The sequence below is a fragment of the Mchenga conophoros genome, linkage group LG2 (assembly GCF_057382185.1).
Source record: "Mchenga conophoros isolate Kocher_MC1m ecotype Shallow Benthic linkage group LG2, M_conophoros_male_GT1.1, whole genome shotgun sequence".
Lineage (NCBI taxonomy): Eukaryota > Metazoa > Chordata > Actinopteri > Cichliformes > Cichlidae > Mchenga > Mchenga conophoros.
In genome coordinates this window covers 17,342,245-17,414,333 of record NC_140527.1, presented here as the reverse complement: position 1 = coordinate 17,414,333, position 72,089 = coordinate 17,342,245, and positions in this window count along the sequence as shown.

The following is a 72,089-nucleotide window of genomic DNA, read 5'->3' as shown; positions in this document are numbered from 1 at the left end:
AATAAAGCGTTTTTGAACAACTTCATATAAATCGCTGTAACTTTTGATAGAAGACTCAGACAAACATGTTTATGGCTTTATCTTATAGAACTCAATATCCCGTGCTGGGCAAGCAGAACAGGTTTTGCAGCTGTTTGAGCTAAGATTTTAAAATTATTCACATAATGAAAACCTATACTTTGTTTCAGGCGAGTTTCCCATTCAAATGCATGTAACAGTGAGAAACGCATTGTCTTGGCGAAATAAAGCGTTTTTCAACCACTTCATATAAATCGCTGTAACTTTTGATAGAAGACTCAGACAAACATGTTTATGGCTTTATCTTATAGAACTCAATATCCCCGTGCTGGGCAAACAGGTTTTGCAGCCGTTTGAGCTAAGATTTTAAAATTATTCACATAATGAAAACCTATACTTTGTTTCAGGCGAGTTTCCCATTCAAATGCATGTAACAGTGAGAAACGCATTGTCTTGGCGAAATAAAGCGTTTTTGAACAACTTCATATAAATCGCTGTAACTTTTGATAGAAGACTCAGACAAACATGTTTATGGCTTTATCTTATAGAACTCAATATCCCCGTGCTGGGCAAACAGGTTTTGCAGCCGTTTGAGCTAAGATTTTAAAATTATTCACATAATGAAAACCTATACTTTGTTTCAGGCGAGTTTCCCATTCAAATGCATGTAACAGTGAGAAATACACTGTCTTGGCGAAATAAAGCGTTTTTCAACCACTTCATATAAATCGCTGTAACTTTTGATAGAAGACTCAGACAAACATGTTTATGGCTTTATCTTATAGAACTCAATATCCCCGTGCTGGGCAAACAGGTTTTGCAGCCGTTTGAGCTAAGATTTTAAAATTATTCACATAATGAAAACCTATACTTTGTTTCAGGCGAGTTTCCCATTCAAATGCATGTAACAGTGAGAAATACACTGTCTTGGCGAAATAAAGCGTTTTTCAACCACTTCATATAAATCGCTGTAACTTTTGATAGAAGACTCAGACAAACATATTTATGGCTTTATCTTATAGAACTCAATATCCCCGTGCTGGGCAAACAGGTTTTGCAGCCGTTTGAGCTAAGATTTTAAAATTATTCACATAATGAAAACCTATACTTTGTTTCAGGCGAGTTTCCCATCCAAATGCATGTAACAGTGAGAAATACACTGTCTTGGCGAAATAAAGCGTTTTTCAACCACTTCATATAAATCGCTGTAACTTTTGATAGAAGACTCAGACAAACATGTTTATGGCTTTATCTTATAGAACTCAATATCCCGTGCTGGGCAAGCAGAACAGGTTTTGCAGCTGTTTGAGCTAAGATTTTAAAATTATTCACATAATGAAAACCTATACTTTGTTTCAGGCGAGTTTCCCATTCAAATGCATGTAACAGTGAGAAAGCATTGTCTTGGCGAAATAAAGCGTTTTTCAACCACTTCATATAAATCGCTGTAACTTTTGATAGAAGACTCAGACAAACATGTTTATGGCTTTATCTTATAGAACTCAATATCCCCGTGCTGGGCAAACAGAACAGGTTTTGCAGCTGTTTGAGCTAAGATTTTAAAATTATTCACATAATGAAAACCTATACTTTGTTTCAGGCGAGTTTCCCATTCAAATGCATGTAACAGTGAGAAACGCATTGTCTTGGCGAAATAAAGCGTTTTTGAACAACTTCATATAAATCGCTGTAACTTTTGATAGAAGACTCAGACAAACATGTTTATGGCTTTATCTTATAGAACTCAATATCCCCGTGCTGGGCAAGCAGAACAGGTTTTGCAGCAGTTTGAGCTAAGATTTTAAAATTATTCACATAATGAAAACCTATACTTTGTTTCAGGCGAGTTTCCCATTCAAATGCATGTAACAGTGAGAAATACACTGTCTTGGCGAAATAAAGCGTTTTTCAACCACTTCATATAAATCGCTGTAACTTTTGATAGAAGACTCAGACAAACATGTTTATGGCTTTATCTTATAGAACTCAATATCCCCGTGCTGGGCAAACATGTTTTGCAGCTGTTTGAGCTAAGATTTTAAAATTATTCACATAATGAAAACCTATACTTTGTTTCAGGCGAGTTTCCCATTCAAATGCATGTAACAGTGAGAAACGCATTGTCTTGGCGAAATAAAGCGTTTTCGTACAACTTCATATAAATCGCTGTAACTTTTGATAGAAGACTCAGACAAACATATTTATGGCTTTATCTTATAGAACTCAATATCCCCGTGCTGGGCAAACAGGTTTTGCAGCCGTTTGAGCTAAGATTTTAAAATTATTCACATAATGAAAACCTATACTTTGTTTCAGGCGAGTTTCCCATTCAAATGCATGTAACAGTGAGAAACGCATTGTCTTGGCGAAATAAAGCGTTTTTGAACAACTTCATATAAATCGCTGTAACTTTTGATAGAAGACTCAGACAAACATGTTTATGGCTTTATCTTATAGAACTCAATATCCCCGTGCTGGGCAAGCAGAACAGGTTTTGCAGCAGTTTGAGCTAAGATTTTAAAATTATTCACATAATGAAAACCTATACTTTGTTTCAGGCGAGTTTCCCATTCAAATGCATGTAACAGTGAGAAATACACTGTCTTGGCGAAATAAAGCGTTTTTCAACCACTTCATATAAATCGCTGTAACTTTTGATAGAAGACTCAGACAAACATGTTTATGGCTTTATCTTATAGAACTCAATATCCCCGTGCTGGGCAAACATGTTTTGCAGCTGTTTGAGCTAAGATTTTAAAATTATTCACATAATGAAAACCTATACTTTGTTTCAGGCGAGTTTCCCATTCAAATGCATGCAACAGTGAGAAACGCACTGTCTTGGCAAAATAAAGTGTTTTTCAACCACTTCATATAAATCGCTGTAACTTTTGATAGAAGACTCAGACAAACATGTTTATGGCTTTATCTTATAGAACTCAATATCCCGTGCTGGGCAAGCAGAACAGGTTTTGCAGCTGTTTGAGCTAAGATTTTAAAATTATTCACATAATGAAAACCTATACTTTGTTTCAGGCGAGTTTCCCATTCAAATGCATGTAACAGTGAGAAACGCATTGTCTTGGCGAAATAAAGCGTTTTTGAACAACTTCATATAAATCGCTGTAACTTTTGATAGAAGACTCAGACAAACATGTTTATGGCTTTATCTTATAGAACTCAATATCCCCGTGCTGGGCAAACATGTTTTGCAGCCGTTTGAGCTAAGATTTTAAAATTATTCACATAATGAAAACCTATACTTTGTTTCAGGCGAGTTTCCCATTCAAATGCATGTAACAGTGAGAAACGCATTGTCTTGGCGAAATAAAGCATTTTCGTACAACTTCATATAAATCGCTGTAACTTTTGATAAAAGACCCAGACAAACATATTTATGGCTTTATCTTATAGAACTCAATATCCCCGTGCTGGGCAAACAGGTTTTGCAGCCGTTTTAGCTAAGATTTTAAAATTATTCACATAATGAAAACCTATACTTTGTTTCAGGCGAGTTTCCCATTCAAATGCATGTAACAGTGAGAAATACACTGTCTTGGCGAAATAAAGCGTTTTTCAACCACTTCATATAAATCGCTGTAACTTTTGATAGAAGACTCAGACAAACATGTTTATGGCTTTATCTTATAGAACTCAATATCCCCGTGTTATGCAAACAGGTATTGTAGCCGTTTGAGCTAAGATTTTAAAATTATTCACATAATGAAAACCTATACTTTGTTTCAGGCGAGTTTCCCATTCAAATGCATGTAACAGTGAGAAACACACTGTCTTGGCGAAATAAAGCGTTTTTGTACAACTTCATATAAATAGCTGTAACTTTTGATAGAAGACTCAGACAAACATGTTTATGGCTTTATCTTATAGAACTCAATATCCCGTGCTGGGCAAGCAGAACAGGTTTTGCAGCTGTTTGAGCTAAGATTTTAAAATTATTCACATAATGAAAACCTATACTTTGTTTCAGGCGAGTTTCCCATTCAAATGCATGCAACAGTGAGAAACGCATTGTCTTGGCGAAATAAAGCGTTTTTGAACAACTTCATATAAATCGCTGTAACTTTTGATAGAAGACTCAGACAAACATGTTTATGGCTTTATCTTATAGAACTCAATATCCCCGTGCTGGGCAAACAGCCGTTTGAGCTAAGATTTTAAAATTATTCACATAATGAAAACCTATACTTTGTTTCAGGCGAGTTTCCCATTCAAATGCATGTAACAGTGAGAAACGCATTGTCTTGGCGAAATAAAGCGTTTTCGTACAACTTCATATAAATCGCTGTAACTTTTGATAGAAGACTCAGACAAACATGTTTATGGCTTTATCTTATAGAACTCAATATCCCCGTGCTGGGCAAGCAGAACAGGTTTTGCAGCCGTTTGAGCTAAGATTTTAAAATTATTCACATAATGAAAACCTATACTTTGTTTCAGGCGAGTTTCCCATTCAAATGCATGTAACAGTGAGAAATACACTGTCTTGGCGAAATAAAGCGTTTTTCAACCACTTCATATAAATCGCTGTAACTTTTGATAGAAGACTCAGACAAACATGTTTATGGCTTTATCTTATAGAACTCAATATCCCCGTGTTATGCAAACAGGTATTGTAGCCGTTTGAGCTAAGATTTTAAAATTATTCACATAATGAAAACCTATACTTTGTTTCAGGCGAGTTTCCCATTCAAATGCATGTAACAGTGAGAAACACACTGTCTTGGCGAAATAAAGCGTTTTTGTACAACTTCATATAAATAGCTGTAACTTTTGATAGAAGACTCAGACAAACATGTTTATGGCTTTATCTTATAGAACTCAATATCCCGTGCTGGGCAAGCAGAACAGGTTTTGCAGCTGTTTGAGCTAAGATTTTAAAATTATTCACATAATGAAAACCTATACTTTGTTTCAGGCGAGTTTCCCATTCAAATGCATGCAACAGTGAGAAACGCATTGTCTTGGCGAAATAAAGCGTTTTTGAACAACTTCATATAAATCGCTGTAACTTTTGATAGAAGACTCAGACAAACATGTTTATGGCTTTATCTTATAGAACTCAATATCCCCGTGCTGGGCAAACAGCCGTTTGAGCTAAGATTTTAAAATTATTCACATAATGAAAACCTATACTTTGTTTCAGGCGAGTTTCCCATTCAAATGCATGTAACAGTGAGAAACGCATTGTCTTGGCGAAATAAAGCGTTTTCGTACAACTTCATATAAATCGCTGTAACTTTTGATAGAAGACTCAGACAAACATATTTATGGCTTTATCTTATAGAACTCAATATCCCCGTGCTGGGCAAACAGAACAGGTTTTGCAGCCGTTTGAGCTAAGATTTTAAAATTATTCACATAATGAAAACCTCTACTTTGTTTCAGGCGAGTTTCCCATTCAAATGCATGTAACAGTGAGAAATACACTGTCTTGGCGAAATAAAGCGTTTTTCAACCACTTCATATAAATAGCTGTAACTTTTGATAGAAGACTCAGACAAACATGTTTATGGCTTTATCTTATAGAACTCAATATCCCCGTGCTGGGCAAACAGGTTTTGCAGCTGTTTGAGCTAAGATTTTAAAATTATTCACATAATGAAAACCTATACTTTGTTTCAGGCGAGTTTCCCATTCAAATGCATGTAACAGTGAGAAACGCATTGTCTTGGCGAAATAAAGCGTTTTTCAACCACTTCATATAAATCGCTGTAACTTTTGATAGAAGACTCAGACAAACATGTTTATGGCTTTATCTTATAGAACTCAATATCCCCGTGCTGGGCAAACAGGTTTTGCAGCCGTTTGAGCTAAGATTTTAAAATTATTCACATAATGAAAACCTATACTTTGTTTCAGGCGAGTTTCCCATTCAAATGCATGTAACAGTGAGAAACGCATTGTCTTGGCGAAATAAAGCGTTTTTGAACAACTTCATATAAATCGCTGTAACTTTTGATAGAAGACTCAGACAAACATGTTTATGGCTTTATCTTATAGAACTCAATATCCCCGTGCTGGGCAAACAGGTTTTGCAGCCGTTTGAGCTAAGATTTTAAAATTATTCACATAATGAAAACCTATACTTTGTTTCAGGCGAGTTTCCCATTCAAATGCATGTAACAGTGAGAAATACACTGTCTTGGCGAAATAAAGCGTTTTTCAACCACTTCATATAAATCGCTGTAACTTTTGATAGAAGACTCAGACAAACATGTTTATGGCTTTATCTTATAGAACTCAATATCCCCGTGCTGGGCAAACAGGTTTTGCAGCCGTTTGAGCTAAGATTTTAAAATTATTCACATAATGAAAACCTATACTTTGTTTCAGGCGAGTTTCCCATTCAAATGCATGTAACAGTGAGAAATACACTGTCTTGGCGAAATAAAGCGTTTTTCAACCACTTCATATAAATCGCTGTAACTTTTGATAGAAGACTCAGACAAACATATTTATGGCTTTATCTTATAGAACTCAATATCCCCGTGCTGGGCAAACAGGTTTTGCAGCCGTTTGAGCTAAGATTTTAAAATTATTCACATAATGAAAACCTATACTTTGTTTCAGGCGAGTTTCCCATCCAAATGCATGTAACAGTGAGAAATACACTGTCTTGGCGAAATAAAGCGTTTTTCAACCACTTCATATAAATCGCTGTAACTTTTGATAGAAGACTCAGACAAACATGTTTATGGCTTTATCTTATAGAACTCAATATCCCCGTGCTGGGCAAACAGAACAGGTTTTGCAGCTGTTTGAGCTAAGATTTTAAAATTATTCACATAATGAAAACCTATACTTTGTTTCAGGCGAGTTTCCCATTCAAATGCATGTAACAGTGAGAAACGCATTGTCTTGGCGAAATAAAGCGTTTTTGAACAACTTCATATAAATCGCTGTAACTTTTGATAGAAGACTCAGACAAACATGTTTATGGCTTTATCTTATAGAACTCAATATCCCCGTGCTGGGCAAGCAGAACAGGTTTTGCAGCAGTTTGAGCTAAGATTTTAAAATTATTCACATAATGAAAACCTATACTTTGTTTCAGGCGAGTTTCCCATTCAAATGCATGTAACAGTGAGAAATACACTGTCTTGGCGAAATAAAGCGTTTTTCAACCACTTCATATAAATCGCTGTAACTTTTGATAGAAGACTCAGACAAACATGTTTATGGCTTTATCTTATAGAACTCAATATCCCCGTGCTGGGCAAACATGTTTTGCAGCTGTTTGAGCTAAGATTTTAAAATTATTCACATAATGAAAACCTATACTTTGTTTCAGGCGAGTTTCCCATTCAAATGCATGTAACAGTGAGAAACGCATTGTCTTGGCGAAATAAAGCGTTTTCGTACAACTTCATATAAATCGCTGTAACTTTTGATAGAAGACTCAGACAAACATATTTATGGCTTTATCTTATAGAACTCAATATCCCCGTGCTGGGCAAACAGGTTTTGCAGCCGTTTGAGCTAAGATTTTAAAATTATTCACATAATGAAAACCTATACTTTGTTTCAGGCGAGTTTCCCATTCAAATGCATGTAACAGTGAGAAACGCATTGTCTTGGCGAAATAAAGCGTTTTTGAACAACTTCATATAAATCGCTGTAACTTTTGATAGAAGACTCAGACAAACATGTTTATGGCTTTATCTTATAGAACTCAATATCCCCGTGCTGGGCAAGCAGAACAGGTTTTGCAGCAGTTTGAGCTAAGATTTTAAAATTATTCACATAATGAAAACCTATACTTTGTTTCAGGCGAGTTTCCCATTCAAATGCATGTAACAGTGAGAAATACACTGTCTTGGCGAAATAAAGCGTTTTTCAACCACTTCATATAAATCGCTGTAACTTTTGATAGAAGACTCAGACAAACATGTTTATGGCTTTATCTTATAGAACTCAATATCCCCGTGCTGGGCAAACATGTTTTGCAGCTGTTTGAGCTAAGATTTTAAAATTATTCACATAATGAAAACCTATACTTTGTTTCAGGCGAGTTTCCCATTCAAATGCATGCAACAGTGAGAAACGCACTGTCTTGGCAAAATAAAGTGTTTTTCAACCACTTCATATAAATCGCTGTAACTTTTGATAGAAGACTCAGACAAACATGTTTATGGCTTTATCTTATAGAACTCAATATCCCGTGCTGGGCAAGCAGAACAGGTTTTGCAGCTGTTTGAGCTAAGATTTTAAAATTATTCACATAATGAAAACCTATACTTTGTTTCAGGCGAGTTTCCCATTCAAATGCATGTAACAGTGAGAAATACACTGTCTTGGCGAAATAAAGCGTTTTTCAACCACTTCATATAAATCGCTGTAACTTTTGATAGAAGACTCAGACAAACATGTTTATGGCTTTATCTTATAGAACTCAATATCCCCGTGTTATGCAAACAGGTATTGTAGCCGTTTGAGCTAAGATTTTAAAATTATTCACATAATGAAAACCTATACTTTGTTTCAGGCGAGTTTCCCATTCAAATGCATGTAACAGTGAGAAACACACTGTCTTGGCGAAATAAAGCGTTTTTGTACAACTTCATATAAATAGCTGTAACTTTTGATAGAAGACTCAGACAAACATGTTTATGGCTTTATCTTATAGAACTCAATATCCCGTGCTGGGCAAGCAGAACAGGTTTTGCAGCTGTTTGAGCTAAGATTTTAAAATTATTCACATAATGAAAACCTATACTTTGTTTCAGGCGAGTTTCCCATTCAAATGCATGCAACAGTGAGAAACGCATTGTCTTGGCGAAATAAAGCGTTTTTGAACAACTTCATATAAATCGCTGTAACTTTTGATAGAAGACTCAGACAAACATGTTTATGGCTTTATCTTATAGAACTCAATATCCCCGTGCTGGGCAAACAGCCGTTTGAGCTAAGATTTTAAAATTATTCACATAATGAAAACCTATACTTTGTTTCAGGCGAGTTTCCCATTCAAATGCATGTAACAGTGAGAAACGCATTGTCTTGGCGAAATAAAGCGTTTTCGTACAACTTCATATAAATCGCTGTAACTTTTGATAGAAGACTCAGACAAACATGTTTATGGCTTTATCTTATAGAACTCAATATCCCCGTGCTGGGCAAGCAGAACAGGTTTTGCAGCCGTTTGAGCTAAGATTTTAAAATTATTCACATAATGAAAACCTATACTTTGTTTCAGGCGAGTTTCCCATTCAAATGCATGTAACAGTGAGAAATACACTGTCTTGGCGAAATAAAGCGTTTTTCAACCACTTCATATAAATCGCTGTAACTTTTGATAGAAGACTCAGACAAACATGTTTATGGCTTTATCTTATAGAACTCAATATCCCCGTGTTATGCAAACAGGTATTGTAGCCGTTTGAGCTAAGATTTTAAAATTATTCACATAATGAAAACCTATACTTTGTTTCAGGCGAGTTTCCCATTCAAATGCATGTAACAGTGAGAAACACACTGTCTTGGCGAAATAAAGCGTTTTTGTACAACTTCATATAAATAGCTGTAACTTTTGATAGAAGACTCAGACAAACATGTTTATGGCTTTATCTTATAGAACTCAATATCCCGTGCTGGGCAAGCAGAACAGGTTTTGCAGCTGTTTGAGCTAAGATTTTAAAATTATTCACATAATGAAAACCTATACTTTGTTTCAGGCGAGTTTCCCATTCAAATGCATGCAACAGTGAGAAACGCATTGTCTTGGCGAAATAAAGCGTTTTTGAACAACTTCATATAAATCGCTGTAACTTTTGATAGAAGACTCAGACAAACATGTTTATGGCTTTATCTTATAGAACTCAATATCCCCGTGCTGGGCAAACAGCCGTTTGAGCTAAGATTTTAAAATTATTCACATAATGAAAACCTATACTTTGTTTCAGGCGAGTTTCCCATTCAAATGCATGTAACAGTGAGAAACGCATTGTCTTGGCGAAATAAAGCGTTTTCGTACAACTTCATATAAATCGCTGTAACTTTTGATAGAAGACTCAGACAAACATATTTATGGCTTTATCTTATAGAACTCAATATCCCCGTGCTGGGCAAACAGAACAGGTTTTGCAGCCGTTTGAGCTAAGATTTTAAAATTATTCACATAATGAAAACCTCTACTTTGTTTCAGGCGAGTTTCCCATTCAAATGCATGTAACAGTGAGAAATACACTGTCTTGGCGAAATAAAGCGTTTTTCAACCACTTCATATAAATAGCTGTAACTTTTGATAGAAGACTCAGACAAACATGTTTATGGCTTTATCTTATAGAACTCAATATCCCCGTGCTGGGCAAACAGGTTTTGCAGCCGTTTGAGCTAAGATTTTAAAATTATTCACATAATGAAAACCTATACTTTGTTTCAGGCGAGTTTCCCATTCAAATGCATGTAACAGTGAGAAATACACTGTCTTGGCGAAATAAAGCGTTTTTCAACCACTTCATATAAATCGCTGTAACTTTTGATAGAAGACTCAGACAAACATGTTTATGGCTTTATCTTATAGAACTCAATATCCCCGTGCTGGGCAAACATGTTTTGCAGCTGTTTGAGCTAAGATTTTAAAATTATTCACATAATGAAAACCTATACTTTGTTTCAGGCGAGTTTCCCATTCAAATGCATGCAACAGTGAGAAACGCACTGTCTTGGCGAAATAAAGCGTTTTTCAACCACTTCATATAAATCGCTGTAACTTTTGATAGAAGACTCAGACAAACATGTTTATGGCTTTATCTTATAGAACTCAATATCCCCGTGCTGGGCAAGCAGAACAGGTTTTGCAGCCGTTTGAGCTAAGATTTTAAAATTATTCACATAATGAAAACCTATACTTTGTTTCAGGCGAGTTTCCCATTCAAATGCATGTAACAGTGAGAAACGCATTGTCTTGGCGAAATAAAGCGTTTTCGTACAACTTCATATAAATCGCTGTAACTTTTGATAGAAGACTCAGACAAACATGTTTATGGCTTTATCTTATAGAACTCAATATCCCCGTGCTGGGCAAACAGGTTTTGCAGCCGTTTGAGCTAAGATTTTAAAATTATTCACATAATGAAAACCTATACTTTGTTTCAGGCGAGTTTCCCATTCAAATGCATGTAACAGTGAGAAATACACTGTCTTGGCGAAATAAAGCGTTTTTCAACCACTTCATATAAATCGCTGTAACTTTTGATAGAAGACTCAGACAAACATGTTTATGGCTTTATCTTATAGAACTCAATATTCCCGTGCTGGGCAAACAGGTTTTGCAGCCGTTTGAGCTAAGATTTTAAAATTATTCACATAATGAAAACCTATACTTTGTTTCAGGCGAGTTTCCCATTCAAATGCATGTAACAGTGAGAAACGCATTGTCTTGGCGAAATAAAGCGTTTTCGTACAACTTCATATAAATCGCTGTAACTTTTGATAGAAGACTCAGACAAACATGTTTATGGCTTTATCTTATAGAACTCAATATCCCCGTGCTGGGCAAGCAGAACAGGTTTTGCAGCCGTTTGAGCTAAGATTTTAAAATTATTCACATAATGAAAACCTATACTTTGTTTCAGGCGAGTTTCCCATTCAAATGCATGTAACAGTGAGAAACGCATTGTCTTGGGCAAATAAAGCGTTTTCGTACAACTTCATATAAATCGCTGTAACTTTTGATAGAAGACTCAGACAAACATATTTATGGCTTTATCTTATAGAACTCAATATCCCCGTGCTGGGCAAACAGAACAGGTTTTGCAGCCGTTTGAGCTAAGATTTTAAAATTATTCACATAATGAAAACCTATACTTTGTTTCAGGCGAGTTTCCCATTCAAATGCATGTAACAGTGAGAAATACACTGTCTTGGCGAAATAAAGCGTTTTTGTACAACTTCATATAAATAGCTGTAACTTTTGATAGAAGACTCAGACAAACATGTTTATGGCTTTATCTTATAGAACTCAAGGTCCCCATGCTGGGAAAACAGGATTTGCAGCCGTTTGAGATAAGATTTTAAAATTATTCACATAATGAAAACCTATACTTTGTTTCAGGCGAGTTTCCCATTCAAATGCATGTAACAGTGAGAAACGCATTGTCTTGGCGAAATAAAGCGTTTTCGTACAACTTCATATAAATCGCTGTAACTTTTGATAGAAGACTCAGACAAACATGTTTATGGCTTTATCTTATAGAACTCAATATCCCCGTGCTGGGCAAACAGGTTTTGCAGCCGTTTGAGCTAAGATTTTAAAATTATTCACATAATGAAAACCTATACTTTGTTTCAGGCGAGTTTCCCATTCAAATGCATGTAACAGTGAGAAACGCATTGTCTTGGCGAAATAAAGCGTTTTTGAACAACTTCATATAAATCGCTGTAACTTTTGATAGAAGACTCAGACAAACATGTTTATGGCTTTATCTTATAGAACTCAATATCCCCGTGCTGGGCAAACAGGTTTTGCAGCCGTTTGAGCTAAGATTTTAAAATTATTCACATAATGAAAACCTATACTTTGTTTCAGGCGAGTTTCCCATTCAAATGCATGTAACAGTGAGAAACGCATTGTCTTGGCGAAATAAAGCGTTTTTGAACAACTTCATATAAATCGCTGTAACTTTTGATAGAAGACTCAGACAAACATGTTTATGGCTTTATCTTATAGAACTCAATATCCCCGTGCTGGGCAAACAGAACAGGTTTTGCAGCCGTTTGAGCTAAGATTTTAAAATTATTCACATAATGAAAACCTATACTTTGTTTCAGGCGAGTTTCCCATTCAAATGCATGTAACAGTGAGAAACGCATTGTCTTGGCGAAATAAAGCGTTTTTGAACAACTTCATATAAATCGCTGTAACTTTTGATAGAAGACTCAGACAAACATGTTTATGGCTTTATCTTATAGAACTCAATATCCCCGTGCTGGGCAAACAGGTTTTGCAGCCGTTTGAGCTAAGATTTTAAAATTATTCACATAATGAAAACCTATACTTTGTTTCAGGCGAGTTTCCCATTCAAATGCATGTAACAGTGAGAAATACACTGTCTTGGCGAAATAAAGCGTTTTTCAACCACTTCATATAAATCGCTGTAACTTTTGATAGAAGACTCAGACAAACATGTTTATGGCTTTATCTTATAGAACTCAATATCCCCGTGCTGGGCAAGCAGAACAGGTTTTGCAGCCGTTTGAGCTAAGATTTTAAAATTATTCACATAATGAAAACCTATACTTTGTTTCAGGCGAGTTTCCCATTCAAATGCATGTAACAGTGAGAAACGCATTGTCTTGGGCAAATAAAGCGTTTTCGTACAACTTCATATAAATCGCTGTAACTTTTGATAGAAGACTCAGACAAACATATTTATGGCTTTATCTTATAGAACTCAATATCCCCGTGCTGGGCAAACAGAACAGGTTTTGCAGCCGTTTGAGCTAAGATTTTAAAATTATTCACATAATGAAAACCTATACTTTGTTTCAGGCGAGTTTCCCATTCAAATGCATGTAACAGTGAGAAATACACTGTCTTGGCGAAATAAAGCGTTTTTGTACAACTTCATATAAATAGCTGTAACTTTTGATAGAAGACTCAGACAAACATGTTTATGGCTTTATCTTATAGAACTCAAGGTCCCCATGCTGGGAAAACAGGATTTGCAGCCGTTTGAGATAAGATTTTAAAATTATTCACATAATGAAAACCTATACTTTGTTTCAGGCGAGTTTCCCATTCAAATGCATGTAACAGTGAGAAACGCATTGTCTTGGCGAAATAAAGCGTTTTCGTACAACTTCATATAAATCGCTGTAACTTTTGATAGAAGACTCAGACAAACATGTTTATGGCTTTATCTTATAGAACTCAATATCCCCGTGCTGGGCAAACAGGTTTTGCAGCCGTTTGAGCTAAGATTTTAAAATTATTCACATAATGAAAACCTATACTTTGTTTCAGGCGAGTTTCCCATTCAAATGCATGTAACAGTGAGAAACGCATTGTCTTGGCGAAATAAAGCGTTTTCGTACAACTTCATATAAATCGCTGTAACTTTTGATAGAAGACTCAGACAAACATGTTTATGGCTTTATCTTATAGAACTCAATATCCCCGTGCTGGGCAAACAGGTTTTGCAGCCGTTTGAGCTAAGATTTTAAAATTATTCACATAATGAAAACCTATACTTTGTTTCAGGCGAGTTTCCCATTCAAATGCATGTAACAGTGAGAAACGCATTGTCTTGGCGAAATAAAGCGTTTTTGAACAACTTCATATAAATCGCTGTAACTTTTGATAGAAGACTCAGACAAACATGTTTATGGCTTTATCTTATAGAACTCAATATCCCCGTGCTGGGCAAACAGGTTTTGCAGCCGTTTGAGCTAAGATTTTAAAATTATTCACATAATGAAAACCTATACTTTGTTTCAGGCGAGTTTCCCATTCAAATGCATGTAACAGTGAGAAACGCATTGTCTTGGCGAAATAAAGCGTTTTCGTACAACTTCATATAAATCGCTGTAACTTTTGATAGAAGACTCAGACAAACATGTTTATGGCTTTATCTTATAGAACTCAATATCCCCGTGCTGGGCAAGCAGAACAGGTTTTGCAGCCGTTTGAGCTAAGATTTTAAAATTATTCACATAATGAAAACCTATACTTTGTTTCAGGCGAGTTTCCCATTCAAATGCATGTAACAGTGAGAAACGCATTGTCTTGGCGAAATAAAGCGTTTTTGAACAACTTCATATAAATCGCTGTAACTTTTGATAGAAGACTCAGACAAACATGTTTATGGCTTTATCTTATAGAACTCAATATCCCCGTGCTGGGCAAACAGAACAGGTTTTGCAGCCGTTTGAGCTAAGATTTTAAAATTATTCACATAATGAAAACCTATACTTTGTTTCAGGCGAGTTTCCCATTCAAATGCATGTAACAGTGAGAAACGCATTGTCTTGGCGAAATAAAGCGTTTTTGAACAACTTCATATAAATCGCTGTAACTTTTGATAGAAGACTCAGACAAACATGTTTATGGCTTTATCTTATAGAACTCAATATCCCCGTGCTGGGCAAACAGGTTTTGCAGCCGTTTGAGCTAAGATTTTAAAATTATTCACATAATGAAAACCTATACTTTGTTTCAGGCGAGTTTCCCATTCAAATGCATGTAACAGTGAGAAATACACTGTCTTGGCGAAATAAAGCGTTTTTCAACCACTTCATATAAATCGCTGTAACTTTTGATAGAAGACTCAGACAAACATGTTTATGGCTTTATCTTATAGAACTCAATATCCCGTGCTGGGCAAGCAGAACAGGTTTTGCAGCCGTTTGAGCTAAGATTTTAAAATTATTCACATAATGAAAACCTATACTTTGTTTCAGGCGAGTTTCCCATTCAAATGCATGTAACAGTGAGAAACGCATTGTCTTGGCGAAATAAAGCGTTTTTGAACAACTTCATATAAATCGCTGTAACCTTTGATAGAAGACTCAGACAAACATATTTATGGCTTTATCTTATAGAACTCAATATCCCCGTGCTGGGCAAACAGGTTTTGCAGCCGTTTGAGCTAAGATTTTAAAATTATTCACATAATGAAAACCTATACTTTGTTTCAGGCGAGTTTCCCATTCAAATGTATGTAACAGTGAGAAACGCATTGTCTTGGCGAAATAAAGCGTTTTTGAACAACTTCATATAAATCGCTATAACTTTTGATAGAAGACTCAGACAAACATGTTTATGGCTTTATCTTATAGAACTCAATATCCCCGTGCTGGGCAAACAGGTTTTGCAGCCGTTTGAGCTAAGATTTTAAAATTATTCACATAATGAAAACCTATACTTTGTTTCAGGCGAGTTTCCCATTCAAATGCATGTAACAGTGAGAAACGCATTGTCTTGGCGAAATAAAGCGTTTTTGAACAACTTCATATAAATCGCTGTAACTTTTGATAGAAGACTCAGACAAACATGTTTATGGCTTTATCTTATAGAACTCAATATCCCCGTGCTGGGCAAACAGGTTTTGCAGCCGTTTGAGCTAAGATTTTAAAATTATTCACATAATGAAAACCTATACTTTGTTTCAGGCGAGTTTCCCATTCAAATGCATGTAACAGTGAGAAATACACTGTCTTGGCGAAATAAAGCGTTTTTCAACCACTTCATATAAATCGCTGTAACTTTTGATAGAAGACTCAGACAAACATGTTTATGGCTTTATCTTATAGAACTCAATATCCCCGTGTTATGCAAACAGGTATTGTAGCCGTTTGAGCTAAGATTTTAAAATTATTCACATAATGAAAACCTATACTTTGTTTCAGGCGAGTTTCCCATTCAAATGCATGTAACAGTGAGAAACACACTGTCTTGGCGAAATAAAGCGTTTTTGTACAACTTCATATAAATAGCTGTAACTTTTGATAGAAGACTCAGACAAACATGTTTATGGCTTTATCTTATAGAACTCAATATCCCGTGCTGGGCAAGCAGAACAGGTTTTGCAGCCGTTTGAGCTAAGATTTTAAAATTATTCACATAATGAAAACCTATACTTTGTTTCAGGCGAGTTTCCCATTCAAATGTATGTAACAGTGAGAAACGCATTGTCTTGGCGAAATAAAGCGTTTTTGTACAACTTCATATAAATCGCTGTAACTTTTGATAGAAGACTCAGACAAACATGTTTATGGCTTTATCTTATAGAACTCAATATCCCCGTGCTGGGCAAACAGGTTTTGCAGCCGTTTGAGCTAAGATTTTAAAATTATTCACATAATGAAAACCTATACTTTGTTTCAGGCGAGTTTCCCATTCAAATGCATGTAACAGTGAGAAACGCATTGTCTTGGCGAAATAAAGCGTTTTTGAACAACTTCATATAAATCGCTATAACTTTTGATAGAAGACTCAGACAAACATGTTTATGGCTTTATCTTATAGAACTCAATATCCCCGTGCTGGGCAAACAGGTTTTGCAGCCGTTTGAGCTAAGATTTTAAAATTATTCACATAATGAAAACCTATACTTTGTTTCAGGCGAGTTTCCCATTCAAATGCATGTAACAGTGAGAAACACACTGTCTTGGCGAAATAAAGCGTTTTTGTACAACTTCATATAAATCGCTGTAACTTTTGATAGAAGACTCAGACAAACATGTTTATGGCTTTATCTTATAGAACTCAAGGTCCCCAAGCTGGGAAAACAGGATTTGCAGCCGTTTGAGCTAAGATTTTAAAATTATTCACATAATGAAAACCTCTACTTTGTTTCAGGCGAGTTTCCCATTCAAATGCATGTAACAGTGAGAAATACACTGTCTTGGCGAAATAAAGCGTTTTTCAACCACTTCATATAAATCGCTGTAACTTTTGATAGAAGACTCAGACAAACATGTTTATGGCTTTATCTTATAGAACTCAATATCCCGTGCTGGGCAAGCAGAACAGGTTTTGCAGCCGTTTGAGCTAAGATTTTAAAATTATTCACATAATGAAAACCTATACTTTGTTTCAGGCGAGTTTCCCATTCAAATGCATGTAACAGTGAGAAACGCATTGTCTTGGCGAAATAAAGCGTTTTTCAACCACTTCATATAAATCGCTGTAACTTTTGATAGAAGACTCAGACAAACATGTTTATGGCTTTATCTTATAGAACTCAATATCCCCTGCTGGGCAAACAGGTCTTGCAGCCGTTTGAGCTAAGATTTTAAAATTATTCACATAATGAAAACCTATACTTTGTTTCAGGCGAGTTTCCCATTCAAATGCATGTAACAGTGAGAAACACACTGTCTTGGCGAAATAAAGCGTTTTTGTACAACTTCATATAAATCGCTGTAACTTTTGATAGAAGACTCAGACAAACATGTTTATGGCTTTATCTTATAGAACTCAATATCCCCGTGCTGGGCAAACATGTTTTGCAGCTGTTTGAGCTAAGATTTTAAAATTATTCACATAATGAAAACCTATACTTTGTTTCAGGCGAGTTTCCCATTCAAATGCATGCAACAGTGAGAAACGCACTGTCTTGGCGAAATAAAGCGTTTTTCAACCACTTCATATAAATCGCTGTAACTTTTGATAGAAGACTCAGACAAACATGTTTATGGCTTTATCTTATAGAACTCAATATCCCCGTGCTGGGCAAGCAGAACAGGTTTTGCAGCCGTTTGAGCTAAGATTTTAAAATTATTCACATAATGAAAACCTATACTTTGTTTCAGGCGAGTTTCCCATTCAAATGCATGTAACAGTGAGAAACGCATTGTGTTGGCGAAATAAAGCGTTTTCGTACAACTTCATATAAATCGCTGTAACTTTTGATAGAAGACTCAGACAAACATGTTTATGGCTTTATCTTATAGAACTCAATATCCCCGTGCTGGGCAAACAGGTTTTGCAGCCGTTTGAGCTAAGATTTTAAAATTATTCACATAATGAAAACCTATACTTTGTTTCAGGCGAGTTTCCCATTCAAATGCATGTAACAGTGAGAAATACACTGTCTTGGCGAAATAAAGCGTTTTTCAACCACTTCATATAAATCGCTGTAACTTTTGATAGAAGACTCAGACAAACATGTTTATGGCTTTATCTTATAGAACTCAATATCCCCGTGCTGGGCAAACAGGTTTTGCAGCCGTTTGAGCTAAGATTTTAAAATTATTCACATAATGAAAACCTATACTTTGTTTCAGGCGAGTTTCCCATTCAAATGCATGTAACAGTGAGAAACGCATTGTCTTGGCGAAATAAAGCGTTTTCGTACAACTTCATATAAATCGCTGTAACTTTTGATAGAAGACTCAGACAAACATGTTTATGGCTTTATCTTATAGAACTCAATATCCCCGTGCTGGGCAAGCAGAACAGGTTTTGCAGCCGTTTGAGCTAAGATTTTAAAATTATTCACATAATGAAAACCTATACTTTGTTTCAGGCGAGTTTCCCATTCAAATGCATGTAACAGTGAGAAACGCATTGTCTTGGGCAAATAAAGCGTTTTCGTACAACTTCATATAAATCGCTGTAACTTTTGATAGAAGACTCAGACAAACATATTTATGGCTTTATCTTATAGAACTCAATATCCCCGTGCTGGGCAAACAGAACAGGTTTTGCAGCCGTTTGAGCTAAGATTTTAAAATTATTCACATAATGAAAACCTATACTTTGTTTCAGGCGAGTTTCCCATTCAAATGCATGTAACAGTGAGAAATACACTGTCTTGGCGAAATAAAGCGTTTTTGTACAACTTCATATAAATAGCTGTAACTTTTGATAGAAGACTCAGACAAACATGTTTATGGCTTTATCTTATAGAACTCAAGGTCCCCATGCTGGGAAAACAGGATTTGCAGCCGTTTGAGATAAGATTTTAAAATTATTCACATAATGAAAACCTATACTTTGTTTCAGGCGAGTTTCCCATTCAAATGCATGTAACAGTGAGAAACGCATTGTCTTGGCGAAATAAAGCGTTTTCGTACAACTTCATATAAATCGCTGTAACTTTTGATAGAAGACTCAGACAAACATGTTTATGGCTTTATCTTATAGAACTCAATATCCCCGTGCTGGGCAAACAGGTTTTGCAGCCGTTTGAGCTAAGATTTTAAAATTATTCACATAATGAAAACCTATACTTTGTTTCAGGCGAGTTTCCCATTCAAATGCATGTAACAGTGAGAAACGCATTGTCTTGGCGAAATAAAGCGTTTTTGAACAACTTCATATAAATCGCTGTAACTTTTGATAGAAGACTCAGACAAACATGTTTATGGCTTTATCTTATAGAACTCAATATCCCCGTGCTGGGCAAACAGGTTTTGCAGCCGTTTGAGCTAAGATTTTAAAATTATTCACATAATGAAAACCTATACTTTGTTTCAGGCGAGTTTCCCATTCAAATGCATGTAACAGTGAGAAACGCATTGTCTTGGCGAAATAAAGCGTTTTCGTACAACTTCATATAAATCGCTGTAACTTTTGATAGAAGACTCAGACAAACATGTTTATGGCTTTATCTTATAGAACTCAATATCCCCGTGCTGGGCAAGCAGAACAGGTTTTGCAGCCGTTTGAGCTAAGATTTTAAAATTATTCACATAATGAAAACCTATACTTTGTTTCAGGCGAGTTTCCCATTCAAATGCATGTAACAGTGAGAAACGCATTGTCTTGGCGAAATAAAGCGTTTTTGAACAACTTCATATAAATCGCTGTAACTTTTGATAGAAGACTCAGACAAACATGTTTATGGCTTTATCTTATAGAACTCAATATCCCCGTGCTGGGCAAACAGAACAGGTTTTGCAGCCGTTTGAGCTAAGATTTTAAAATTATTCACATAATGAAAACCTATACTTTGTTTCAGGCGAGTTTCCCATTCAAATGCATGTAACAGTGAGAAACGCATTGTCTTGGCGAAATAAAGCGTTTTTGAACAACTTCATATAAATCGCTGTAACTTTTGATAGAAGACTCAGACAAACATGTTTATGGCTTTATCTTATAGAACTCAATATCCCCGTGCTGGGCAAACAGGTTTTGCAGCCGTTTGAGCTAAGATTTTAAAATTATTCACATAATGAAAACCTATACTTTGTTTCAGGCGAGTTTCCCATTCAAATGCATGTAACAGTGAGAAATACACTGTCTTGGCGAAATAAAGCGTTTTTCAACCACTTCATATAAATCGCTGTAACTTTTGATAGAAGACTCAGACAAACATGTTTATGGCTTTATCTTATAGAACTCAATATCCCGTGCTGGGCAAGCAGAACAGGTTTTGCAGCCGTTTGAGCTAAGATTTTAAAATTATTCACATAATGAAAACCTATACTTTGTTTCAGGCGAGTTTCCCATTCAAATGCATGTAACAGTGAGAAACGCATTGTCTTGGCGAAATAAAGCGTTTTTGAACAACTTCATATAAATCGCTGTAACCTTTGATAGAAGACTCAGACAAACATATTTATGGCTTTATCTTATAGAACTCAATATCCCCGTGCTGGGCAAACAGGTTTTGCAGCCGTTTGAGCTAAGATTTTAAAATTATTCACATAATGAAAACCTATACTTTGTTTCAGGCGAGTTTCCCATTCAAATGTATGTAACAGTGAGAAACGCATTGTCTTGGCGAAATAAAGCGTTTTTGAACAACTTCATATAAATCGCTATAACTTTTGATAGAAGACTCAGACAAACATGTTTATGGCTTTATCTTATAGAACTCAATATCCCCGTGCTGGGCAAACAGGTTTTGCAGCCGTTTGAGCTAAGATTTTAAAATTATTCACATAATGAAAACCTATACTTTGTTTCAGGCGAGTTTCCCATTCAAATGCATGTAACAGTGAGAAACGCATTGTCTTGGCGAAATAAAGCGTTTTTGAACAACTTCATATAAATCGCTGTAACTTTTGATAGAAGACTCAGACAAACATGTTTATGGCTTTATCTTATAGAACTCAATATCCCCGTGCTGGGCAAACAGGTTTTGCAGCCGTTTGAGCTAAGATTTTAAAATTATTCACATAATGAAAACCTATACTTTGTTTCAGGCGAGTTTCCCATTCAAATGCATGTAACAGTGAGAAATACACTGTCTTGGCGAAATAAAGCGTTTTTCAACCACTTCATATAAATCGCTGTAACTTTTGATAGAAGACTCAGACAAACATGTTTATGGCTTTATCTTATAGAACTCAATATCCCCGTGTTATGCAAACAGGTATTGTAGCCGTTTGAGCTAAGATTTTAAAATTATTCACATAATGAAAACCTATACTTTGTTTCAGGCGAGTTTCCCATTCAAATGCATGTAACAGTGAGAAACACACTGTCTTGGCGAAATAAAGCGTTTTTGTACAACTTCATATAAATAGCTGTAACTTTTGATAGAAGACTCAGACAAACATGTTTATGGCTTTATCTTATAGAACTCAATATCCCGTGCTGGGCAAGCAGAACAGGTTTTGCAGCCGTTTGAGCTAAGATTTTAAAATTATTCACATAATGAAAACCTATACTTTGTTTCAGGCGAGTTTCCCATTCAAATGTATGTAACAGTGAGAAACGCATTGTCTTGGCGAAATAAAGCGTTTTTGTACAACTTCATATAAATCGCTGTAACTTTTGATAGAAGACTCAGACAAACATGTTTATGGCTTTATCTTATAGAACTCAATATCCCCGTGCTGGGCAAACAGGTTTTGCAGCCGTTTGAGCTAAGATTTTAAAATTATTCACATAATGAAAACCTATACTTTGTTTCAGGCGAGTTTCCCATTCAAATGCATGTAACAGTGAGAAACGCATTGTCTTGGCGAAATAAAGCGTTTTTGAACAACTTCATATAAATCGCTATAACTTTTGATAGAAGACTCAGACAAACATGTTTATGGCTTTATCTTATAGAACTCAATATCCCCGTGCTGGGCAAACAGGTTTTGCAGCCGTTTGAGCTAAGATTTTAAAATTATTCACATAATGAAAACCTATACTTTGTTTCAGGCGAGTTTCCCATTCAAATGCATGTAACAGTGAGAAACACACTGTCTTGGCGAAATAAAGCGTTTTTGTACAACTTCATATAAATCGCTGTAACTTTTGATAGAAGACTCAGACAAACATGTTTATGGCTTTATCTTATAGAACTCAAGGTCCCCAAGCTGGGAAAACAGGATTTGCAGCCGTTTGAGCTAAGATTTTAAAATTATTCACATAATGAAAACCTCTACTTTGTTTCAGGCGAGTTTCCCATTCAAATGCATGTAACAGTGAGAAATACACTGTCTTGGCGAAATAAAGCGTTTTTCAACCACTTCATATAAATCGCTGTAACTTTTGATAGAAGACTCAGACAAACATGTTTATGGCTTTATCTTATAGAACTCAATATCCCGTGCTGGGCAAGCAGAACAGGTTTTGCAGCCGTTTGAGCTAAGATTTTAAAATTATTCACATAATGAAAACCTATACTTTGTTTCAGGCGAGTTTCCCATTCAAATGCATGTAACAGTGAGAAACGCATTGTCTTGGCGAAATAAAGCGTTTTTCAACCACTTCATATAAATCGCTGTAACTTTTGATAGAAGACTCAGACAAACATGTTTATGGCTTTATCTTATAGAACTCAATATCCCCTGCTGGGCAAACAGGTCTTGCAGCCGTTTGAGCTAAGATTTTAAAATTATTCACATAATGAAAACCTATACTTTGTTTCAGGCGAGTTTCCCATTCAAATGCATGTAACAGTGAGAAACACACTGTCTTGGCGAAATAAAGCGTTTTTGTACAACTTCATATAAATCGCTGTAACTTTTGATAGAAGACTCAGACAAACATGTTTATGGCTTTATCTTATAGAACTCAATATCCCCGTGCTGGGCAAACAGGTTTTGCAGCCGTTTGAGCTAAGATTTTAAAATTATTCACATAATGAAAACCTATACTTTGTTTCAGGCGAGTTTCCCATTCAAATGCATGTAACAGTGAGAAACGCATTGTCTTGGCGAAATAAAGCGTTTTTCAACCACTTCATATAAATCGCTGTAACTTTTGATAGAAGACTCAGACAAACATGTTTATGGCTTTATCTTATAGAACTCAATATCCCCGTGCTGGGCAAGCAGAACAGGTTTTGCAGCCGTTTGAGCTAAGATTTTAAAATTATTCACATAATGAAAACCTATACTTTGTTTCAGGCGAGTTTCCCATTCAAATGCATGTAACAGTGAGAAACGCATTGTCTTGGCGAAATAAAGCGTTTTTGAACAACTTCATATAAATCGCTATAACTTTTGATAGAAGACTCAGACAAACATGTTTATGGCTTTATCTTATAGAACTCAATATCCCCGTGCTGGGCAAACAGGTTTTGCAGCCGTTTGAGCTAAGATTTTAAAATTATTCACATAATGAAAACCTATACTTTGTTTCAGGCGAGTTTCCCATTCAAATGCATGTAACAGTGAGAAACGCATTGTCTTGGCGAAATAAAGCGTTTTTGAACAACTTCATATAAATCGCTATAACTTTTGATAGAAGACTCAGACAAACATGTTTATGGCTTTATCTTATAGAACTCAATATCCCCGTGCTGGGCAAACAGGTTTTGCAGCCGTTTGAGCTAAGATTTTAAAATTATTCACATAATGAAAACCTATACTTTGTTTCAGGCGAGTTTCCCATTCAAATGCATGTAACAGTGAGAAACGCATTGTCTTGGCGAAATAAAGCGTTTTTGAACAACTTCATATAAATCGCTGTAACTTTTGATAGAAGACTCAGACAAACATGTTTATGGCTTTATCTTATAGAACTCAATATCCCCGTGCTGGGCAAGCAGAACAGGTTTTGCAGCCGTTTGAGCTAAGATTTTAAAATTATTCACATAATGAAAACCTATACTTTGTTTCAGGCGAGTTTCCCATTCAAATGCATGTAACAGTGAGAAACGCATTGTCTTGGCGAAATAAAGCGTTTTTGAACAACTTCATATAAATCGCTATAACTTTTGATAGAAGACTCAGACAAACATGTTTATGGCTTTATCTTATAGAACTCAATATCCCCGTGCTGGGCAAACAGGTTTTGCAGCCGTTTGAGCTAAGATTTTAAAATTATTCACATAATGAAAACCTATACTTTGTTTCAGGCGAGTTTCCCATTCAAATGCATGTAACAGTGAGAAACGCATTGTCTTGGCGAAATAAAGCGTTTTTGAACAACTTCATATAAATCGCTATAACTTTTGATAGAAGACTCAGACAAACATGTTTATGGCTTTATCTTATAGAACTCAATATCCCCGTGCTGGGCAAACAGGTTTTGCAGCCGTTTGAGCTAAGATTTTAAAATTATTCACATAATGAAAACCTATACTTTGTTTCAGGCGAGTTTCCCATTCAAATGTATGTAACAGTGAGAAACGCATTGTCTTGGCGAAATAAAGCGTTTTTGTACAACTTCATATAAATCGCTGTAACTTTTGATAGAAGACTCAGACAAACATGTTTATGGCTTTATCTTATAGAACTCAATATCCCCGTGCTGGGCAAACAGGTTTTGCAGCCGTTTGAGCTAAGATTTTAAAATTATTCACATAATGAAAACCTATACTTTGTTTCAGGCGAGTTTCCCATTCAAATGCATGTAACAGTGAGAAACGCATTGTCTTGGCGAAATAAAGCGTTTTTGAACAACTTCATATAAATCGCTATAACTTTTGATAGAAGACTCAGACAAACATGTTTATGGCTTTATCTTATAGAACTCAATATCCCCGTGCTGGGCAAACAGGTTTTGCAGCCGTTTGAGCTAAGATTTTAAAATTATTCACATAATGAAAACCTATACTTTGTTTCAGGCGAGTTTCCCATTCAAATGCATGTAACAGTGAGAAACACACTGTCTTGGCGAAATAAAGCGTTTTTGTACAACTTCATATAAATCGCTGTAACTTTTGATAGAAGACTCAGACAAACATGTTTATGGCTTTATCTTATAGAACTCAAGGTCCCCATGCTGGGAAAACAGGATTTGCAGCCGTTTGAGCTAAGATTTTAAAATTATTCACATAATGAAAACCTATACTTTGTTTCAGGCGAGTTTCCCATTCAAATGCATGTAACAGTGAGAAATACACTGTCTTGGCGAAATAAAGCGTTTTTCAACCACTTCATATAAATCGCTGTAACTTTTGATAGAAGACTCAGACAAACATGTTTATGGCTTTATCTTATAGAACTCAATATCCCCTGCTGGGCAAACAGGTCTTGCAGCCGTTTGAGCTAAGATTTTAAAATTATTCACATAATGAAAACCTATACTTTGTTTCAGGCGAGTTTCCCATTCAAATGCATGTAACAGTGAGAAACACACTGTCTTGGCGAAATAAAGCGTTTTTGTACAACTTCATATAAATCGCTGTAACTTTTGATAGAAGACTCAGACAAACATGTTTATGGCTTTATCTTATAGAACTCAATATCCCCGTGCTGGGCAAACAGGTTTTGCAGCCGTTTGAGCTAAGATTTTAAAATTATTCACATAATGAAAACCTATACTTTGTTTCAGGCGAGTTTCCCATTCAAATGCATGTAACAGTGAGAAACGCATTGTCTTGGCGAAATAAAGCGTTTTTGAACAACTTCATATAAATCGCTGTAACTTTTGATAGAAGACTCAGACAAACATATTTATGGCTTTATCTTATAGAACTCAATATCCCCGTGCTGGGCAAACAGGTTTTGCAGCCGTTTGAGCTAAGATTTTAAAATTATTCACATAATGAAAACCTATACTTTGTTTCAGGCGAGTTTCCCATTCAAATGCATGTAACAGTGAGAAACGCATTGTCTTGGCGAAATAAAGCGTTTTTGTACAACTTCATATAAATCGCTGTAACTTTTGATAGAAGACTCAGACAAACATGTTTATGGCTTTATCTTATAGAACTCAATATCCCCGTGCTGGGCAAACAGGTTTTGCAGCCGTTTGAGCTAAGATTTTAAAATTATTCACATAATGAAAACCTATACTTTGTTTCAGGCGAGTTTCCCATTCAAATGCATGTAACAGTGAGAAACGCATTGTCTTGGCGAAATAAAGCGTTTTTCAACCACTTCATATAAATCGCTGTAACTTTTGATAGAAGACTCAGACAAACATGTTTATGGCTTTATCTTATAGAACTCAATATCCCGTGCTGGGCAAGCAGAACAGGTTTTGCAGCCGTTTGAGCTAAGATTTTAAAATTATTCACATAATGAAAACCTATACTTTGTTTCAGGCGAGTTTCCCATTCAAATGCATGTAACAGTGAGAAACGCATTGTCTTGGCGAAATAAAGCGTTTTTGAACAACTTCATATAAATCGCTGTAACTTTTGATAGAAGACTCAGACAAACATGTTTATGGCTTTATCTTATAGAACTCAATATCCCCGTGCTGGGCAAACAGGTTTTGCAGCCGTTTGAGTTAAGATTTTAAAATTATTCACATAATGAAAACCTATACTTTGTTTCAGGCGAGTTTCCCATTCAAATGCATGTAACAGTGAGAAACGCATTGTCTTGGCGAAATAAAGCGTTTTTCAACCACTTCATATAAATCGCTGTAACTTTTGATAGAAGACTCAGACAAACATGTTTATGGCTTTATCTTATAGAACTCAATATCCCCGTGCTGGGCAAACAGGTTTTGCAGCCGTTTGAGCTAAGATTTTAAAATTATTCACATAATGAAAACCTATACTTTGTCTCAGGCGAGTTTCCCATTCAAATGCATGTAACAGTGAGAAACGCATTGTCTTGGCGAAATAAAGCGTTTTCGTACAACTTCATATAAATCGCTGTAACTTTTGATAGAAGACTCAGACAAACATATTTATGGCTTTATCTTATAGAACTCAATATCCCCGTGCTGGGCAAACAGGTCTTGCAGCCGTTTGAGCTAAGATTTTAAAATTATTCACATAATGAAAACCTATACTTTGTTTCAGGCGAGTTTCCCATTCAAATGCATGTAACAGTGAGAAATACACTGTCTTGGCGAAATAAAGCGTTTTTCAACCACTTCATATAAATCGCTGTAACTTTTGATAGAAGACTCAGACAAACATGTTTATGGCTTTATCTTATAGAACTCAAGGTCCCCATGCTGGGAAAACAGGATTTGCAGCCGTTTGAGCTAAGATTTTAAAATTATTCACATAATGAAAACCTCTACTTTGTTTCAGGCGAGTTTCCCATTCAAATGCATGTAACAGTGAGAAATACACTGTCTTGGCGAAATAAAGCGTTTTTCAACCACTTCATATAAATCGCTGTAACTTTTGATAGAAGACTCAGACAAACATGTTTATGGCTTTATCTTATAGAACTCAATATCCCGTGCTGGGCAAGCAGAACAGGTTTTGCAGCCGTTTGAGCTAAGATTTTAAAATTATTCACATAATGAAAACCTATACTTTGTTTCAGGCGAGTTTCCCATTCAAATGCATGTAACAGTGAGAAACGCATTGTCTTGGCGAAATAAAGCGTTTTTCAACCACTTCATATAAATCGCTGTAACTTTTGATAGAAGACTCAGACAAACATGTTTATGGCTTTATCTTATAGAACTCAATATCCCGTGCTGGGCAAGCAGAACAGGTTTTGCAGCCGTTTGAGCTAAGATTTTAAAATTATTCACATAATGAAAACCTATACTTTGTTTCAGGCGAGTTTCCCATTCAAATGCATGTAACAGTGAGAAACGCATTGTCTTGGCGAAATAAAGCGTTTTTGAACAACTTCATATAAATCGCTATAACTTTTGATAGAAGACTCAGACAAACATGTTTATGGCTTTATCTTATAGAACTCAATATCCCCTGCTGGGCAAACAGGTCTTGCAGCCGTTTGAGCTAAGATTTTAAAATTATTCACATAATGAAAACCTATACTTTGTTTCAGGCGAGTTTCCCATTCAAATGCATGTAACAGTGAGAAACGCATTGTCTTGGCGAAATAAAGCGTTTTTGTACAACTTCATATAAATCGCTGTAACTTTTGATAGAAGACTCAGACAAACATGTTTATGGCTTTATCTTATAGAACTCAATATCCCGTGCTGGGCAAGCAGAACAGGTTTTGCAGCCGTTTGAGCTAAGATTTTAAAATTATTCACATAATGAAAACCTATACTTTGTTTCAGGCGAGTTTCCCATTCAAATGCATGTAACAGTGAGAAACGCATTGTCTTGGCGAAATAAAGCGTTTTTGAACAACTTCATATAAATCGCTATAACTTTTGATAGAAGACTCAGACAAACATGTTTATGGCTTTATCTTATAGAACTCAATATCCCCGTGCTGGGCAAACAGGTTTTGCAGCCGTTTGAGCTAAGATTTTAAAATTATTCACATAATGAAAACCTATACTTTGTTTCAGGCGAGTTTCCCATTCAAATGTATGTAACAGTGAGAAACGCATTGTCTTGGCGAAATAAAGCGTTTTTGTACAACTTCATATAAATCGCTGTAACTTTTGATAGAAGACTCAGACAAACATGTTTATGGCTTTATCTTATAGAACTCAATATCCCCGTGCTGGGCAAACAGGTTTTGCAGCCGTTTGAGCTAAGATTTTAAAATTATTCACATAATGAAAACCTATACTTTGTTTCAGGCGAGTTTCCCATTCAAATGCATGTAACAGTGAGAAACGCATTGTCTTGGCGAAATAAAGCGTTTTTGAACAACTTCATATAAATCGCTATAACTTTTGATAGAAGACTCAGACAAACATGTTTATGGCTTTATCTTATAGAACTCAATATCCCCGTGCTGGGCAAACAGGTTTTGCAGCCGTTTGAGCTAAGATTTTAAAATTATTCACATAATGAAAACCTATACTTTGTTTCAGGCGAGTTTCCCATTCAAATGCATGTAACAGTGAGAAATACACTGTCTTGGCGAAATAAAGCGTTTTTCAACCACTTCATATAAATCGCTGTAACTTTTGATAGAAGACTCAGACAAACATGTTTATGGCTTTATCTTATAGAACTCAATATCCCCGTGCTGGGCAAACAGGTTTTGCAGCCGTTTGAGCTAAGATTTTAAAATTATTCACATAATGAAAACCTATACTTTGTTTCAGGCGAGTTTCCCATTCAAATGCATGTAACAGTGAGAAATACACTGTCTTGGCGAAATAAAGCGTTTTTCAACCACTTCATATAAATCGCTGTAACTTTTGATAGAAGACTCAGACAAACATGTTTATGGCTTTATCTTATAGAACTCAATATCCCCGTGCTGGGCAAACAGGTTTTGCAGCCGTTTGAGCTAAGATTTTAAAATTATTCACATAATGAAAACCTATACTTTGTTTCAGGCGAGTTTCCCATTCAAATGCATGTAACAGTGAGAAACGCATTGTCTTGGCGAAATAAAGCGTTTTCGTACAACTTCATATAAATCGCTGTAACTTTTGATAGAAGACTCAGACAAACATATTTATGGCTTTATCTTATAGAACTCAATATCCCCGTGCTGGGCAAACAGGTCTTGCAGCCGTTTGAGCTAAGATTTTAAAATTATTCACATAATGAAAACCTATACTTTGTTTCAGGCGAGTTTCCCATTCAAATGCATGTAACAGTGAGAAACGCATTGTCTTGGCGAAATAAAGCGTTTTCGTACAACTTCATATAAATCGCTGTAACTTTTGATAGAAGACTCAGACAAACATATTTATGGCTTTATCTTATAGAACTCAATATCCCCGTGCTGGGCAAACAGGTCTTGCAGCCGTTTGAGCTAAGATTTTAAAATTATTCACATAATGAAAACCTATACTTTGTTTCAGGCGAGTTTCCCATTCAAATGCATGTAACAGTGAGAAACGCATTGTCTTGGCGAAATAAAGCGTTTTTGAACAACTTCATATAAATCGCTGTAACTTTTGATAGAAGACTCAGACAAACATGTTTATGGCTTTATCTTATAGAACTCAATATCCCCGTGCTGGGCAAACAGAACAGGTTTTGCAGCCGTTTGAGCTAAGATTTTAAAATTATTCACATAATGAAAACCTATACTTTGTTTCAGGCGAGTTTCCCATTCAAATGCATGTAACAGTGAGAAACACACTGTCTTGGCGAAATAAAGCGTTTTTGTACAACTTCATATAAATCGCTGTAACTTTTGATAGAAGACTCAGACAAACATGTTTATGGCTTTATCTTATAGAACTCAAGGTCCCCATGCTGGGAAAACAGGATTTGCAGCCGTTTGAGCTAAGATTTTAAAATTATTCACATAATGAAAACCTATACTTTGTTTCAGGCGAGTTTCCCATTCAAATGCATGTAACAGTGAGAAATACACTGTCTTGGCGAAATAAAGCGTTTTTCAACCACTTCATATAAATCGCTGTAACTTTTGATAGAAGACTCAGACAAACATGTTTATGGCTTTATCTTATAGAACTCAATATCCCCGTGCTGGGCAAACAGGTTTTGCAGCCGTTTGAGCTAAGATTTTAAAATTATTCACATAATGAAAACCTATACTTTGTTTCAGGCGAGTTTCCCATTCAAATGCATGTAACAGTGAGAAACGCATTGTCTTGGCGAAATAAAGCGTTTTTCAACCACTTCATATAAATCGCTGTAACTTTTGATAGAAGACTCAGACAAACATGTTTATGGCTTTATCTTATAGAACTCAATATCCCGTGCTGGGCAAGCAGAACAGGTTTTGCAGCCGTTTGAGCTAAGATTTTAAAATTATTCACATAATGAAAACCTATACTTTGTTTCAGGCGAGTTTCCCATTCAAATGCATGTAACAGTGAGAAACGCATTGTCTTGGCGAAATAAAGCGTTTTTGTACAACTTCATATAAATCGCTGTAACTTTTGATAGAAGACTCAGACAAACATGTTTATGGCTTTATCTTATAGAACTCAATATCCCGTGCTGGGCAAGCAGAACAGGTTTTGCAGCCGTTTGAGCTAAGATTTTAAAATTATTCACATAATGAAAACCTATACTTTGTTTCAGGCGAGTTTCCCATTCAAATGCATGTAACAGTGAGAAACGCATTGTCTTGGCGAAATAAAGCGTTTTTGAACAACTTCATATAAATCGCTATAACTTTTGATAGAAGACTCAGACAAACATGTTTATGGCTTTATCTTATAGAACTCAATATCCCCGTGCTGGGCAAACAGGTTTTGCAGCCGTTTGAGCTAAGATTTTAAAATTATTCACATAATGAAAACCTATACTTTGTTTCAGGCGAGTTTCCCATTCAAATGTATGTAACAGTGAGAAACGCATTGTCTTGGCGAAATAAAGCGTTTTTGTACAACTTCATATAAATCGCTGTAACTTTTGATAGAAGACTCAGACAAACATGTTTATGGCTTTATCTTATAGAACTCAATATCCCGTGCTGGGCAAGCAGAACAGGTTTTGCAGCCGTTTGAGCTAAGATTTTAAAATTATTCACATAATGAAAACCTATACTTTGTTTCAGGCGAGTTTCCCATTCAAATGCATGTAACAGTGAGAAACGCATTGTCTTGGCGAAATAAAGCGTTTTTGAACAACTTCATATAAATCGCTATAACTTTTGATAGAAGACTCAGACAAACATGTTTATGGCTTTATCTTATAGAACTCAATATCCCCGTGCTGGGCAAACAGGTTTTGCAGCCGTTTGAGCTAAGATTTTAAAATTATTCACATAATGAAAACCTATACTTTGTTTCAGGCGAGTTTCCCATTCAAATGCATGTAACAGTGAGAAATACACTGTCTTGGCGAAATAAAGCGTTTTTCAACCACTTCATATAAATCGCTGTAACTTTTGATAGAAGACTCAGACAAACATGTTTATGGCTTTATCTTATAGAACTCAATATCCCCGTGCTGGGCAAACAGGTTTTGCAGCCGTTTGAGCTAAGATTTTAAAATTATTCACATAATGAAAACCTATACTTTGTTTCAGGCGAGTTTCCCATTCAAATGCATGTAACAGTGAGAAATACACTGTCTTGGCGAAATAAAGCGTTTTTCAACCACTTCATATAAATCACTGTAACTTTTGATAGAAGACTCAGACAAACATGTTTATGGCTTTATCTTATAGAACTCAATATCCCGTGCTGGGCAAGCAGAACAGGTTTTGCAGCCGTTTGAGCTAAGATTTTAAAATTATTCACATAATGAAAACCTATACTTTGTTTCAGGCGAGTTTCCCATTCAAATGCATGTAACAGTGAGAAACGCATTGTCTTGGCGAAATAAAGCGTTTTTGTACAACTTCATATAAATCGCTGTAACTTTTGATAGAAGACTCAGACAAACATGTTTATGGCTTTATCTTATAGAACTCAATATCCCCGTGCTGGGCAAACAGGTTTTGCAGCCGTTTGAGCTAAGATTTTAAAATTATTCACATAATGAAAACCTATACTTTGTTTCAGGCGAGTTTCCCATTCAAATGCATGTAACAGTGAGAAACGCATTGTCTTGGCGAAATAAAGCGTTTTTCAACCACTTCATATAAATCGCTGTAACTTTTGATAGAAGACTCAGACAAACATGTTTATGGCTTTATCTTATAGAACTCAATATCCCCGTGCTGGGCAAACAGGTTTTGCAGCCGTTTGAGCTAAGATTTTAAAATTATTCACATAATGAAAACCTATACTTTGTTTCAGGCGAGTTTCCCATTCAAATGCATGTAACAGTGAGAAACGCATTGTCTTGGCGAAATAAAGCGTTTTTCAACCACTTCATATAAATCGCTGTAACTTTTGATAGAAGACTCAGACAAACATGTTTATGGCTTTATCTTATAGAACTCAATATCCCCGTGCTGGGCAAACAGGTTTTGCAGCCGTTTGAGCTAAGATTTTAAAATTATTCACATAATGAAAACCTATACTTTGTTTCAGGCGAGTTTCCCATTCAAATGCATGTAACAGTGAGAAACGCATTGTCTTGGCGAAATAAAGCGTTTTTGAACAACTTCATATAAATCGCTGTAACTTTTGATAGAAGACTCAGACAAACATGTTTATGGCTTTATCTTATAGAACTCAATATCCCGTGCTGGGCAAGCAGAACAGGTTTTGCAGCCGTTTGAGCTAAGATTTTAAAATTATTCACATAATGAAAACCTATACTTTGTTTCAGGCGAGTTTCCCATTCAAATGCATGTAACAGTGAGAAACGCATTGTCTTGGCGAAATAAAGCGTTTTTGAACAACTTCATATAAATCGCTGTAACTTTTGATAGAAGACTCAGACAAACATGTTTATGGCTTTATCTTATAGAACTCAATATCCCCGTGCTGGGCAAACAGGTTTTGCAGCCGTTTGAGTTAAGATTTTAAAATTATTCACATAATGAAAACCTATACTTTGTTTCAGGCGAGTTTCCCATTCAAATGCATGTAACAGTGAGAAACGCATTGTCTTGGCGAAATAAAGCGTTTTTGAACAACTTCATATAAATCGCTGTAACTTTTGATAGAAGACTCAGACAAACATGTTTATGGCTTTATCTTATAGAACTCAATATCCCCTGCTGGGCAAACAGGTCTTGCAGCCGTTTGAGCTAAGATTTTAAAATTATTCACATAATGAAAACCTATACTTTGTTTCAGGCGAGTTTCCCATTCAAATGCATGTAACAGTGAGAAACACACTGTCTTGGCGAAATAAAGCGTTTTTGTACAACTTCATATAAATCGCTGTAACTTTTGATAGAAGACTCAGACAAACATATTTATGGCTTTATCTTATAGAACTCAATATCCCCGTGCTGGGCAAACAGAACAGGTTTTGCAGCCGTTTGAGCTAAGATTTTAAAATTATTCACATAATGAAAACCTATACTTTGTTTCAGGCGAGTTTCCCATTCAAATGCATGTAACAGTGAGAAACGCATTGTCTTGGCGAAATAAAGCGTTTTCGTACAACTTCATATAAATCGCTGTAACTTTTGATAGAAGACTCAGACAAACATATTTATGGCTTTATCTTATAGAACTCAATATCCCCGTGCTGGGCAAACAGGTCTTGCAGCCGTTTGAGCTAAGATTTTAAAATTATTCACATAATGAAAACCTATACTTTGTTTCAGGCGAGTTTCCCATTCAAATGCATGTAACAGTGAGAAACGCATTGTCTTGGCGAAATAAAGCGTTTTCGTACAACTTCATATAAATCGCTGTAACTTTTGATAGAAGACTCAGACAAACATATTTATGGCTTTATCTTATAGAACTCAATATCCCCGTGCTGGGCAAACAGGTCTTGCAGCCGTTTGAGCTAAGATTTTAAAATTATTCACATAATGAAAACCTATACTTTGTTTCAGGCGAGTTTCCCATTCAAATGCATGTAACAGTGAGAAACGCATTGTCTTGGCGAAATAAAGCGTTTTCGTACAACTTCATATAAATCGCTGTAACTTTTGATAGAAGACTCAGACAAACATATTTATGGCTTTATCTTATAGAACTCAATATCCCCGTGCTGGGCAAACAGGTCTTGCAGCCGTTTGAGCTAAGATTTTAAAATTATTCACATAATGAAAACCTATACTTTGTTTCAGGCGAGTTTCCCATTCAAATGCATGTAACAGTGAGAAACGCATTGTCTTGGCGAAATAAAGCGTTTTTGAACAACTTCATATAAATCGCTGTAACTTTTGATAGAAGACTCAGACAAACATGTTTATGGCTTTATCTTATAGAACTCAATATCCCCGTGCTGGGCAAACAGAACAGGTTTTGCAGCCGTTTGAGCTAAGATTTTAAAATTATTCACATAATGAAAACCTATACTTTGTTTCAGGCGAGTTTCCCATTCAAATGCATGTAACAGTGAGAAACACACTGTCTTGGCGAAATAAAGCGTTTTTGTACAACTTCATATAAATCGCTGTAACTTTTGATAGAAGACTCAGACAAACATGTTTATGGCTTTATCTTATAGAACTCAAGGTCCCCATGCTGGGAAAACAGGATTTGCAGCCGTTTGAGCTAAGATTTTAAAATTATTCACATAATGAAAACCTATACTTTGTTTCAGGCGAGTTTCCCATTCAAATGCATGTAACAGTGAGAAATACACTGTCTTGGCGAAATAAAGCGTTTTTCAACCACTTCATATAAATCGCTGTAACTTTTGATAGAAGACTCAGACAAACATGTTTATGGCTTTATCTTATAGAACTCAATATCCCCGTGCTGGGCAAACAGGTTTTGCAGCCGTTTGAGCTAAGATTTTAAAATTATTCACATAATGAAAACCTATACTTTGTTTCAGGCGAGTTTCCCATTCAAATGCATGTAACAGTGAGAAACGCATTGTCTTGGCGAAATAAAGCGTTTTTCAACCACTTCATATAAATCGCTGTAACTTTTGATAGAAGACTCAGACAAACATGTTTATGGCTTTATCTTATAGAACTCAATATCCCGTGCTGGGCAAGCAGAACAGGTTTTGCAGCCGTTTGAGCTAAGATTTTAAAATTATTCACATAATGAAAACCTATACTTTGTTTCAGGCGAGTTTCCCATTCAAATGCATGTAACAGTGAGAAACGCATTGTCTTGGCGAAATAAAGCGTTTTTGAACAACTTCATATAAATCGCTGTAACTTTTGATAGAAGACTCAGACAAACATGTTTATGGCTTTATCTTATAGAACTCAATATCCCCGTGCTGGGCAAACAGGTTTTGCAGCCGTTTGAGTTAAGATTTTAAAATTATTCACATAATGAAAACCTATACTTTGTTTCAGGCGAGTTTCCCATTCAAATGCATGTAACAGTGAGAAACGCATTGTCTTGGCGAAATAAAGCGTTTTTCAACCACTTCATATAAATCGCTGTAACTTTTGATAGAAGACTCAGACAAACATGTTTATGGCTTTATCTTATAGAACTCAATATCCCCTGCTGGGCAAACAGGTCTTGCAGCCGTTTGAGCTAAGATTTTAAAATTATTCACATAATGAAAACCTATACTTTGTTTCAGGCGAGTTTCCCATTCAAATGCATGTAACAGTGAGAAACACACTGTCTTGGCGAAATAAAGCGTTTTTGTACAACTTCATATAAATCGCTGTAACTTTTGATAGAAGACTCAGACAAACATGTTTATGGCTTTATCTTATAGAACTCAATATCCCCGTGCTGGGCAAACAGAACAGGTTTTGCAGCCGTTTGAGCTAAGATTTTAAAATTATTCACATAATGAAAACCTATACTTTGTTTCAGGCGAGTTTCCCATTCAAATGCATGTAACAGTGAGAAACGCATTGTCTTGGCGAAATAAAGCGTTTTCGTACAACTTCATATAAATCGCTGTAACTTTTGATAGAAGACTCAGACAAACATATTTATGGCTTTATCTTATAGAACTCAATATCCCCGTGCTGGGCAAACAGGTCTTGCAGCCGTTTGAGCTAAGATTTTAAAATTATTCACATAATGAAAACCTATACTTTGTTTCAGGCGAGTTTCCCATTCAAATGCATGTAACAGTGAGAAACGCATTGTCTTGGCGAAATAAAGCGTTTTCGTACAACTTCATATAAATCGCTGTAACTTTTGATAGAAGACTCAGACAAACATATTTATGGCTTTATCTTATAGAACTCAATATCCCCGTGCTGGGCAAACAGGTCTTGCAGCCGTTTGAGCTAAGATTTTAAAATTATTCACATAATGAAAACCTATACTTTGTTTCAGGCGAGTTTCCCATTCAAATGCATGTAACAGTGAGAAATACACTGTCTTGGCGAAATAAAGCGTTTTTCAACCACTTCATATAAATCGCTGTAACTTTTGATAGAAGACTCAGACAAACATGTTTATGGCTTTATCTTATAGAACTCAATATCCCCGTGCTGGGCAAACAGGTTTTGCAGCCGTTTGAGCTAAGATTTTAAAATTATTCACATAATGAAAACCTATACTTTGTTTCAGGCGAGTTTCCCATTCAAATGCATGTAACAGTGAGAAACGCATTGTCTTGGCGAAATAAAGCGTTTTCGTACAACTTCATATAAATCGCTGTAACTTTTGATAGAAGACTCAGACAAACATGTTTATGGCTTTATCTTATAGAACTCAATATCCCCGTGCTGGGCAAACAGGTTTTGCAGCCGTTTGAGCTAAGATTTTAAAATTATTCACATAATGAAAACCTATACTTTGTTTCAGGCGAGTTTCCCATTCAAATGCATGTAACAGTGAGAAACGCATTGTCTTGGCGAAATAAAGCGTTTTTGTACAACTTCATATAAATCGCTGTAACTTTTGATAGAAGACTCAGACAAACATGTTTATGGCTTTATCTTATAGAACTCAATATCCCGTGCTGGGCAAGCAGAACAGGTTTTGCAGCCGTTTGAGCTAAGATTTTAAAATTATTCACATAATGAAAACCTATACTTTGTTTCAGGCGAGTTTCCCATTCAAATGCATGTAACAGTGAGAAACGCATTGTCTTGGCGAAATAAAGCGTTTTTGAACAACTTCATATAAATCGCTATAACTTTTGATAGAAGACTCAGACAAACATGTTTATGGCTTTATCTTATAGAACTCAATATCCCCGTGCTGGGCAAGCAGAACAGGTTTTGCAGCCGTTTGAGCTAAGATTTTAAAATTATTCACATAATGAAAACCTATACTTTGTTTCAGGCGAGTTTCCCATTCAAATGCATGTAACAGTGAGAAATACACTGTCTTGGCGAAATAAAGCGTTTTTGAACAACTTCATATAAATCGCTGTAACTTTTGATAGAAGACTCAGACAAACATGTTTATGGCTTTATCTTATAGAACTCAATATCCCGTGCTGGGCAAACAGGTTTTGCAGCCGTTTGAGCTAAGATTTTAAAATTATTCACATAATGAAAACCTATACTTTGTTTCAGGCGAGTTTCCCATTCAAATGCATGTAACAGTGAGAAACGCATTGTCTTGGCGAAATAAAGCGTTTTTGAACAACTTCATATAAATCGCTGTAACTTTTGATAGAAGACTCAGACAAACATGTTTATGGCTTTATCTTATAGAACTCAATATCCCGTGCTGGGCAAACAGGTTTTGCAGCCGTTTGAGCTAAGATTTTAAAATTATTCACATAATGAAAACCTATACTTTGTTTCAGGCGAGTTTCCCATTCAAATGCATGTAACAGTGAGAAACGCATTGTCTTGGCGAAATAAAGCGTTTTCGTACAACTTCATATAAATCGCTGTAACTTTTGATAGAAGACTCAGACAAACATGTTTATGGCTTTATCTTATAGAACTCAATATCCCCGTGCTGGGCAAACAGAACAGGTTTTGCAGCCGTTTGAGCTAAGATTTTAAAATTATTCACATAATGAAAACCTATACTTTGTTTCAGGCGAGTTTCCCATTCAAATGCATGTAACAGTGAGAAACGCATTGTCTTGGCGAAATAAAGCGTTTTTGAACAACTTCATATAAATCGCTGTAACTTTTGATAGAAGACTCAGACAAACATGTTTATGGCTTTATCTTATAGAACTCAATATCCCCGTGCTGGGCAAACAGGTTTTGCAGCCGTTTGAGCTAAGATTTTAAAATTATTCACATAATGAAAACCTATACTTTGTTTCAGGCGAGTTTCCCATTCAAATGCATGTAACAGTGAGAAACGCATTGTCTTGGCGAAATAAAGCGTTTTTCAACCACTTCATATAAATCGCTGTAACTTTTGATAGAAGACTCAGACAAACATGTTTATGGCTTTATCTTATAGAACTCAATATCCCCGTGCTGGGCAAACAGGTTTTGCAGCCGTTTGAGCTAAGATTTTAAAATTATTCACATAATGAAAACCTATACTTTGTCTCAGGCGAGTTTCCCATTCAAATGCATGTAACAGTGAGAAATACACTGTCTTGGCGAAATAAAGCGTTTTTGAACAACTTCATATAAATCGCTGTAACTTTTGATAGAAGACTCAGACAAACATGTTTATGGCTTTATCTTATAGAACTCAATATCCCCGTGCTGGGCAAACAGGTTTTGCAGCCGTTTGAGCTAAGATTTTAAAATTATTCACATAATGAAAACCTATACTTTGTTTCAGGCGAGTTTCCCATTCAAATGCATGTAACAGTGAGAAACGCATTGTCTTGGCGAAATAAAGCGTTTTTGAACAACTTCATATAAATCGCTGTAACTTTTGATAGAAGACTCAGACAACATGTTTATGGCTTTATCTTATAGAACTCAATATCCCCGTGCTGGGCAAACAGAACAGGTTTTGCAGCCGTTTGAGCTAAGATTTTAAAATTATTCACATAATGAAAACCTATACTTTGTTTCAGGCGAGTTTCCCATTCAAATGCATGTAACAGTGAGAAATACACTGTCTTGGCGAAATAAAGCGTTTTTCAACCACTTCATATAAATCGCTGTAACTTTTGATAGAAGACTCAGACAAACATGTTTATGGCTTTATCTTATAGAACTCAATATCCCCGTGCTGGGCAAGCAGAACAGGTTTTGCAGCCGTTTGAGCTAAGATTTTAAAATTATTCACATAATGAAAACCTATACTTTGTTTCAGGCGAGTTTCCCATTCAAATGCATGTAACAGTGAGAAACGCATTGTCTTGGCGAAATAAAGCGTTTTTGAACAACTTCATATAAATCGCTGTAACTTTTGATAGAAGACTCAGACAAACATGTTTATGGCTTTATCTTATAGAACTCAAGGTCCCCATGCTGGGAAAACAGGATTTGCAGCCGTTTGAGATAAGATTTTAAAATTATTCACATAATGAAAACCTATACTTTGTTTCAGGCGAGTTTCCCATTCAAATGCATGTAACAGTGAGAAACGCATTGTCTTGGCGAAATAAAGCGTTTTCGTACAACTTCATATAAATCGCTGTAACTTTTGATAGAAGACTCAGACAAACATGTTTATGGCTTTATCTTATAGAACTCAATATCCCCGTGCTGGGCAAACAGGTTTTGCAGCCGTTTGAGCTAAGATTTTAAAATTATTCACATAATGAAAACCTATACTTTGTTTCAGGCGAGTTTCCCATTCAAATGCATGTAACAGTGAGAAATACACTGTCTTGGCGAAATAAAGCGTTTTTCAACCACTTCATATAAATCGCTGTAACTTTTGATAGAAGACTCAGACAAACATGTTTATGGCTTTATCTTATAGAACTCAATATCCCCGTGCTGGGCAAACAGGTTTTGCAGCCGTTTGAGCTAAGATTTTAAAATTATTCACATAATGAAAACCTATACTTTGTTTCAGGCGAGTTTCCCATTCAAATGCATGTAACAGTGAAAAATACACTGTCTTGGCGAAATAAAGCGTTTTTCAACCACTTCATATAAATCGCTGTAACTTTTGATAGAAGACTCAGACAAACATGTTTATGGCTTTATCTTATAGAACTCAATATCCCGTGCTGGGCAAGCAGAACAGGTTTTGCAGCCGTTTGAGCTAAGATTTTAAAATTATTCACATAATGAAAACCTATACTTTGTTTCAGGCGAGTTTCCCATTCAAATGCATGTAACAGTGAGAAACGCATTGTCTTGGCGAAATAAAGCGTTTTTGAACAACTTCATATAAATCGCTGTAACTTTTGATAGAAGACTCAGACAACATGTTTATGGCTTTATCTTATAGAACTCAATATCCCCGTGCTGGGCAAACAGAACAGGTTTTGCAGCCGTTTGAGCTAAGATTTTAAAATTATTCACATAATGAAAACCTATACTTTGTTTCAGGCGAGTTTCCCATTCAAATGCATGTAACAGTGAGAAATACACTGTCTTGGCGAAATAAAGCGTTTTTGAACAACTTCATATAAATCGCTGTAACTTTTGATAGAAGACTCAGACAAACATGTTTATGGCTTTATCTTATAGAACTCAATATCCCGTGCTGGGCAAACAGGTTTTGCAGCCGTTTGAGCTAAGATTTTAAAATTATTCACATAATGAAAACCTATACTTTGTTTCAGGCGAGTTTCCCATTCAAATGCATGTAACAGTGAGAAACGCATTGTCTTGGCGAAATAAAGCGTTTTTGAACAACTTCATATAAATCGCTGTAACTTTTGATAGAAGACTCAGACAAACATGTTTATGGCTTTATCTTATAGAACTCAATATCCCGTGCTGGGCAAACAGGTTTTGCAGCCGTTTGAGCTAAGATTTTAAAATTATTCACATAATGAAAACCTATACTTTGTTTCAGGCGAGTTTCCCATTCAAATGCATGTAACAGTGAGAAACGCATTGTCTTGGCGAAATAAAGCGTTTTCGTACAACTTCATATAAATCGCTGTAACTTTTGATAGAAGACTCAGACAAACATGTTTATGGCTTTATCTTATAGAACTCAATATCCCCGTGCTGGGCAAACAGAACAGGTTTTGCAGCCGTTTGAGCTAAGATTTTAAAATTATTCACATAATGAAAACCTATACTTTGTTTCAGGCGAGTTTCCCATTCAAATGCATGTAACAGTGAGAAACGCATTGTCTTGGCGAAATAAAGCGTTTTTGAACAACTTCATATAAATCGCTGTAACTTTTGATAGAAGACTCAGACAAACATGTTTATGGCTTTATCTTATAGAACTCAATATCCCCGTGCTGGGCAAACAGGTTTTGCAGCCGTTTGAGCTAAGATTTTAAAATTATTCACATAATGAAAACCTATACTTTGTTTCAGGCGAGTTTCCCATTCAAATGCATGTAACAGTGAGAAACGCATTGTCTTGGCGAAATAAAGCGTTTTTCAACCACTTCATATAAATCGCTGTAACTTTTGATAGAAGACTCAGACAAACATGTTTATGGCTTTATCTTATAGAACTCAATATCCCCGTGCTGGGCAAACAGGTTTTGCAGCCGTTTGAGCTAAGATTTTAAAATTATTCACATAATGAAAACCTATACTTTGTCTCAGGCGAGTTTCCCATTCAAATGCATGTAACAGTGAGAAATACACTGTCTTGGCGAAATAAAGCGTTTTTGAACAACTTCATATAAATCGCTGTAACTTTTGATAGAAGACTCAGACAAACATGTTTATGGCTTTATCTTATAGAACTCAATATCCCCGTGCTGGGCAAACAGGTTTTGCAGCCGTTTGAGCTAAGATTTTAAAATTATTCACATAATGAAAACCTATACTTTGTTTCAGGCGAGTTTCCCATTCAAATGCATGTAACAGTGAGAAACGCATTGTCTTGGCGAAATAAAGCGTTTTTGAACAACTTCATATAAATCGCTGTAACTTTTGATAGAAGACTCAGACAACATGTTTATGGCTTTATCTTATAGAACTCAATATCCCCGTGCTGGGCAAACAGAACAGGTTTTGCAGCCGTTTGAGCTAAGATTTTAAAATTATTCACATAATGAAAACCTATACTTTGTTTCAGGCGAGTTTCCCATTCAAATGCATGTAACAGTGAGAAATACACTGTCTTGGCGAAATAAAGCGTTTTTCAACCACTTCATATAAATCGCTGTAACTTTTGATAGAAGACTCAGACAAACATGTTTATGGCTTTATCTTATAGAACTCAATATCCCCGTGCTGGGCAAGCAGAACAGGTTTTGCAGCCGTTTGAGCTAAGATTTTAAAATTATTCACATAATGAAAACCTATACTTTGTTTCAGGCGAGTTTCCCATTCAAATGCATGTAACAGTGAGAAACGCATTGTCTTGGCGAAATAAAGCGTTTTTGAACAACTTCATATAAATCGCTGTAACTTTTGATAGAAGACTCAGACAAACATGTTTATGGCTTTATCTTATAGAACTCAAGGTCCCCATGCTGGGAAAACAGGATTTGCAGCCGTTTGAGATAAGATTTTAAAATTATTCACATAATGAAAACCTATACTTTGTTTCAGGCGAGTTTCCCATTCAAATGCATGTAACAGTGAGAAACGCATTGTCTTGGCGAAATAAAGCGTTTTCGTACAACTTCATATAAATCGCTGTAACTTTTGATAGAAGACTCAGACAAACATGTTTATGGCTTTATCTTATAGAACTCAATATCCCCGTGCTGGGCAAACAGGTTTTGCAGCCGTTTGAGCTAAGATTTTAAAATTATTCACATAATGAAAACCTATACTTTGTTTCAGGCGAGTTTCCCATTCAAATGCATGTAACAGTGAGAAATACACTGTCTTGGCGAAATAAAGCGTTTTTCAACCACTTCATATAAATCGCTGTAACTTTTGATAGAAGACTCAGACAAACATGTTTATGGCTTTATCTTATAGAACTCAATATCCCCGTGCTGGGCAAACAGGTTTTGCAGCCGTTTGAGCTAAGATTTTAAAATTATTCACATAATGAAAACCTATACTTTGTTTCAGGCGAGTTTCCCATTCAAATGCATGTAACAGTGAGAAACGCATTGTCTTGGCGAAATAAAGCCTTTTCGTACAACTTCATATAAATCGCTGTAACTTTTGATAGAAGACTCAGACAAACATGTTTATGGCTTTATCTTATAGAACTCAATATCCCCGTGCTGGGCAAACAGGTTTTGCAGCCGTTTGAGCTAAGATTTTAAAATTATTCACATAATGAAAACCTATACTTTGTCTCAGGCGAGTTTCCCATTCAAATGCATGTAACAGTGAGAAACGCATTGTCTTGGCGAAATAAAGCGTTTTTGAACAACTTCATATAAATCGCTGTAACTTTTGATAGAAGACTCAGACAAACATGTTTATGGCTTTATCTTATAGAACTCAATATCCCCGTGCTGGGCAAACAGGTTTTGCAGCCGTTTGAGCTAAGATTTTAAAATTATTCACATAATGAAAACCTATACTTTGTTTCAGGCGAGTTTCCCATTCAAATGCATGTAACAGTGAGAAATACACTGTCTTGGCGAAATAAAGCGTTTTTCAACCACTTCATATAAATCGCTGTAACTTTTGATAGAAGACTCAGACAAACATGTTTATGGCTTTATCTTATAGAACTCAATATCCCGTGCTGGGCAAGCAGAACAGGTTTTGCAGCCGTTTGAGCTAAGATTTTAAAATTATTCACATAATGAAAACCTATACTTTGTTTCAGGCGAGTTTCCCATTCAAATGCATGTAACAGTGAGAAACGCATTGTCTTGGCGAAATAAAGCGTTTTTGAACAACTTCATATAAATCACTGTAACTTTTGATAGAAGACTCAGACAAACATGTTTATGGCTTTATCTTATAGAACTCAATATCCCCGTGCTGGGCAAACAGGTTTTGCAGCCGTTTGAGCTAAGATTTTAAAATTATTCACATAATGAAAACCTATACTTTGTTTCAGGCGAGTTTCCCATTCAAATGCATGTAACAGTGAGAAACGCATTGTCTTGGCGAAATAAAGCCTTTTCGTACAACTTCATATAAATCGCTGTAACTTTTGATAGAAGACTCAGACAAACATGTTTATGGCTTTATCTTATAGAACTCAATATCCCCGTGCTGGGCAAACAGAACAGGTTTTGCAGACGTTTGAGCTAAGATTTTAAAATTATTCACATAATGAAAACCTATACTTTGTTTCAGGCGAGTTTCCCATTCAAATGCATGTAACAGTGAGAAATACACTGTCTTGGCGAAATAAAGCGTTTTTCAACCACTTCATATAAATCGCTGTAACTTTTGATAGAAGACTCAGACAAACATGTTTATGGCTTTATCTTATAGAACTCAATATCCCGTGCTGGGCAAGCAGAACAGGTTTTGCAGCCGTTTGAGCTAAGATTTTAAAATTATTCACATAATGAAAACCTATACTTTGTTTCAGGCGAGTTTCCCATTCAAATGCATGTAACAGTGAGAAACGCATTGTCTTGGCGAAATAAAGCGTTTTTGAACAACTTCATATAAATCGCTGTAACTTTTGATAGAAGACTCAGACAAACATGTTTATGGCTTTATCTTATAGAACTCAATATCCCCGTGCTGGGCAAACAGGTTTTGCAGCCGTTTGAGCTAAGATTTTAAAATTATTCACATAATGAAAACCTATACTTTGTTTCAGGCGAGTTTCCCATTCAAATGCATGTAACAGTGAGAAATACACTGTCTTGGCGAAATAAAGCGTTTTTCAACCACTTCATATAAATCGCTGTAACTTTTGATAGAAGACTCAGACAAACATGTTTATGGCTTTATCTTATAGAACTCAATATCCCGTGCTGGGCAAGCAGAACAGGTTTTGCAGCCGTTTGAGCTAAGATTTTAAAATTATTCACATAATGAAAACCTATACTTTGTTTCAGGCGAGTTTCCCATTCAAATGCATGTAACAGTGAGAAACGCATTGTCTTGGCGAAATAAAGCGTTTTTGAACAACTTCATATAAATCACTGTAACTTTTGATAGAAGACTCAGACAAACATGTTTATGGCTTTATCTTATAGAACTCAATATCCCCGTGCTGGGCAAACAGGTTTTGCAGCCGTTTGAGCTAAGATTTTAAAATTATTCACATAATGAAAACCTATACTTTGTTTCAGGCGAGTTTCCCATTCAAATGCATGTAACAGTGAGAAACGCATTGTCTTGGCGAAATAAAGCCTTTTCGTACAACTTCATATAAATCGCTGTAACTTTTGATAGAAGACTCAGACAAACATGTTTATGGCTTTATCTTATAGAACTCAATATCCCCGTGCTGGGCAAACAGAACAGGTTTTGCAGACGTTTGAGCTAAGATTTTAAAATTATTCACATAATGAAAACCTATACTTTGTTTCAGGCGAGTTTCCCATTCAAATGCATGTAACAGTGAGAAATACACTGTCTTGGCGAAATAAAGCGTTTTTCAACCACTTCATATAAATCGCTGTAACTTTTGATAGAAGACTCAGACAAACATGTTTATGGCTTTATCTTATAGAACTCAATATCCCCGTGCTGGGCAAACAGGTTTTGCAGCCGTTTGAGCTAAGATTTTAAAATTATTCACATAATGAAAACCTATACTTTGTTTCAGGCGAGTTTCCCATTCAAATGCATGTAACAGTGAGAAACGCATTGTCTTGGCGAAATAAAGCGTTTTTGAACAACTTCATATAAATCGCTGTAACTTTTGATAGAAGACTCAGACAAACATGTTTATGGCTTTATCTTATAGAACTCAATATCCCCGTGCTGGGCAAACAGGTTTTGCAGCCGTTTGAGCTAAGATTTTAAAATTATTCACATAATGAAAACCTATACTTTGTTTCAGGCGAGTTTCCCATTCAAATGCATGTAACAGTGAGAAATACACTGTCTTGGCGAAATAAAGCGTTTTTCAACCACTTCATATAAATAGCTGTAACTTTTGATAGAAGACTCAGACAAACATGTTTATGGCTTTATCTTATAGAACTCAATATCCCCGTGCTGGGCAAACAGGTTTTGCAGCCGTTTGAGCTAAGATTTTAAAATTATTCACATAATGAAAACCTATACTTTGTTTCAGGCGAGTTTCCCATTCAAATGCATGTAACAGTGAGAAACGCATTGTCTTGGCGAAATAAAGCGTTTTCGTACAACTTCATATAAATCGCTGTAACTTTTGATAGAAGACTCAGACAAACATGTTTATGGCTTTATCTTATAGAACTCAATATCCCCGTGCTGGGCAAACAGGTTTTGCAGCCGTTTGAGCTAAGATTTTAAAATTATTCACATAATGAAAACCTATACTTTGTCTCAGGCGAGTTTCCCATTCAAATGCATGTAACAGTGAGAAACGCATTGTCTTGGCGAAATAAAGCGTTTTTGAACAACTTCATATAAATCGCTGTAACTTTTGATAGAAGACTCAGACAAACATGTTTATGGCTTTATCTTATAGAACTCAATATCCCGTGCTGGGCAAGCAGAACAGGTTTTGCAGCCGTTTGAGCTAAGATTTTAAAATTATTCACATAATGAAAACCTATACTTTGTTTCAGGCGAGTTTCCCATTCAAATGCATGTAACAGTGAGAAACGCATTGTCTTGGCGAAATAAAGCGTTTTTGAACAACTTCATATAAATCGCTGTAACTTTTGATAGAAGACTCAGACAAACATGTTTATGGCTTTATCTTATAGAACTCAATATCCCGTGCTGGGCAAGCAGAACAGGTTTTGCAGCCGTTTGAGCTAAGATTTTAAAATTATTCACATAATGAAAACCTATACTTTGTTTCAGGCGAGTTTCCCATTCAAATGCATGTAACAGTGAGAAACGCATTGTCTTGGCGAAATAAAGCGTTTTTGAACAACTTCATATAAATCGCTGTAACTTTTGATAGAAGACTCAGACAACATGTTTATGGCTTTATCTTATAGAACTCAATATCCCCGTGCTGGGAAAAACAGGTTTTGCAGCCGTTTGAGCTAAGATTTTAAAATTATTCACATAATGAAAACCTATACTTTGTTTCAGGCGAGTTTCCCATTCAAATGCATGTAACAGTGAGAAACGCATTGTCTTGGCGAAATAAAGCGTTTTCGTACAACTTCATATAAATCGCTGTAACTTTTGATAGAAGACTCAGACAAACATGTTTATGGCTTTATCTTATAGAACTCAATATCCCCGTGCTGGGCAAACAGAACAGGTTTTGCAGCCGTTTGAGCTAAGATTTTAAAATTATTCACATAATGAAAACGTATACTTTGTTTCAGGCGAGTTTCCCATTCAAATGCATGTAACAGTGAGAAACGCATTGTCTTGGCGAAATAAAGCGTTTTTGAACAACTTCATATAAATCGCTGTAACTTTTGATAGAAGACTCAGACAACATGTTTATGGCTTTATCTTATAGAACTCAATATCCCCGTGCTGGGAAAAACAGGTTTTGCAGCCGTTTGAGCTAAGATTTTAAAATTATTCACATAATGAAAACCTATACTTTGTTTCAGGCGAGTTTCCCATTCAAATGCATGTAACAGTGAGAAACGCATTGTCTTGGCGAAATAAAGCGTTTTCGTACAACTTCATATAAATCGCTGTAACTTTTGATAGAAGACTCAGACAAACATGTTTATGGCTTTATCTTATAGAACTCAATATCCCCGTGCTGGGCAAACAGGTTTTGCAGCCGTTTGAGCTAAGATTTTAAAATTATTCACATAATGAAAACCTATACTTTGTTTCAGGCGAGTTTCCCATTCAAATGCATGTAACAGTGAGAAACGCATTGTCTTGGCGAAATAAAGCGTTTTTGAACAACTTCATATAAATCGCTGTAACTTTTGATAGAAGACTCAGACAACATGTTTATGGCTTTATCTTATAGAACTCAATATCCCCGTGCTGGGAAAAACAGGTTTTGCAGCCGTTTGAGCTAAGATTTTAAAATTATTCACATAATGAAAACCTATACTTTGTTTCAGGCGAGTTTCCCATTCAAATGCATGTAACAGTGAGAAATAAACTGTCTTGGCGAAATAAAGCGTTTTTCAACCACTTCATATAAATCGCTGTAACTTTTGATAGAAGACTCAGACAAACATGTTTCTGGCTTTATCTTATAGAACTCAATATCTGGGCAAACAGGTTTTGCAGCCGTTTGAGCTAAGATTTTAAAATTATTCACATAATGAAAACCTATACTTTGTTTCAGGCGAGTTTCCCATTCAAATGCATGTAACAGTGAGAAACGCATTGTCTTGGCGAAATAAAGCCTTTTCGTACAACTTCATATAAATCGCTGTAACTTTTGATAGAAGACTCAGACAAACATGTTTATGGCTTTATCTTATAGAACTCAATATCCCCGTGCTGGGCAAACAGAACAGGTTTTGCAGCCGTTTGAGCTAAGATTTTAAAATTATTCACATAATGAAAACCTATACTTTGTTTCAGGCGAGTTTCCCATTCAAATGCATGTAACAGTGAGAAACGCATTGTCTTGGCGAAATAAAGCGTTTTTGAACAACTTCATATAAATCGCTGTAACTTTTGATAGAAGACTCAGACAAACATGTTTATGGCTTTATCTTATAGAACTCAATATCCCCGTGCTGGGCAAACAGAACAGGTTTTGCAGCCGTTTGAGCTAAGATTTTAAAATTATGCACATAATGAAAACCTATACTTTGTTTCAGGCGAGTTTCCCATTCAAATGCATGTAACAGTGAGAAATACACTGTCTTGGCGAAATACAGTGTTTTTCAACCACTTCATATAAATCGCTGTAACTTTTGATAGAAGACTCAGACAAACATGTTTCTGGCTTTATCTTATAGAACTCAATATCTGGGCAAACAGGTTTTGCAGCCGTTTGAGCTAAGATTTTAAAATTATTCACATAATGAAAACCTATACTTTGTTTCAGGCGAGTTTCCCATTCAAATGCATGTAACAGTGAGAAACGCATTGTCTTGGCGAAATAAAGCCTTTTCGTACAACTTCATATAAATCGCTGTAACTTTTGATAGAAGACTCAGACAAACATGTTTATGGCTTTATCTTATAGAACTCAATATCCCTGTGCTGGGCAAACAGAACAGGTTTTGCAGCCGTTTGAGCTAAGATTTTAAAATTATTCACATAATGAAAACCTATACTTTGTTTCAGGCGAGTTTCCCATTCAAATGCATGTAACAGTGAGAAACGCATTGTCTTGGCGAAATAAAGCGTTTTTGAACAACTTCATATAAATCGCTGTAACTTTTGATAGAAGACTCAGACAAACATGTTTATGGCTTTATCTTATAGAACTCAATATCCCCGTGCTGGGCAAACAGAACAGGTTTTGCAGCCGTTTGAGCTAAGATTTTAAAATTATGCACATAATGAAAACCTATACTTTGTTTCAGGCGAGTTTCCCATTCAAATGCATGTAACAGTGAGAAATACACTGTCTTGGCGAAATACAGTGTTTTTCAACCACTTCATATAAATCGCTGTAACTTTTGATAGAAGACTCAGACAAACATGTTTATGGCTTTATCTTATAGAACTCAATATCCCCGTGCTGGGCAAACAGAACAGGTTTTGCAGCCGTTTGAGCTAAGATTTTAAAATTATGCACATAATGAAAACCTATACTTTGTTTCAGGCGAGTTTCCCATTCCAATGCATGTAACAGTGAGAAATACACTGTCTTGGCGAAATACAGTGTTTTTCAACCACTTCATATAAATCGCTGTAACTTTTGATAGAAGACTCAGACAAACATGTTTATGGCTTTATCTTATAGAACTCAATATCCCGTGCTGGGCAAACAGGTTTTGCAGCCGTTTGAGCTAAGATTTTAAAATTATTCACATAATGAAAACCTATACTTTGTTTCAGGCGAGTTTCCCATTCAAATGCATGTAACAGTGAGAAACGCATTGTCTTGGCGAAATAAAGCGTTTTTGAACAACTTCATATAAATCGCTGTAACTTTTGATAGAAGACTCAGACAAACATGTTTATGGCTTTATCTTATAGAACTCAATATCCCTGTGCTGGGCAAACAGGTTTTGCAGCCGTTTGAGCTAAGATTTTAAAATTATTCACATAATGAAAACCTATACTTTGTTTCAGGCGAGTTTCCCATTCAAATGCATGTAACAGTGAGAAACGCATTGTCTTGGCGAAATAAAGCGTTTTTGAACAACTTCATATAAATCGCTGTAACTTTTGATAGAAGACTCAGACAACATGTTTATGGCTTTATCTTATAGAACTCAATATCCCCGTGCTGGGAAAAACAGGTTTTGCAGCCGTTTGAGCTAAGATTTTAAAATTATTCACATAATGAAAACCTATACTTTGTTTCAGGTGAGTTTCCCATTCAAATGCATGTAACAGTGAGAAACGCATTGTCTTGGCGAAATAAAGCGTTTTCGTACAACTTCATATAAATCGCTGTAACTTTTGATAGAAGACTCAGACAAACATGTTTATGGCTTTATCTTATAGAACTCAATATCCCCGTGCTGGGCAAACAGAACAGGTTTTGCAGCCGTTTGAGCTAAGATTTTAAAATTATTCACATAATGAAAACGTATACTTTGTTTCAGGCGAGTTTCCCATTCAAATGCATGTAACAGTGAGAAACGCATTGTCTTGGCGAAATAAAGCGTTTTTGAACAACTTCATATAAATCGCTGTAACTTTTGATAGAAGACTCAGACAAACATGTTTATGGCTTTATCTTATAGAACTCAATATCTGGGCAAACAGGTTTTGCAGCCGTTTGAGCTAAGATTTTAAAATTATTCACATAATGAAAACCTATACTTTGTTTCAGGCGAGTTTCCCATTCAAATGCATGTAACAGTGAGAAACGCATTGTCTTGGCGAAATAAAGCCTTTTCGTACAACTTCATATAAATCGCTGTAACTTTTGATAGAAGACTCAGACAAACATGTTTATGGCTTTATCTTATAGAACTCAATATCCCCGTGCTGGGCAAACAGAACAGGTTTTGCAGCCGTTTGAGCTAAGATTTTAAAATTATTCACATAATGAAAACCTATACTTTGTTTCAGGCGAGTTTCCCATTCAAATGCATGTAACAGTGAGAAACGCATTGTCTTGGCGAAATAAAGCGTTTTTGAACAACTTCATATAAATCGCTGTAACTTTTGATAGAAGACTCAGACAAACATGTTTATGGCTTTATCTTATAGAACTCAATATCCCCGTGCTGGGCAAACAGAACAGGTTTTGCAGCCGTTTGAGCTAAGATTTTAAAATTATGCACATAATGAAAACCTATACTTTGTTTCAGGCGAGTTTCCCATTCAAATGCATGTAACAGTGAGAAATACACTGTCTTGGCGAAATACAGTGTTTTTCAACCACTTCATATAAATCGCTGTAACTTTTGATAGAAGACTCAGACAAACATGTTTCTGGCTTTATCTTATAGAACTCAATATCTGGGCAAACAGGTTTTGCAGCCGTTTGAGCTAAGATTTTAAAATTATTCACATAATGAAAACCTATACTTTGTTTCAGGCGAGTTTCCCATTCAAATGCATGTAACAGTGAGAAACGCATTGTCTTGGCGAAATAAAGCGTTTTCGTACAACTTCATATAAATCGCTGTAACTTTTGATAGAAGACTCAGACAAACATGTTTATGGCTTTATCTTATAGAACTCAATATCCCTGTGCTGGGCAAACAGAACAGGTTTTGCAGCCGTTTGAGCTAAGATTTTAAAATTATTCACATAATGAAAACCTATACTTTGTTTCAGGCGAGTTTCCCATTCAAATGCATGTAACAGTGAGAAACGCATTGTCTTGGCGAAATAAAGCGTTTTTGAACAACTTCATATAAATCGCTGTAACTTTTGATAGAAGACTCAGACAAACATGTTTATGGCTTTATCTTATAGAACTCAATATCCCCGTGCTGGGCAAACAGAACAGGTTTTGCAGCCGTTTGAGCTAAGATTTTAAAATTATGCACATAATGAAAACCTATACTTTGTTTCAGGCGAGTTTCCCATTCAAATGCATGTAACAGTGAGAAATACACTGTCTTGGCGAAATACAGTGTTTTTCAACCACTTCATATAAATCGCTGTAACTTTTGATAGAAGACTCAGACAAACATGTTTATGGCTTTATCTTATAGAACTCAATATCCCCGTGCTGGGCAAACAGAACAGGTTTTGCAGCCGTTTGAGCTAAGATTTTAAAATTATGCACATAATGAAAACCTATACTTTGTTTCAGGCGAGTTTCCCATTCCAATGCATGTAACAGTGAGAAATACACTGTCTTGGCGAAATACAGCGTTTTTCAACCACTTCATATAAATCGCTGTAACTTTTGATAGAAGACTCAGACAAACATGTTTATGGCTTTATCTTATAGAACTCAATATCCCGTGCTGGGCAAACAGGTTTTGCAGCCGTTTGAGCTAAGATTTTAAAATTATTCACATAATGAAAACCTATACTTTGTTTCAGGCGAGTTTCCCATTCAAATGCATGTAACAGTGAGAAACGCATTGTCTTGGCGAAATAAAGCGTTTTTGAACAACTTCATATAAATCGCTGTAACTTTTGATAGAAGACTCAGACAAACATGTTTATGGCTTTATCTTATAGAACTCAATATCCCTGTGCTGGGCAAACAGGTTTTGCAGCCGTTTGAGCTAAGATTTTAAAATTATTCACATAATGAAAACCTATACTTTGTTTCAGGCGAGTTTCCCATTCAAATGCATGTAACAGTGAGAAACGCATTGTCTTGGCGAAATAAAGCGTTTTTCAACCACTTCATATAAATCGCTGTAACTTTTGATAGAAGACTCAGACAAACATGTTTATGGCTTTATCTTATAGAACTCAATATCCCCGTGCTGGGCAAACAGGTTTTGCAGCCGTTTGAGCTAAGATTTTAAAATTATTCACATAATGAAAACCTATACTTTGTTTCAGGCGAGTTTCCCATTCAAATGCATGTAACAGTGAGAAACGCATTGTCTTGGCGAAATAAAGCGTTTTTGAACAACTTCATATAAATCGCTGTAACTTTTGATAGAAGACTCAGACAAACATGTTTATGGCTTTATCTTATAGAACTCAATATCCCCGTGCTGGGCAAACAGAACAGGTTTTGCAGCCGTTTGAGCTAAGATTTTAAAATTATGCACATAATGAAAACCTATACTTTGTTTCAGGCGAGTTTCCCATTCAAATGCATGTAACAGTGAGAAATACACTGTCTTGGCGAAATACAGTGTTTTTCAACCACTTCATATAAATCGCTGTAACTTTTGATAGAAGACTCAGACAAACATGTTTATGGCTTTATCTTATAGAACTCAATATCCCCGTGCTGGGCAAACAGAACAGGTTTTGCAGCCGTTTGAGCTAAGATTTTAAAATTATGCACATAATGAAAACCTATACTTTGTTTCAGGCGAGTTTCCCATTCAAATGCATGTAACAGTGAGAAATACACTGTCTTGGCGAAATACAGTGTTTTTCAACCACTTCATATAAATCGCTGTAACTTTTGATAGAAGACTCAGACAAACATGTTTATGGCTTTATCTTATAGAACTCAATATCCCGTGCTGGGCAAACAGGTTTTGCAGCCGTTTGAGCTAAGATTTTAAAATTATTCACATAATGAAAACCTATACTTTGTTTCAGGCGAGTTTCCCATTCAAATGCATGTAACAGTGAGAAACGCATTGTCTTGGCGAAATAAAGCGTTTTTGAACAACTTCATATAAATCGCTGTAACTTTTGATAGAAGACTCAGACAAACATGTTTATGGCTTTATCTTATAGAACTCAATATCCCCGTGCTGGGCAAACAGGTTTTGCAGCCGTTTGAGCTAAGATTTTAAAATTATTCACATAATGAAAACCTATACTTTGTTTCAGGCGAGTTTCCCATTCAAATGCATGTAACAGTGAGAAACGCATTGTCTTGGCGAAATAAAGCGTTTTCGTACAACTTCATATAAATCGCTGTAACTTTTGATAGAAGACTCAGACAAACATGTTTATGGCTTTATCTTATAGAACTCAATATCCCGTGCTGGGCAAGCAGAACAGGTTTTGCAGCCGTTTGAGCTAAGATTTTAAAATTATTCACATAATGAAAACCTATACTTTGTTTCAGGCGAGTTTCCCATTCAAATGCATGTAACAGTGAGAAACGCATTGTCTTGGCGAAATAAAGCGTTTTTGAACAACTTCATATAAATCGCTGTAACTTTTGATAGAAGACTCAGACAACATGTTTATGGCTTTATCTTATAGAACTCAATATCCCCGTGCTGGGCAAACAGAACAGGTTTTGCAGCCGTTTGAGCTAAGATTTTAAAATTATTCACATAATGAAAACCTATACTTTGTTTCAGGCGAGTTTCCCATTCAAATGCATGTAACAGTGAGAAATACACTGTCTTGGCGAAATAAAGCGTTTTTCAACCACTTCATATAAATCGCTGTAACTTTTGATAGAAGACTCAGACAAACATGTTTCTGGCTTTATCTTATAGAACTCAATATCTGGGCAAACAGGTTTTGCAGCCGTTTGAGCTAAGATTTTAAAATTATTCACATAATGAAAACCTATACTTTGTTTCAGGCGAGTTTCCCATTCAAATGCATGTAACAGTGAGAAATACACTGTCTTGGCGAAATACTGTGTTTTTCAACCACTTCATATAAATCGCTGTAACTTTTGATAGAAGACTCAGACAAACATGTTTATGGCTTTATCTTATAGAACTCAATATCCCGTGCTGGGCAAACAGGTTTTGCAGCCGTTTGAGCTAAGATTTTAAAATTATTCACATAATGAAAACCTATACTTTGTTTCAGGCGAGTTTCCCATTCAAATGCATGTAACAGTGAGAAACGCATTGTCTTGGCGAAATAAAGCGTTTTTGAACAACTTCATATAAATCGCTGTAACTTTTGATAGAAGACTCAGACAAACATGTTTATGGCTTTATCTTATAGAACTCAATATCCCCGTGCTGGGCAAACAGAACAGGTTTTGCAGCCGTTTGAGCTAAGATTTTAAAATTATGCACATAATGAAAACCTATACTTTGTTTCAGGCGAGTTTCCCATTCAAATGCATGTAACAGTGAGAAATACACTGTCTTGGCGAAATACAGTGTTTTTCAACCACTTCATATAAATCGCTGTAACTTTTGATAGAAGACTCAGACAAACATGTTTATGGCTTTATCTTATAGAACTCAATATCCCCGTGCTGGGCAAACAGAACAGGTTTTGCAGCCGTTTGAGCTAAGATTTTAAAATTATGCACATAATGAAAACCTATACTTTGTTTCAGGCGAGTTTCCCATTCCAATGCATGTAACAGTGAGAAATACACTGTCTTGGCGAAATACAGTGTTTTTCAACCACTTCATATAAATCGCTGTAACTTTTGATAGAAGACTCAGACAAACATGTTTATGGCTTTATCTTATAGAACTCAATATCCCGTGCTGGGCAAACAGGTTTTGCAGCCGTTTGAGCTAAGATTTTAAAATTATTCACATAATGAAAACCTATACTTTGTTTCAGGCGAGTTTCCCATTCAAATGCATGTAACAGTGAGAAACGCATTGTCTTGGCGAAATAAAGCGTTTTTGAACAACTTCATATAAATCGCTGTAACTTTTGATAGAAGACTCAGACAAACATGTTTATGGCTTTATCTTATAGAACTCAATATCCCTGTGCTGGGCAAACAGGTTTTGCAGCCGTTTGAGCTAAGATTTTAAAATTATTCACATAATGAAAACCTATACTTTGTTTCAGGCGAGTTTCCCATTCAAATGCATGTAACAGTGAGAAACGCATTGTCTTGGCGAAATAAAGCGTTTTCGTACAACTTCATATAAATCGCTGTAACTTTTGATAGAAGACTCAGACAAACATGTTTATGGCTTTATCTTATAGAACTCAATATCCCGTGCTGGGCAAGCAGAACAGGTTTTGCAGCCGTTTGAGCTAAGATTTTAAAATTATTCACATAATGAAAACCTATACTTTGTTTCAGGCGAGTTTCCCATTCAAATGCATGTAACAGTGAGAAACGCATTGTCTTGGCGAAATAAAGCGTTTTTGAACAACTTCATATAAATCGCTGTAACTTTTGATAGAAGACTCAGACAACATGTTTATGGCTTTATCTTATAGAACTCAATATCCCCATGCTGGGCAAACAGAACAGGTTTTGCAGCCGTTTGAGCTAAGATTTTAAAATTATTCACATAATGAAAACCTATACTTTGTTTCAGGCGAGTTTCCCATTCAAATGCATGTAACAGTGAGAAATACACTGTCTTGGCGAAATAAAGCGTTTTTCAACCACTTCATATAAATCGCTGTAACTTTTGATAGAAGACTCAGACAAACATGTTTCTGGCTTTATCTTATAGAACTCAATATCTGGGCAAACAGGTTTTGCAGCCGTTTGAGCTAAGATTTTAAAATTATTCACATAATGAAAACCTATACTTTGTTTCAGGCGAGTTTCCCATTCAAATGCATGTAACAGTGAGAAATACACTGTCTTGGCGAAATACTGTGTTTTTCAACCACTTCATATAAATCGCTGTAACTTTTGATAGAAGACTCAGACAAACATGTTTATGGCTTTATCTTATAGAACTCAATATCCCGTGCTGGGCAAACAGGTTTTGCAGCCGTTTGAGCTAAGATTTTAAAATTATTCACATAATGAAAACCTATACTTTGTTTCAGGCGAGTTTCCCATTCAAATGCATGTAACAGTGAGAAACGCATTGTCTTGGCGAAATAAAGCGTTTTCGTACAACTTCATATAAATCGCTGTAACTTTTGATAGAAGACTCAGACAAACATGTTTATGGCTTTATCTTATAGAACTCAATATCCCCGTGCTGGGCAAACAGAACAGGTTTTGCAGCCGTTTGAGCTAAGATTTTAAAATTATGCACATAATGAAAACCTATACTTTGTTTCAGGCGAGTTTCCCATTCAAATGCATGTAACAGTGAGAAATACACTGTCTTGGCGAAATACAGTGTTTTTCAACCACTTCATATAAATCGCTGTAACTTTTGATAGAAGACTCAGACAAACATGTTTATGGCTTTATCTTATAGAACTCAATATCCCCGTGCTGGGCAAACAGGTTTTGCAGCCGTTTGAGCTAAGATTTTAAAATTATTCACATAATGAAAACCTATACTTTGTCTCGGGTGAGTTTCCCATTCAAATGCATGTAACAGTGAGAAACACACTGTCTTGGCGAAATAAAGCGTTTTTGTACAACTTCATATAAATCGCTGTAACTTTTGATAGAAGACTCAGACAAACATGTTTATGGCTTTATCTTATAGAACTCAATATCCCCGTGCTGGGCAAACAGAACAGGTTTTGCAGCCGTTTGAGCTAAGATTTTAAAATTATTCACATAATGAAAACGTATACTTTGTTTCAGGCGAGTTTCCCATTCAAATGCATGTAACAGTGAGAAATACAGTCTTGGCGAAATAAAGCGTTTTCGTACAACTTCATATAAATCGCTGTAACTTTTGATAGAAGACTCAGACAAACATGTTTATGGCTTTATCTTATAGAACTCAATATCCCCGTGCTGGGCAAACAGGTTTTGCAGCCGTTTGAGCTAAGATTTTAAAATTATTCACATAATGAAAACCTATACTTTGTTTCAGGCGAGTTTCCCATTCAAATGCATGTAACAGTGAGAAACGCATTGTCTTGGCGAAATAAAGCGTTTTCGTACAACTTCATATAAATCGCTGTAACTTTTGATAGAAGACTCAGACAAACATGTTTATGGCTTTATCTTATAGAACTCAATATCCCCGTGCTGGGCAAACAGAACAGGTTTTGCAGCCGTTTGAGCTAAGATTTTAAAATTATGCACATAATGAAAACCTATACTTTGTTTCAGGCGAGTTTCCCATTCAAATGCATGTAACAGTGAGAAATACACTGTCTTGGCGAAATACAGTGTTTTTCAACCACTTCATATAAATCGCTGTAACTTTTGATAGAAGACTCAGACAAACATGTTTATGGCTTTATCTTATAGAACTCAATATCCCCGTGCTGGGCAAACAGGTTTTGCAGCCGTTTGAGCTAAGATTTTAAAATTATGCACATAATGAAAACCTATACTTTGTTTCAGGCGAGTTTCCCATTCAAATGCATGTAACAGTGAGAAATACACTGTCTTGGCGAAATACAGTGTTTTTCAACCACTTCATATAAATCGCTGTAACTTTTGATAGAAGACTCAGACAAACATGTTTATGGCTTTATCTTATAGAACTCAATATCCCGTGCTGGGCAAACAGGTTTTGCAGCCGTTTGAGCTAAGATTTTAAAATTATTCACATAATGAAAACCTATACTTTGTTTCAGGCGAGTTTCCCATTCAAATGCATGTAACAGTGAGAAACGCATTGTCTTGGCGAAATAAAGCGTTTTCGTACAACTTCATATAAATCGCTGTAACTTTTGATAGAAGACTCAGACAAACATGTTTATGGCTTTATCTTATAGAACTCAATATCCCCGTGCTGGGCAAACAGGTTTTGCAGCCGTTTGAGCTAAGATTTTAAAATTATTCACATAATGAAAACCTATACTTTGTCTCAGGCGAGTTTCCCATTCAAATGCATGTAACAGTGAGAAACGCATTGTCTTGGCGAAATAAAGCGTTTTTGAACAACTTCATATAAATCGCTGTAACTTTTGATAGAAGACTCAGACAAACATGTTTATGGCTTTATCTTATAGAACTCAATATCCCCGTGCTGGGCAAACAGGTTTTGCAGCCGTTTGAGCTAAGATTTTAAAATTATTCACATAATGAAAACCTATACTTTGTTTCAGGCGAGTTTCCCATTCAAATGCATGTAACAGTGAGAAACGCATTGTCTTGGCGAAATAAAGCGTTTTCGTACAACTTCATATAAATCGCTGTAACTTTTGATAGAAGACTCAGACAAACATGTTTATGGCTTTATCTTATAGAACTCAATATCCCCGTGCTGGGCAAACAGAACAGGTTTTGCAGCCGTTTGAGCTAAGATTTTAAAATTATGCACATAATGAAAACCTATACTTTGTTTCAGGCGAGTTTCCCATTCAAATGCATGTAACAGTGAGAAATACACTGTCTTGGCGAAATACAGTGTTTTTCAACCACTTCATATAAATCGCTGTAACTTTTGATAGAAGACTCAGACAAACATGTTTATGGCTTTATCTTATAGAACTCAATATCCCCGTGCTGGGCAAACAGGTTTTGCAGCCGTTTGAGCTAAGATTTTAAAATTATGCACATAATGAAAACCTATACTTTGTTTCAGGCGAGTTTCCCATTCAAATGCATGTAACAGTGAGAAATACACTGTCTTGGCGAAATACAGTGTTTTTCAACCACTTCATATAAATCGCTGTAACTTTTGATAGAAGACTCAGACAAACATGTTTATGGCTTTATCTTATAGAACTCAATATCCCGTGCTGGGCAAACAGGTTTTGCAGCCGTTTGAGCTAAGATTTTAAAATTATTCACATAATGAAAACCTATACTTTGTTTCAGGCGAGTTTCCCATTCAAATGCATGTAACAGTGAGAAACGCATTGTCTTGGCGAAATAAAGCGTTTTCGTACAACTTCATATAAATCGCTGTAACTTTTGATAGAAGACTCAGACAAACATGTTTATGGCTTTATCTTATAGAACTCAATATCCCCGTGCTGGGCAAACAGAACAGGTTTTGCAGCCGTTTGAGCTAAGATTTTAAAATTATGCACATAATGAAAACCTATACTTTGTTTCATGCGAGTTTCCCATTCAAATGCATGTAACAGTGAGAAATACACTGTCTTGGCGAAATACAGTGTTTTTCAACCACTTCATATAAATCGCTGTAACTTTTGATAGAAGACTCAGACAAACATGTTTATGGCTTTATCTTATAGAACTCAATATCCCCGTGCTGGGCAAACAGGTTTTGCAGCCGTTTGAGCTAAGATTTTAAAATTATTCACATAATGAAAACCTATACTTTGTCTCGGGTGAGTTTCCCATTCAAATGCATGTAACAGTGAGAAACACACTGTCTTGGCGAAATAAAGCGTTTTTGTACAACTTCATATAAATCGCTGTAACTTTTGATAGAAGACTCAGACAAACATGTTTATGGCTTTATCTTATAGAACTCAATATCCCCGTGCTGGGCAAACAGAACAGGTTTTGCAGCCGTTTGAGCTAAGATTTTAAAATTATTCACATAATGAAAACGTATACTTTGTTTCAGGCGAGTTTCCCATTCAAATGCATGTAACAGTGAGAAATACACTGTCTTGGCGAAATAAAGCGTTTTCGTACAACTTCATATAAATCGCTGTAACTTTTGATAGAAGACTCAGACAAACATGTTTATGGCTTTATCTTATAGAACTCAATATCCCCGTGCTGGGCAAACAGGTTTTGCAGCCGTTTGAGCTAAGATTTTAAAATTATTCACATAATGAAAACCTATACTTTGTTTCAGGCGAGTTTCCCATTCAAATGCATGTAACAGTGAGAAACGCATTGTCTTGGCGAAATAAAGCGTTTTCGTACAACTTCATATAAATCGCTGTAACTTTTGATAGAAGACTCAGACAAACATGTTTATGGCTTTATCTTATAGAACTCAATATCCCCGTGCTGGGCAAACAGGTTTTGCAGCCGTTTGAGCTAAGATTTTAAAATTATTCACATAATGAAAACCTATACTTTGTCTCAGGCGAGTTTCCCATTCAAATGCATGTAACAGTGAAAAACGCATTGTCTTGGCGAAATAAAGCGTTTTTGAACAACTTCATATAAATCGCTGTAACTTTTGATAGAAGACTCAGACAAACATGTTTATGGCTTTATCTTATAGAACTCAATATCCCCGTGCTGGGCAAACAGGTTTTGCAGCCGTTTGAGCTAAGATTTTAAAATTATTCACATAATGAAAACCTATACTTTGTTTCAGGCGAGTTTCCCATTCAAATGCATGTAACAGTGAGAAATACACTGTCTTGGCGAAATAAAGCGTTTTTCAACCACTTCATATAAATCGCTGTAACTTTTGATAGAAGACTCAGACAAACATGTTTATGGCTTTATCTTATAGAACTCAATATCCCGTGCTGGGCAAGCAGAACAGGTTTTGCAGCCGTTTGAGCTAAGATTTTAAAATTATTCACATAATGAAAACCTATACTTTGTTTCAGGCGAGTTTCCCATTCAAATGCATGTAACAGTGAGAAACGCATTGTCTTGGCGAAATAAAGCGTTTTTGAACAACTTCATATAAATCGCTGTAACTTTTGATAGAAGACTCAGACAAACATGTTTATGGCTTTATCTTATAGAACTCAATATCCCGTGCTGGGCAAACAGGTTTTGCAGCCGTTTGAGCTAAGATTTTAAAATTATTCACATAATGAAAACCTATACTTTGTTTCAGGCGAGTTTCCCATTCAAATGCATGTAACAGTGAGAAACGCATTGTCTTGGCGAAATAAAGCGTTTTCGTACAACTTCATATAAATCGCTGTAACTTTTGATAGAAGACTCAGACAAACATGTTTATGGCTTTATCTTATAGAACTCAATATCCCCGTGCTGGGCAAACAGAACAGGTTTTGCAGCCGTTTGAGCTAAGATTTTAAAATTATTCACATAATGAAAACGTATACTTTGTTTCAGGCGAGTTTCCCATTCAAATGCATGTAACAGTGAGAAACGCATTGTCTTGGCGAAATAAAGCGTTTTTGAACAACTTCATATAAATCGCTGTAACTTTTGATAGAAGACTCAGACAAACATGTTTATGGCTTTATCTTATAGAACTCAATATCCCCGTGCTGGGCAAACAGGTTTTGCAGCCGTTTGAGCTAAGATTTTAAAATTATTCACATAATGAAAACCTATACTTTGTTTCACGCGAGTTTCCCATTCAAATGCATGTAACAGTGAGAAACGCATTGTCTTGGCGAAATAAAGCGTTTTCGTACAACTTCATATAAATCGCTGTAACTTTTGATAGAAGACTCAGACAAACATGTTTATGGCTTTATCTTATAGAACTCAATATCCCCGTGCTGGGCAAACAGAACAGGTTTTGCAGCCGTTTGAGCTAAGATTTTAAAATTATTCACATAATGAAAACGTATACTTTGTTTCAGGCGAGTTTCCCATTCAAATGCATGTAACAGTGAGAAACGCATTGTCTTGGCGAAATAAAGCGTTTTTGAACAACTTCATATAAATCGCTGTAACTTTTGATAGAAGACTCAGACAAACATGTTTATGGCTTTATCTTATAGAACTCAATATCCCCGTGCTGGGCAAACAGGTTTTGCAGCCGTTTGAGCTAAGATTTTAAAATTATTCACATAATGAAAACCTATACTTTGTCTCAGGCGAGTTTCCCATTCAAATGCATGTAACAGTGAGAAATACACTGTCTTGGCAAAATAAAGCGTTTTTGAACAACTTCATATAAATCGCTGTAACTTTTGATAGAAGACTCAGACAAACATGTTTATGGCTTTATCTTATAGAACTCAATATCCCCGTGCTGGGCAAACAGGTTTTGCAGCCGTTTGAGCTAAGATTTTAAAATTATTCACATAATGAAAACCTATACTTTGTTTCAGGCGAGTTTCCCATTCAAATGCATGTAACAGTGAGAAACGCATTGTCTTGGCGAAATAAAGCGTTTTTGAACAACTTCATATAAATCGCTGTAACTTTTGATAGAAGACTCAGACAACATGTTTATGGCTTTATCTTATAGAACTCAATATCCCCGTGCTGGGCAAACAGAACAGGTTTTGCAGCCGTTTGAGCTAAGATTTTAAAATTATTCACATAATGAAAACCTATACTTTGTTTCAGGCGAGTTTCCCATTCAAATGCATGTAACAGTGAGAAATAAACTGTCTTGGCGAAATAAAGCGTTTTTCAACCACTTCATATAAATCGCTGTAACTTTTGATAGAAGACTCAGACAAACATGTTTCTGGCTTTATCTTATAGAACTCAATATCTGGGCAAACAGGTTTTGCAGCCGTTTGAGCTAAGATTTTAAAATTATTCACATAATGAAAACCTATACTTTGTTTCAGGCGAGTTTCCCATTCAAATGCATGTAACAGTGAGAAACGCATTGTCTTGGCGAAATAAAGCCTTTTCGTACAACTTCATATAAATCGCTGTAACTTTTGATAGAAGACTCAGACAAACATGTTTATGGCTTTATCTTATAGAACTCAATATCCCCGTGCTGGGCAAACAGAACAGGTTTTGCAGCCGTTTGAGCTAAGATTTTAAAATTATTCACATAATGAAAACCTATACTTTGTTTCAGGCGAGTTTCCCATTCAAATGCATGTAACAGTGAGAAACGCATTGTCTTGGCGAAATAAAGCCTTTTCGTACAACTTCATATAAATCGCTGTAACTTTTGATAGAAGACTCAGACAAACATGTTTATGGCTTTATCTTATAGAACTCAATATCCCCGTGCTGGGCAAACAGAACAGGTTTTGCAGCCGTTTGAGCTAAGATTTTAAAATTATTCACATAATGAAAACCTATACTTTGTTTCAGGCGAGTTTCCCATTCAAATGCATGTAACAGTGAGAAATAAACTGTCTTGGCGAAATAAAGCGTTTTTCAACCACTTCATATAAATCGCTGTAACTTTTGATAGAAGACTCAGACAAACATGTTTCTGGCTTTATCTTATAGAACTCAATATCTGGGCAAACAGGTTTTGCAGCCGTTTGAGCTAAGATTTTAAAATTATTCACATAATGAAAACCTATACTTTGTTTCAGGCGAGTTTCCCATTCAAATGCATGTAACAGTGAGAAACGCATTGTCTTGGCGAAATAAAGCCTTTTCGTACAACTTCATATAAATCGCTGTAACTTTTGATAGAAGACTCAGACAAACATGTTTATGGCTTTATCTTATAGAACTCAATATCCCCGTGCTGGGCAAACAGAACAGGTTTTGCAGCCGTTTGAGCTAAGATTTTAAAATTATTCACATAATGAAAACCTATACTTTGTTTCAGGCGAGTTTCCCATTCAAATGCATGTAACAGTGAGAAACGCATTGTCTTGGCGAAATAAAGCGTTTTTGAACAACTTCATATAAATCGCTGTAACTTTTGATAGAAGACTCAGACAAACATGTTTATGGCTTTATCTTATAGAACTCAATATCCCCGTGCTGGGCAAACAGAACAGGTTTTGCAGCCGTTTGAGCTAAGATTTTAAAATTATGCACATAATGAAAACCTATACTTTGTTTCAGGCGAGTTTCCCATTCCAATGCATGTAACAGTGAGAAATACACTGTCTTGGCGAAATACAGTGTTTTTCAACCACTTCATATAAATCGCTGTAACTTTTGATAGAAGACTCTGACAAACATGTTTATGGCTTTATCTTATAGAACTCAATATCCCGTGCTGGGCAAACAGGTTTTGCAGCCGTTTGAGCTAAGATTTTAAAATTATTCACATAATGAAAACCTATACTTTGTTTCAGGCGAGTTTCCCATTCAAATGCATGTAACAGTGAGAAACGCATTGTCTTGGCGAAATAAAGCGTTTTTCAACCACTTCATATAAATCGCTGTAACCTTTGATAGAAGACTCAGACAAACATGTTTATGGCTTTATCTTATAGAACTCAATATCCCCGTGCTGGGCAAACAGGTTTTGCAGCCGTTTGAGCTAAGATTTTAAAATTATTCACATAATGAAAACCTATACTTTGTCTCAGGCGAGTTTCCCATTCAAATGCATGTAACAGTGAGAAACGCATTGTCTTGGCGAAATAAAGCGTTTTTGAACAACTTCATATAAATCGCTGTAACTTTTGATAGAAGACTCAGACAAACATGTTTATGGCTTTATCTTATAGAACTCAATATCCCCGTGCTGGGCAAACAGGTTTTGCAGCCGTTTGAGCTAAGATTTTAAAATTATTCACATAATGAAAACCTATACTTTGTTTCAGGCGAGTTTCCCATTCAAATGCATGTAACAGTGAGAAACGCATTGTCTTGGCGAAATAAAGCGTTTTTGAACAACTTCATATAAATCGCTGTAACTTTTGATAGAAGACTCAGACAACATGTTTATGGCTTTATCTTATAGAACTCAATATCCCCATGCTGGGCAAACAGAACAGGTTTTGCAGCCGTTTGAGCTAAGATTTTAAAATTATTCACATAATGAAAACCTATACTTTGTTTCAGGCGAGTTTCCCATTCAAATGCATGTAACAGTGAGAAATACACTGTCTTGGCGAAATAAAGCGTTTTTCAACCACTTCATATAAATCGCTGTAACTTTTGATAGAAGACTCAGACAAACATGTTTCTGGCTTTATCTTATAGAACTCAATATCTGGGCAAACAGGTTTTGCAGCCGTTTGAGCTAAGATTTTAAAATTATTCACATAATGAAAACCTATACTTTGTTTCAGGCGAGTTTCCCATTCAAATGCATGTAACAGTGAGAAACGCATTGTCTTGGCGAAATAAAGCCTTTTCGTACAACTTCATATAAATCGCTGTAACTTTTGATAGAAGACTCAGACAAACATGTTTATGGCTTTATCTTATAGAACTCAATATCCCCGTGCTGGGCAAACAGAACAGGTTTTGCAGCCGTTTGAGCTAAGATTTTAAAATTATTCACATAATGAAAACCTATACTTTGTTTCAGGCGAGTTTCCCATTCAAATGCATGTAACAGTGAGAAACGCATTGTCTTGGCGAAATAAAGCGTTTTTGAACAACTTCATATAAATCGCTGTAACTTTTGATAGAAGACTCAGACAAACATGTTTATGGCTTTATCTTATAGAACTCAATATCCCCGTGCTGGGCAAACAGAACAGGTTTTGCAGCCGTTTGAGCTAAGATTTTAAAATTATTCACATAATGAAAACCTATACTTTGTTTCAGGCGAGTTTCCCATTCAAATGCATGTAACAGTGAGAAATACACTGTCTTGGCGAAATACAGTGTTTTTCAACCACTTCATATAAATCGCTGTAACTTTTGATAGAAGACTCAGACAAACATGTTTATGGCTTTATCTTATAGAACTCAATATCCCGTGCTGGGCAAACAGGTTTTGCAGCCGTTTGAGCTAAGATTTTAAAATTATTCACATAATGAAAACCTATACTTTGTTTCAGGCGAGTTTCCCATTCAAATGCATGTAACAGTGAGAAACGCATTGTCTTGGCGAAATAAAGCGTTTTCGTACAACTTCATATAAATCGCTGTAACTTTTGATAGAAGACTCAGACAAACATGTTTATGGCTTTATCTTATAGAACTCAATATCCCCGTGCTGGGCAAACAGAACAGGTTTTGCAGCCGTTTGAGCTAAGATTTTAAAATTATGCACATAATGAAAACCTATACTTTGTTTCAGGCGAGTTTCCCATTCAAATGCATGTAACAGTGAGAAATACACTGTCTTGGCGAAATACAGTGTTTTTCAACCACTTCATATAAATCGCTGTAACTTTTGATAGAAGACTCAGACAAACATGTTTATGGCTTTATCTTATAGAACTCAATATCCCCGTGCTGGGCAAACAGCCGTTTGAGCTAAGATTTTAAAATTATTCACATAATGAAAACCTATACTTTGTCTCGGGTGAGTTTCCCATTCAAATGCATGTAACAGTGAGAAACACACTGTCTTGGCGAAATAAAGCGTTTTTGTACAACTTCATATAAATCGCTGTAACTTTTGATAGAAGACTCAGACAAACATGTTTATGGCTTTATCTTATAGAACTCAATATCCCCGTGCTGGGCAAACAGAACAGGTTTTGCAGCCGTTTGAGCTAAGATTTTAAAATTATTCACATAATGAAAACCTATACTTTGTTTCAGGTGAGTTTCCCATTCAAATGCATGTAACAGTGAGAAACACACTGTCTTGGCGAAATAAAGCGTTTTTGTACAACTTCATATAAATCGCTGTAACTTTTGATAGAAGACTCAGACAAACATGTTTATGGCTTTATCTTATAGAACTCAATATCCCCGTGCTGGGCAAACAGGTTTTGCAGCCGTTTGAGCTAAGATTTTAAAATTATTCACATAATGAAAACCTATACTTTGTTTCAGGCGAGTTTCCCATTCAAATGCATGTAACAGTGAGAAACGCATTGTCTTGGCGAAATAAAGCGTTTTCGTACAACTTCATATAAATCGCTGTAACTTTTGATAGAAGACTCAGACAAACATGTTTATGGCTTTATCTTATAGAACTCAATATCCCCGTGCTGGGCAAACAGAACAGGTTTTGCAGCCGTTTGAGCTAAGATTTTAAAATTATTCACATAATGAAAACCTATACTTTGTTTCAGGCGAGTTTCCCATTCAAATGCATGTAACAGTGAGAAACGCATTGTCTTGGCGAAATAAAGCGTTTTCGTACAACTTCATATAAATCGCTGTAACTTTTGATAGAAGACTCAGACAAACATGTTTATGGCTTTATCTTATAGAACTCAATATCCCCGTGCTGGGCAAACAGAACAGGTTTTGCAGCCGTTTGAGCTAAGATTTTAAAATTATGCACATAATGAAAACCTATACTTTGTTTCAGGCGAGTTTCCCATTCAAATGCATGTAACAGTGAGAAATACACTGTCTTGGCGAAATAAAGCGTTTTTCAACCACTTCATATAAATCGCTGTAACTTTTGATAGAAGACTCAGACAAACATGTTTCTGGGTTTATCTTATAGAACTCAATATCCCGTGCTGGGCAAACAGGTTTTGCAGCCGTTTGAGCTAAGATTTTAAAATTATTCACATAATGAAAACCTATACTTTGTCTCGGGTGAGTTTCCCATTCAAATGCATGTAACAGTGAGAAACACACTGTCTTGGCGAAATAAAGAGTTTTTGTACAACTTCATATAAATCGCTGTAACTTTTGATAGAAGACTCAGACAAACATGTTTATGGCTTTATCTTATAGAACTCAATATCCCCGTGCTGGGCAAACAGGTTTTGCAGCCGTTTGAGCTAAGATTTTAAAATTATTCACATAATGAAAACCTATACTTTGTTTCAGGCGAGTTTCCCATTCAAATGCATGTAACAGTGAGAAACGCATTGTCTTGGCGAAATAAAGCGTTTTTGAACAACTTCATATAAATCGCTGTAACTTTTGATAGAAGACTCAGACAACATGTTTATGGCTTTATCTTATAGAACTCAATATCCCCGTGCTGGGCAAACAGAACAGGTTTTGCAGCCGTTTGAGCTAAGATTTTAAAATTATTCACATAATGAAAACCTATACTTTGTTTCAGGCGAGTTTCCCATTCAAATGCATGTAACAGTGAGAAATAAACTGTCTTGGCGAAATAAAGCGTTTTTCAACCACTTCATATAAATCGCTGTAACTTTTGATAGAAGACTCAGACAAACATGTTTCTGGCTTTATCTTATAGAACTCAATATCTGGGCAAACAGGTTTTGCAGCCGTTTGAGCTAAGATTTTAAAATTATTCACATAATGAAAACCTATACTTTGTTTCAGGCGAGTTTCCCATTCAAATGCATGTAACAGTGAGAAACGCATTGTCTTGGCGAAATAAAGCCTTTTCGTACAACTTCATATAAATCGCTGTAACTTTTGATAGAAGACTCAGACAAACATGTTTATGGCTTTATCTTATAGAACTCAATATCCCCGTGCTGGGCAAACAGAACAGGTTTTGCAGCCGTTTGAGCTAAGATTTTAAAATTATTCACATAATGAAAACCTATACTTTGTTTCAGGCGAGTTTCCCATTCAAATGCATGTAACAGTGAGAAACGCATTGTCTTGGCGAAATAAAGCCTTTTCGTACAACTTCATATAAATCGCTGTAACTTTTGATAGAAGACTCAGACAAACATGTTTATGGCTTTATCTTATAGAACTCAATATCCCCGTGCTGGGCAAACAGAACAGGTTTTGCAGCCGTTTGAGCTAAGATTTTAAAATTATTCACATAATGAAAACCTATACTTTGTTTCAGGCGAGTTTCCCATTCAAATGCATGTAACAGTGAGAAATAAACTGTCTTGGCGAAATAAAGCGTTTTTCAACCACTTCATATAAATCGCTGTAACTTTTGATAGAAGACTCAGACAAACATGTTTCTGGCTTTATCTTATAGAACTCAATATCTGGGCAAACAGGTTTTGCAGCCGTTTGAGCTAAGATTTTAAAATTATTCACATAATGAAAACCTATACTTTGTTTCAGGCGAGTTTCCCATTCAAATGCATGTAACAGTGAGAAACGCATTGTCTTGGCGAAATAAAGCCTTTTCGTACAACTTCATATAAATCGCTGTAACTTTTGATAGAAGACTCAGACAAACATGTTTATGGCTTTATCTTATAGAACTCAATATCCCCGTGCTGGGCAAACAGAACAGGTTTTGCAGCCGTTTGAGCTAAGATTTTAAAATTATTCACATAATGAAAACCTATACTTTGTTTCAGGCGAGTTTCCCATTCAAATGCATGTAACAGTGAGAAACGCATTGTCTTGGCGAAATAAAGCGTTTTTGAACAACTTCATATAAATCGCTGTAACTTTTGATAGAAGACTCAGACAAACATGTTTATGGCTTTATCTTATAGAACTCAATATCCCCGTGCTGGGCAAACAGAACAGGTTTTGCAGCCGTTTGAGCTAAGATTTTAAAATTATGCACATAATGAAAACCTATACTTTGTTTCAGGCGAGTTTCCCATTCCAATGCATGTAACAGTGAGAAATACACTGTCTTGGCGAAATACAGTGTTTTTCAACCACTTCATATAAATCGCTGTAACTTTTGATAGAAGACTCTGACAAACATGTTTATGGCTTTATCTTATAGAACTCAATATCCCGTGCTGGGCAAACAGGTTTTGCAGCCGTTTGAGCTAAGATTTTAAAATTATTCACATAATGAAAACCTATACTTTGTTTCAGGCGAGTTTCCCATTCAAATGCATGTAACAGTGAGAAACGCATTGTCTTGGCGAAATAAAGCGTTTTTCAACCACTTCATATAAATCGCTGTAACCTTTGATAGAAGACTCAGACAAACATGTTTATGGCTTTATCTTATAGAACTCAATATCCCCGTGCTGGGCAAACAGGTTTTGCAGCCGTTTGAGCTAAGATTTTAAAATTATTCACATAATGAAAACCTATACTTTGTCTCAGGCGAGTTTCCCATTCAAATGCATGTAACAGTGAGAAACGCATTGTCTTGGCGAAATAAAGCGTTTTTGAACAACTTCATATAAATCGCTGTAACTTTTGATAGAAGACTCAGACAAACATGTTTATGGCTTTATCTTATAGAACTCAATATCCCCGTGCTGGGCAAACAGGTTTTGCAGCCGTTTGAGCTAAGATTTTAAAATTATTCACATAATGAAAACCTATACTTTGTTTCAGGCGAGTTTCCCATTCAAATGCATGTAACAGTGAGAAACGCATTGTCTTGGCGAAATAAAGCGTTTTTGAACAACTTCATATAAATCGCTGTAACTTTTGATAGAAGACTCAGACAACATGTTTATGGCTTTATCTTATAGAACTCAATATCCCCATGCTGGGCAAACAGAACAGGTTTTGCAGCCGTTTGAGCTAAGATTTTAAAATTATTCACATAATGAAAACCTATACTTTGTTTCAGGCGAGTTTCCCATTCAAATGCATGTAACAGTGAGAAATACACTGTCTTGGCGAAATAAAGCGTTTTTCAACCACTTCATATAAATCGCTGTAACTTTTGATAGAAGACTCAGACAAACATGTTTCTGGCTTTATCTTATAGAACTCAATATCTGGGCAAACAGGTTTTGCAGCC